Consider the following 57,747-nt stretch of genomic DNA (forward strand, 5'->3'; position numbering starts at 1 on the left):
GGTGTGTACAGATATGTAACCCCTAAACAACCTATTTTTGTCAGTAAAATAAAATTGCATATTTTCTAAAAACCTGCTTTCACTTTGTCATTATGGGCTATTTTGTGACAAAAAATGAACTCTATTGTAGAATGTGTGTAACATAATAAAACATGGAGAAGGGGAAAGGGGTGTGCAGACTTTCTGGCTTGACTGTACGTAGATCTCATTCTGTGAGCTTAGTGTAAGAACTATTCAAGGAAGTTACATACTGCTTCGTCATTCAGCTGGTTTTGTCACCCGGATCCATCAACGTTGGTCATAGTGTATACATTAGGAATATATACTTTGTTTTCCTTTACAATTTCCTATTTTCCTACACAATAATACACTCCTATTTTGCATCATAAGGTGCATATTCATTAGGGCAAATAAACATGCAAAATGGAAAGAATGACAACACTTCATTGATCTTGTTAGTAGATCAGCGCAAGGAGCAAGCATTTTCAGAGTCTCCACATTGCAGCAAGATTCCCAGTTGGATCACTTTAGATCTGGAGTATTTCATAAGACAGTAAAGACTAATGCCACTTTTTAAATACTTACTAGAATAATGGGTTGTAATAATTCTGGTATGATAAATGCAAATGGTTGGATAGTAAACAGTAGTACAGAAATGTAAAAAAAGAAGGGGGGGGACTGAGTACAAATTGAGATTAGGGAGTTGCTTTATAGTGATCTGACAGGCAAATTAGTGCAATAAAAGACATTAAGAATCCATCCATCCATTATCTGTAACCTCTTATCCTGTACAGGGTCACAGGTAAGCTGGAGCCTATCCGAGCTGACTGTGGGTGAGAGGCGGCGTACATACTGGACAAGTCACCAGATCATCACAGGGCTGACACATAGAAACAAACAACCATTCACACTCACATTCACACCTACAGTGGTGCTTGAAAGTTTGTGAACCCTTTAGAATTTTCTATATTTCTGCATAAATATGACCTAAAACATCATCAGATTTTCACACAAGTCCTAAAAGTAGATAAAGAGAACCCTGTTAAACAAATGAGACAAAAATATTATACTTGGTCATTTATTTATTGAGGAAAATGATCCAATATTACATATCTGTGACTGGCAAAAGTATGTGAACCTTTGCTTTCAGTATCTGGTGTGAGCCCCTTGTGCAGCAATAACTGCAACTAAACGTTTCCAGTAACTGTTGATCAGTCCTGCACATCGGCTTGAAGGAATTTTAGCCCATTCCTCCGTACAGAACAGCTTCAACTCTGAGATCTCGATGGGTTTCCTCACATGAACTGCTCACTTCAGGTCCTTCCACAACATTTCGATTGGATTAAGGTCAGGACTTTGACTTGGCCATTCCAAAACATTAACTTTATTCTTCTTTAACCATTCTTTGGTAGAACGACTTGTGTGTTTAGGGTCGTTGTCTTGCTGCATGACCCGCCTTCTCGAGATTCAGTTCATGGACAGATGTCCTGACAATTTCCTTTAGAATTCACTGGTATAATTCAGAATTAATTGTTCCATCAATGATGGCAAGCCGTCCTGGCCCAGATGCAGCAAAACAGGCCCAAACCATGATACAACCACCACCATGTTTCACAGATGGGATAAGGTTCTTATGCTGGAATGCAGTGTTTTCCTTTCTCCAAACATAACGCTTCTCATTTAAACCAAAAAGTTCTATTTTGGTCTCATGCGTCCACAAAACATTTTTCCAATAGCCTTCTGGCTTGTCCATGTGATCTTTAGCAAACTGCAGACGAGCAGCAATGTTCTTTTTGGAGAGCAGTGGCTTTCTCCTTGCAACCCTGCCATGCACACCATTGTTGTTCAGTGTTCTCCTGATGGTGGACTCATGAACATTAACATTAGCCAATGTGAGAGAAGCCTTCAGTTGCTTAGAAGTTACCCTGGGGTCCTTTGTGACCTTGCTGACTATTATACGCCTTGCTCTTGGAGTGATCTTTGTTGGTCTGCCACTCCTGGGGAGGGTAATAGTGGTCTTGAATTTCCTCCATTTGTACACAATCTGTCTGACTGTGGATTGGTGGAGTCCAAACTCTTTAGAGATGGTTTTGTAACCTTTTCCAGCCTGATGAGCATCAACAACGCTTTTTCTGAGGTCCTCAGAAATCTCCTTTGTTCGTGCCATGATACACTTCCACAAACATGTGTTGTGAAGATCAGACTTTGATAGATCCCTGTTCTTTAAATAAAACAGGGTGCCCACTCACACCTGATTGTCATCCCATTGATTGAAAACACCTGACTCTAATTTCACCTTCAAATTAACTGCTAATCCTAGAGGTTCACATACTTTTGCCACTCACAGATATGTAATATTGGATCATTTTCCTCAATAAATAAATGACCAAGTATAAGATTTTTGTCTTATTTGTTTAACTGGATTCTCTTTATCTACTTTTAGGACTTGTGTAAAAATCTGATGTTGTTTTAGGTCATATTTATGCAGAAATATAGAAAATTCTAAAGGGCTCACAAACTTTCAAGCACCACTGTATGATCAATTTAGAGCTATCAATTAGCCTAACTTGCATGTCTTTGGACTGTGGGGGAAACCAGAGCACCCAGAGGAAACCCACGCAGACAACATGCAAACTCCACACAGAAAAGCCCCCGTCAGCCACTGGGCTCGAACCCAGAACCTTGTTGCTGTGAAGCGACAGTGCTGACTACTACACCACTGTGCCTCCCATAATGCTACCTGCTGCACCAATATTCTGCTTAGATTCTTTTACTAACATTTTAAATTTTGTTTGAAATTATATTATAACTATAATGTTTAAAAGGGAGCGCACACTAAGCAGTGATTAAATTGATTCATTTGACAGCTAACATTAGTATAAAACACTTGAATGACATCCCACACACACACAAACACACTACAGTACACATAGGTCAAATATCAGGATATTTAAATATTAACAAATATTAAATATACACAACGTGAGAGTCAGTCAAATCTTAGGATTAATATAATTCTATCAAAAGGGCATAAAAAACAAAAATGCGAAAACATTTGATTAAAATGCAAATTTAATACAAACTTTTATTTAATACAAAGTCATCCTGCCCCATATCCTGAACCTGTAAGGAACCTGTAACTATAAGTGTCTTGTTTGTTATGATCTTGGAAAAAGTTCACCTTTTTATACCCACAAATGTTTGCTTAAAGTTTGGTGAGGCATCTTTAATCTTTGGTTCATGAATAATAACAGACGTAGCCGTCACATGGCAGACTGTCAAGTTACGTTATTGCATAAAGATATACGGATTAGCTTTGGGCTGCGCTAGATTCATTAAGCAATTTGGCATCGTATTCCATTGCCCACCTGTCTGTTCATATTCACTTTCATGCCAGGGTGGGGAATCCACAGGCTCACGCTTGATGGAATGAAGCAGTCCTTGTCCTTTGAATTGATAGCCAAGTTTGTAATCCTGATGTATGAAGCCCTTGTGTTCCATACTCCCAGCGTTGTAGCTGTCCATACAGTTAGCACTCTGACTACTGCAGAGTGGGTGTAGGTGTCCCAGCCTTTGGGGGCGGAGATATTCTGGATCTTTATCAAGGCCACACTTTAGAGATTGTGCAGTTGCTGCACAGGCATTTGGGTACTGGTTGCTGTACAGGTGCCCGTTACTCCCTGTGCTTTTTTGGCAAGGCATGTACTGTTCATAGTAACTATCTTCTGCTTTCATTTGTAGGCCATCATAAGAGCTGAGATTATGGTCTCGGTCTGCCCAAGGCTGGTCATAAAAGTCACATTCGTTTTCAGTATCAGAGTCTTGCTCTACCTTGATTGGTAACTCAGCTATCAGATGTGCATCATAGACTTGTCTTTGGCCCTCATAACAGGCATTTTCACTTTTGTTGCTGGCAACATAATTACCTTCCCCCATGTCTTGAGGTGGAAGACTCCCATAGATCTTTGGAATATGAAGCTCTGTTGTGTTGTTGTAATACACTGGGGATATTTTGTAAGGCTTCCCATTGTGACCCGGTTTGCTTACTCTACCACCAAGTAACAAGTTGACTCCATGACCAGTGCAAAAGGGACCATAAGAGCCTCTGGGAGGCCATGCTGTGTCCAAGTCAGGGGCTTTTTGGCCACCTAAAGAGTCCTTACAGATGTTGAGAAGCTCGTCCTTACTACAGTAGTCCTCGTTCTTGAATTTGACATTTTCTTTGGAAAATGGTGCCCAGGGTGGATGGTGGAGTAAGGTGGTGACCGGTGTGGAAGAATTCAGAAGGAGTGCGTCTCTGCCTTTGTTCATCACCGAGTGCCTTCTTGAATGCTCTTCTCTGTCACTGCAAGTGAGAACATTTTAAAGCATTTTTAAATGGAGATCTGTTTACATTATAAGGCACACAGTTTGGTGAGAACACATCTGTCTGTAATAGCAATTTTACATTTTCCAAATCAAAATTAATTTTTAAAAATGAGATTTGGTGTAGTCTAAATTATGTAATAACTCAAGATATGACTGTGTGGCATACCTATGATCTATGATCATGTTAGTGCCTGTGGTTTTGTGCTTGCTCCTTATTATTGTGTTTTTCATCTTTGTCTCATTGATGGAGGACAAGAGCAGAGGCATGGCCACACAGAACAGAGCCAACTGTGGAGGTAAGGAAGTGCCAGATGCTGTTTTCTTCTTCTGTCCGTACAAGAACTTTAGATGACCCTGGAATTGAATAGTCTTAAAAGACAAAAACAAATATTGATATAGGTAGGTCAAATGTTTATTTTCAGATAACAAGAAGAACCTCAGAAACATGTTCATCCAGACCCATCTACAGTGCTCAGCGGTGTAGTGGTTAGCACGGTTGCCTCACAGCAAGAAGGTTCCGGGTTCGAACCCAGCGGCCGGCAAGGGCCTTTCTGTGTGGCGTTTGCATGTTCTCCCCGTGTCTGCATGGGTTTCCTCCAGGTGCTCCGGTTTCCCCCACAATCCAAAGACATGCAGGTTAGGTTGATGTGGGGTGGCCTTGGGCTGAGGTGCCCTTGAGCAAGGTACCTAATCCCTGACTGCTCCCCGGGCGCTCTGGTGTGGCTGCCCACTGCTCTGAGTGTGTGCATTTGTGTGTTCACTGCTTCAGATGGGTTAAATGCAGAGGATGAATTTCACTGTGCTTGAAGTGTGCATGTGACAAATAAAGGTTTCTTAAATGAGTACACCGCCTTTGAAAAGTAACATTTTAAACAATATCTCAATGAACCCAAACAATTTCCAAAATGTTGACAAGAAAAAGTTTAATATAAAATCTGTTTAACTTATAACGTGAAAGTAAGGTTAATAATATAACTTAGATTACACATTTTTTCAGATTTACTCAAATTAGGGTGGTGCAAAAATGAGTACACCCCACAACAAAAACTACTACATCTAGTACTTTGTATGGCCTCCATGATTTTTAATGACCGCACCAAGTCTTCTAGGCATAGAATGAACAAGTTGGCGACATTTTGCAACATCAATCTTTTTCCATTCTTCAGCAATGACCTCTTTTAGTGACTGGATGCTGGATGGAGAGTGATGCTCAACTTGTCTCTTCAGAATTCATCTCATCTCATTATCTCTGGCCGCTTTATCCTGTTCTACAGGGTCGCAGGCAAGCTGAAGCCTATCCCAGCTGACTACGGGCGAAAGGCGGGGTACACCCTGGACAAGTCGCCAGGTCATCACAGGGCTGACACATAGACACAGACAACCATTCACACTCGCATTCACACCTACGGTCAATTTAGAGTCACCAGTTAACCTAACCTGCATGTCTTTGGACTGTGGGGGAAACCGGAGGAAACCCACACGGACATGGGGAGAACATGCAAACTCCACACAGAAAGGCCCTCGCCGGCCACGGGGCTTGAACTCGGACCTTCTTGCTGTGAGGCGACAGCGCTAACCACTACACCACCGTGCCGCCCTCTTCAGAATTCCCCAAAGAAAATAATTTCTTTCCACCACAAAGGTGAAGGCTACAAGAAGATCAGCAAAGCTTTACTTATCAGTCAGAATACTGTAGCAAAAGTGGTACAAAAATTTAAGAAAGATGGAACTGCAACCATCTCACAGAGACGTCCAAGTCGTCCATGGAAGTTAACACCTCGACAGGAGCATCTTCTGATGAGAAGGGTTGAAGAAAATCAGCATGCAAGTTCACTGCAGTTATTTAAAGAAGTAGAAAGCCAAACTGGGATGACTATTTCCCGTGACACAATATGACGTACACTGCAGAGGAACGGCATGCATGGATGCTGTCCACGAAAGAAGCCTCTCCTAAAGCCCAGGCACAAAAAAGCCCGCCTAGAGTTTGCCAGGGCCCATGCTGACAAAGATGAAGACTACTGGGACTCTATACTCTGGAGTGATGAGACCAAGATAAATGTTTTTGGAACTGATGGCTTGAAAACTGTGTGGCGTCACAAAGGTGAGGAATACAAAGAAAAATGCCTGGTGCCTACAGTGAAACATGGTGGTGGCAGTGTCCTTATGTGGGGCTGCATGAGTGCTGCTGGTGTCGGGGAGCTGCATTTCATTGATGGCATCATGAATTCACAGATGTATTGCTCTATACTGAAAGAGAAGATGCTACCATCACTCCGTGCCCTTGGCCGTCGTGCACTTTTCTAACATGACTAAACACACATCTAAGGACACTGTTGGATTTCTGAAGAAGAACAGGGTGAAAGTGATTCAGTGGCCAAGTATGTCTCCTGATCTGAACCCAATCGAACACCTATGTTGAATTCTGAAGAGACAAGTTGAGCATCACTCTCCATTCAGCATCCAGTCACTAAAAGAGGTCATTGTTGAAGAATGGAAAAAGATTGATGTTGCAAAATGTCGCCAACTTGTTCATTCCATGCCTAGAAGACTTGGTGCTGTCATTAAAAATCATGGAGGCCATACAAAGTACTAGATGTAGTAGTTTTTGTTGTGGGGTGTACTCATTTTTGCACCACCCTAATTTGAGTAAAACTGAAAAATGTGTAATCTAAGTTATATTATTAACCTTACTTTCACGTTATAAGTTAAACAGATGTTATATTAGGGCGGCACGGTGGTGTAGTGGTTAGCGCTGTCGCCTCACAGCAAGAAGGTCCAGGTTCGAGCCCCGTGGCCGGCGAGGGCCTTTCTGTGCGGAGTTTGCATGTTCTCCCCGTGTCCGCGTGGGTTTCCTCCGGGTGCTCCGGTTTCCCCCACAGTCCAAAGACATGCAGGTTAGGTTAACTGGTGACTCTAAATTGACCGTAGGTGTGAATGCGAGTGTGAATGGTTGTCTGTGTCTATGTGTCAGCCCTGTGATGACCTGGCGACTTGTCCAGGGTGTACCCCGCCTTTCGCCCGTAGTCAGCTGGGATAGGCTCCAGCTTGCCTGCAACCCTGTAGAACAGGATAAAGCGGCTACAGATAATGAGATGAGATGAGATGTTATATTAAACTATGTCTTGTCAACATTTTGGAAATTGTTTGTGTTCATTGAGATATTGTTTAAAATGTTACTTTTCAAAGGGGGTGTACTCATTTACGCTGAGCACTGTATATTGTTTTCAGCAAATAAGTGGATTCATATTAACTGATTTATTTACACTATAAATGGTGCAGGATTAAGTTTTCCTATGTTTGTTTGTGATTGATCATGGATACTGAGGTATCATGTTTGAGAAATGTATTCTCTTTTCTCTGAGGACTCGAATTACACAAAGTATTCTCTGGTTTAGTTGTAGTGTGGAGAAAACATACAATAAAAGCATGTGTTAATGCTATGCTATGTTGTTTCTGAGAACATGCATTTATGTAAAACTGAAAGACTAAGTAACTTCCACCTTTAACAACATAATTACATCAAATAAAAGCTATTTAAGTTCAGGATGAAATCTTTATTTTACATGAGAAAATCTCTCAGGGCTAAGCTGGACCTTACTTACAAGAAATCCTGACGTGCTGTCCAGCAGACAGCGTACTCTTGAGATGAAACACCGGTTAAGGAAGGAAAAAAACTCTGGAGGAACACCAGCTGCATTCTGGGAGTGGAATAAGCTGCTCAGCACAAAATCCTCACCTATGAAACACACATTTGAGTAATAAAAGTTATTACTCAGAGTCAGCCACTGGTAATACTGTATAAATTATCGTGTACCATAGTGCATTTTGTGACATACAATCCCCTCTGAAAGTATTGGAACAGCAAGGACAATTCTTTTGTCTCTGCTATATAATGAAGACATTGATGGCGCCTGTGTACGGCATTGCCACTGCTTCAGCTGGTTGGTGTAGTTTCATACTACCAGCCATCGTCGTTTGTAATGTAATTTTTACTCTTTTCTGCAATAACTTTGTTTCTGCTACTTGTTTTTACGATCGGGGCACACTGCTAAACATAAAAGATACAATGGAGAGATACTGTGATAGCTGGGACAAGTACGCAAAAACTTTCCCTCCTCCGCTTGTGTGTTTCTCACCTGAGTGCTTGCCATTTTATACAACCTGTGGGGCTCTCAAACACAAGAAGCGAAAGCGGGGAACCAGGGCCGGCGTCCTTGTGAAGTTGAGATGGTACCGGAGGCTAGCTTCATGGTTGTGGGAAGATTCGAGGCACCTTCGGTTAGTTCCTCTCCTGTCATCTGATGGGGACACGCCCCTGCCTGTTACAACCTGGGCCCCTTGGTCTGACAGTGGAACGCTTGGCTTGTGTGTGCAACCCGTCCTCCTTCCCGACGGTGGCTATGTCCTGTCATCTATGGTAGTTTCAACTGGCTTGGGAGTCACCGCCCGGCGCGGCAGGTGCGGGGATGTGCCCAGGTGTGTGGTTCAAGTGCCGCTACAGTCAGCTGTGGAGTGCACTGAGAGACCTTCACCTATCCGGATCGCCCTGCCCAACGCTCACTCTATTGGGAACAAGTCGTTCGTTCTGAACGATCTTTTTACGAAGGAATCTTTGGACTTTGTGTTCCTGACTGAGACATGGCAGCAACAAATGGAGTTTATTCATCTGAAGGAAATCTGCCCATCTGGCTGCTCCGTCATCGGAGCTCCACATCTTTTTGGATGTGGTGGAGGACTGGCTGCTAAATTTCAAGACAGATTTACATGCAGGCTGATGAACTCGGACTCCTTTTCTTCATTTGAGTTACAAATGATAAAGGTTGGTCACCCAAAATCTTTTTATTGTATTTTAATTTATCAACCTCCTGGTGTTGCAGGAGTCTTCTTAACTGATTTTACAGATTTTTTAGTATCTATTATCAAAATGGAGAATGTTTTAATATTAGGAGATTTCAATCTTCATATTGACGATGTGTCCTTTGCCTCCCAAACCACTAAGACAAAGGCGAATCATAAACCAGGCTGCTGCTGAAAGGTTCTCACTCTTGTTTGATGCCAACGTGGCTCATAGTGATACTGATGTTTTTGTTTTATCTTTTAAGAACCAATGCACATCTATTTTAGATACAGTGGCACCTTTCAAACAAAACATTGTCCACCGCTCAACTTACTGTCCCTGGATGAATGAAAGTGTCTGTGATTTAAGGAGGTATTGTCGGAAGTTGGAACGCTTATGGAAAACTTCCAAACTAGAGGTTCATAGGCTTCATCTGAAAGAATCAATGTCTTCTTTAAATGACGTTGAAAAATGCCAGAACTGAATACTTTGCTAATCTTATAGCATCAAAAAAGAAAAATCCAAAAGTCTTGTTTGACACGATCAGGAATATCGTCTCTCCTGATATTCCTTATGCACCAGTGTGCACAAAGTCCGAGTGCAATGAGTTTTTACACTTTTTTGTAAGTAAAGTTGCTGTTCGCAGGTCAGGTATTCCTCCATCAACTCCTCAACATTATGTTTGCAATTTGCTTCCATTTGTTACTTGGTCCTCCTTTGCTTCTGTTACCTTACAGGACATCACAGCTTTACTTGGTCGTATGAAACCGACTTCAAGTCCTCTTGATGTCCTCCCTACTCCCTTTTTTAATAGTGTTTTTAAATCTGTTGGGCCCTGTATTGTAGAAATGATAAAGCTCTCTTTTCATGCTGGCTCAGTTCCCAGCTTCTTTAAAAAAGCTGTTGTTGAGCCACTACTAAAGAAACCTAATATGGATCCATCTCTTCCAAATAGCTACAGACCAATATCCAAATTATCTTTTATCTCAAAGATTTTGGAGAAAATAGTGGCCGAGCAACTCAACAACTTTTTGGAGAAAACCAATATGATGGATACTTTCCAGTCTGGTTTTCGCAAATTGCACTCCACAGAAACTGCTTTACTTAAAGTCTCTAGTGACATTTTGATGGCAGCAGATTCTGGAGTATACTGTTCTGGTTTTACTGGATCTCTCCTCTGCCTTTGATACTGTCAATCACAGTATCATGATAAATAGGCTTCAGGAATTGTTTGGGATTACTGGTGTTGTTCTAAAATGGTTCACATCCTACCTGTCTGAGAGATCTTTTACTGTTTATGTAAATGGGATAATGTCTGTTTCAGCTGACCTGCTCTGTGGGGTACCTCAGGGATTTGTTCTTGGTCCAATTCTCTTTTTGCTGTATATGTTTCCTCTTAGACGTTACAATAATATTTCTTATCATCTCTATGCCAATGACATTCAGATATATTGCTCTTTTAAAGCTTCTGAATTTTATAAATTGTCTTGTTTACAAAATTGCCTGACAAATATCAAGCTAAACGACAACTGTCTTCAGTTAAACAATGAGAAAACTGAAACTTTGATAATAGCTCCAGACAAGGTGGTCCCAGACATCAGAAGACACGTTAGCTTTTTAGGCTGTTCTGATAAATCAAATGCTAGAAATTTGGGTGTCTTATTTGATAGTTTAATGTCGTTTGAGCATCACTCTAAACAACTAGTTGGGAACTGTTTTTATCACCTAAGGAACATTTCAAAACTCAGATTGCTGGTGTCAAAAGCTGAACTTGAGATGATTATCCACGCTTTTATCTCTTCTTGTTTAGATTATTGTAACAGTCTTTTAACCTGTTTAAATAAATCAGCTTTGGACCGTCTTCAGACCGTGCAAAATGCTGCAGCAAGACTTTTAACTGGCACCAATAGAAGATCTCACATTACTCCAGTCTTGGCTTCTCTTCATTGGTTGCCAGTAAATTTTAGAATTCATTTTAAGATTTTAGTCTTTACTTTTAGGGCCTTACATGGTCAAGCTCCACAATATATTGCTGACCTGCTGAAACCCCATTCTTCTTCTTGTGCTCTGAGGTTGACAGGTCAGATGTTGTTGGTTGCCCCACGTACTTGGTTCAAAACTCGTGGGGATCAGGCATTTCAGGCAGTGGCACCAAGACTGTGGAACTCTCTCCCACATTCCTTACGCTGTACTGACTCTTTTAAAAAGCACCTGAAGACATTTTTATACAGAAACGCTTTTAATTAATTAAATTGGTGTTTCACAGTGTACTGTGTTTTATTTTATTGTGTTTTATCTGTGAATCACCGTTTTATTGTGTTTTATATGTGAAGCACTTTGTGATTTTTATCTGTGAAAAGTGCTATATAAATAAAATTTACTTACTTACATTTGGGTTTGAGATAAAAACTTGAATGTGAGATGATAGATCATAATTTCAGCTTTCATTTCCTGATATTTTCATCTATATGTGTCTTAAACTAGTGACCCACTGATAACATCACACTGTTGCATTCTTCTTTTGTGATCCAGGCTTATACTGCAGCTTACTTTAGCTGTTGTTTGTTTTGGGGGGTTTCTCTCTTCAGTCTACTCCTCAGAAGGTGACATGCATGCTCAACAGAGGCCTTGCACCGTCACATGGCCCCATAGCAATGGTAACTACATTGCCATGACAGGGGGCACACTTGTAGTGCTTCATTCAGTTGAGTTAGTTGTTATTGATCGGTATGGGAAGGGTTTGGATGTGCAAATCATTTTGAACGAACAAAAGACATCAGATTTTTTAATTTACCAAAAGCAATTCATCATTGGGGGGAAAACTAGAGAGATTTTAAACGTAGAAGGGAACATGGGGGGAAAAACATTCAGCGGGACTTGGTATCGAATGGAGAAGTCCAAAACCCTATGGTATTCTCACTTCATTTCCACGAAAGTAAGAATAAAAAAATAAAATAAAATAATAATAATAATAATTTCACAACTGGGGCAGCACGGTGGTGTAGTGGTTAGTGCTGTCGCCTCACAGCAAGAAGGTCCGGGTTCGAGCCCCGTGGCCAGCGAGGGCCTTTCTGTGCGGAGTTTGCATGTTCTCCCCGTGTCTGCGTGGGTTTCCTCCGGGTGCTCCGGTTTCCCCCACAGTCCAAAGACATGCAGGTTAGGTTAACTGGTGACTCTAAATTGACCGTAGGTGTGAATGTGAGTGTGAATGGTTGTCTGTGTCTATGTGTCAGCCCTGTGATGACCTGGCGACTTGTCCAGGGTGTACCCCGCCTTTCGCCCGTAGTCAGCTGGGATAGGCTCCAGCTTGCTTGCGACCTTGTAGAACAGGATAAAGCGGCTAGAGATAATGAGATGAGAGATTTCACAACTGCAGTGTGGTGCTCATTCTTATACAGTAAAGTGAACATGAGCAACACAGCGGCTCTGCACAGCCTCACCTTCACCAAGACTTAAAAAGTGCATTTACATTCGGGCATTCTTTGGAGCACATTGTTCACACACTTGGGACCCAGTCACCTGATGCTGATTTGAGCACAATCAACATGTGCATATAAGGACACAGAGGCTTCGTGAAATATTATCATTATCACTGTCACGTTTGTTTCGAGCCATGTTTATGACTCTGCTTTTGTTTTTGTTTTTTGTAATTATCACACTTGCTAATACACTCTTCCTGTACTTAGATCTGTCTACCGCCACATACCTGACAGAATACTTCACAAAGTCTCTGTGAAAACAACGTCCTTATATACATGTGCTGATTGTGTTCAAATCAGCATCAGGTGTTTCCCATAATGACTGGGTCCCAAGCGCACGCACAATGTGCTCCGAAGGATCCCCGAATGTAAATGCACTTTATAAGTCTCAGTGAAGGTTAAGCTGTGCCAAACCGCTGTGTTGCTCATGTTCACAGCGCTGTACAAGAATGAGCACCTTGCTGCAGCTGTGAAATAAAATTTTTTTTATTCTTACCTTCGTTGAAATGAAATGAGTATACCATCGGGTTTTTGACCTCTCCGTTCGAGACCGAGTCCCGCCGAATGCTATTTTTTCCCCATTTTCCCTTCTGTGTTTAGAAATCTCTCTAGTTATTCCCCCTGATGAATTACTTTTGGTAAATTTAAAAATCTGATGTCTTTGTCTCGTTCAAAATGATTTGCACGTCCAAAAATGCAGCAAAACCTTCCCATACCTAGTCATAACCCAGTCTAACCTTCACTTTTTATTCCCTGATGAAGTCCTTTGTTGTATTGGCAGTATGTTTTAGATTATTATCTTGCCTGATGAAGTTCCCAATTAGATTGAATGCATTTCTCTGTAAACTGGCAGACAGAATATTTCTGTAGACTTCTGATTTCATTCTGCTGTAACTTTCATGAGTTACAGCTTCAGTAAAGATTAGTGAGTCTGTTTCAGAAGTAGTCATGCATGCCCAAGCCATGACACGAACTTCACTGAGCTTGACCGATGAGGTTTTGGATCATGAGCAGATCCTTTTTTACTCTCCACACATTGGCCTTTCCATCATGATCTTAAAACCAAATGTCTGTGTATAGCAAAAAAAAAAAAAAAAGGCCTTGGTATTCCAATACTTTCAGAGGAGGCTGTAAATAGATAATAATGACACTATGCTTAAAATACAAAATAGTATAAAATATATTACAAAATTATTGCAGGTTACTTTTGAAAAATTAATTATTATAGCATACCATTTCCTGTGGCCAGATCCTGATCAGAGGTCACTGGGGGATTCATGGACCAGTGGAGCTGTTGCCTGAACCCCTGCCTATCATCTATGTGAATGTAGTCAAAGAAGTTCTGGTGTATTACATCAGTCTATAAATAGAAGAAGAAAGACAGAAAGAGCAAGAAGGTAGTAGGAATTAGACTGACAGTAACAGAGAGAGAAAAGACTCGAGAGAGAAGAAGATGACATCTGACCCCCAAATGCACTGGATAATCTCATCTGAATACCCAAAAGGAATTGGCACTTTCCAAGAATTGCTGCTGTCTTATATCTCAGGACTCCTATTCACATTATGCTCAGATCTGATTTCCTGTATCATTTTAGCACATGATCTATGTTTTCCGAGACTTTAATGAAAATGTGCCATAGAATGACATCACTCCCTGCAGCCTGCTGTCACATAAATTTTGCCTTGTCTGTAAGAAAAATTATGTGATTATTCCATTAATTTGGGACACTATAAAATGTAAATTAAAAAACAGAATATGACGATTTGCAAATCATGGAAACCCTATATTTCATTGAAAATAGTACAAAGACAACATATCGAAGGTTGAAACTGAGAAATTGTATTGGTTTTTTGAAAAATATATGCTCATTTTGAATTTGGTATCAGCAACATATTTCAGAAAAGTTGGGACGGGGCAACAAAAAACTGAAAAAGTTGTGTAATGCTAAAAAAAAAACACCCTAATTTGGCTAATTGGCAACAGGTCAGTAACATGACTGGGTATAAAAAGAGCATCCCAGAGAGGTCGAGTCTCTCAGAAGTAAAGATGGGGAGGGGTTCACTGCCCTGGAGACTGTGTGGGCAAACAGTGCAGCAATTTAAGAACAACATGGCACAAATAGAACACACAGAATATATAGACCACTAATCTACACTGATTAATATTGTTCTGCTTCTTCTGTCTCAGCAAATCCCCACAGTAAACAACATCAAGATAATAACAATACACAGGACATGATCTGGTAAGCTTATGAAAATAACAGCACAATTAAAAAAAAAAACAAGAAAACAAAGGATTCAGTCAGATGTGTGTGTAATAGGGAAAGGGAAAAGTGACCGCTATCCCAAACACTCACCAAAATAACATACTCTGCTACTGTAGTTATACAAGTTCTACTATCAGATTTTAAGTTTCTTATCAGATTATAAGTGAGATTCATGGGCAAAAGTGTATATAAGTATATAAAATATATATAAATATAAAATATATAAAGTATATAAAATATAAAACTTACTTGATGGAAGCCCAGACAGTCCACTATACTTGAGGAAGCATAGAAGACCATTCCATCACTGCTCACAACAAGAGCAAAGCCTGTTAGGGACTGAACAAGAGCAAAACATAAAAATATTTGATACCATTTTACCACTAGTATGTTTAAATTATGGTATTTAAAATATATTATAGGATAATAATTAAGCATGATGCTAGTTATATTTGTAACTGGGGGTCTGTGAACCCTGGATAGTTGCCAGGAGTGGTCAGAATCACCCGGATGCCTTCTTGTGTGTGTGTGTGTGTGTGTGTGTGTGTGTGTGTGTGTGTGTGTGTATGCATGCCAAAACCTTCAAAAAATTTACTCGATGAAACATCAGTGCTATGCTGATTTGTGTTATTATGTGCATGGATGTATTTAAAGGGATGATATCCAGTATATTGGGTCCACTTATCTACTTAGAGTGAAAAGTCGCTACAGTTGATCAAGTTTTTCACTTTTATCCTTATGAAACCTTTCTACCCTGAAGGGATTGGTCACTTTCTGGATTACTGGGTGACTTCCTGCATGACTGAGTCACTTCTCGGTGACAAGTGCTCACTGAATGGTTTGATGAATATGAAAATGATATAAGTCTCATGCAAAGGCTTTCAAAACCACCACAGCATAACTCAATTGAACACCTACAGTGTCCTCCATGATTATTGACACCTCTTATAAAGATTAGTAAAAAGGGTTGGGAAAAAAAATCCACCTTTTGGTGAAGTAGCTTCATCTCACACTGAAAAAATAAGAAAAATCCAACCTTTAATTGAAATAAATTTATTCAGAGAAAAACAAATCCCTCATTAAGAAATAATTATTTTCAACAAAAAACACGTGCCACCATTATTGGCACCCCTGCATTTAATACTTTGTATAACCTCCGATTGCCAATGAAACAGCACTGAGTCTTCTCCGATAACATTTTATAAGGTTGGAGATACAGAGCAGTTCATCTGAGACCATTCCTCTTTATACAATCTCTCTAGATCATCCAGGGTCCTAGGCCCTCTCTTGTGCTCGCTCCTCTTCAGCTCACCCCACAGGTTTTCAATGGGGTTCAGGTCAGGGGACTGAGATGACCATGGCAGAAGCTCCATTCTGTGGTCAGCTAACCATTTTTGCGTTGATTTGGACATATGCTTCAGATCATTGTCTTGCTGGAAGCTCCAGTTTTAGCTTCCTGGCTGAGGCAGCAAGATTTTGATTTAAAATGTCCTGCTATTTCATGGAATCCATGATGCCACGTACCGTAATAAGGTTTCCAGGGTCTTTGGAAGAAAAACAGCCCCAAAACATCACAGATCTTCCACCATATTTTACAGTTGGGATAGGGTTCTTTTCATTATAGCCATCCTTCTTTTTACGCCAAACCCACCTTGAGTGTTTACTGCCAAAAAGCTTTTTTTCTGGCATAACTTCCAAATAATCTGTTGGCATGTAGGTGGAATCTAATGGTGGTTTTGGAGACTTGGAAACCCTAAGGTTTTATTTTTTCTTGTAATTCACCAACAGTGATCTTTGGGGATTTTATTATTATCATTATTATTATTTTGCCTCTCTTACCATCTTCTTCACTGTACATGGGGGCAAAATAAACTTGGGTTCGCTTCCAGGCAAGTTTGTAACGGTTCCAGTTGGTGTCCACTTTTATTATTGTTCTAACAATAGAAATGGGCATTCAGGCAAGTAGCTATTTTTTAAATAACCATTTCCTGATTTATGAAGGTCAACACACTTCTCCCTCATTTGGTTTGTGTGTTCACTTATCTTTCCCATGTTTCCCATATATTTATTAAATTATATATTAAGTAAATTATAATTTACCTCACACAAAGGTGGATGTTTTTCTAGCCCTTTTTAACTTATTTTTACAAGGGGTGCCAATAATTGTGGAGGGCAACATAGACAATGGCTGGTTGGATGGAAATGAGACCCAATGTGATCACTGAAAAATAAGCTGGAGATATCCTGAGTAGAACAGGGGGACTACCATGAGGCTCTTGTCACAGCAAGAGCAGATTATTATTATTATATATTTATTTATTTTATTATTTATTTATTTATTTATGAAGTTGAAATGTCCTTCAAACAAGTACAGTAGATAGTGGAGGGGATGATGAAATTGGTCTCGGAGTAGTGTCACCTGTTGCCAGCATTTGTTTTATACGTGAGATGATTATCGCGTGAGTTGAAGTGTGCTGTGGTCCAAGCCCTGTCACCTCCACTTTAATACGAGACAGAGCAGGTCAGTAGTGCACTGAAGCCAGAAACCTTGAAGACAAAAGTCTAATAACTCTGTCTGATGTGATAATCTTATTGGGCTGTACGCATCACTTTATTAATGTGCACATTTAGAGAATTTAGCTCATTTAGTTTATGCGTTAGTAGCTGGCAAGTGTAAACACACAGAGGAACACATTTGACTCGGTGTTGTTCTACTGTTGAAAAGATACAACATCGGACTTAACTTTACTCAGTTTTTCATTTTAAAGGTTTTAGTTTGGTAATTTCTATGAGTGTGCCTTTTCTATTTGGAAAGGTACTAGAAAAATGAAGATTTGTTTGGCCTGAGGGGAATTTAAACCCTGAACTTTAAGGGTTTAATAGACCATCACTATCTTAGACTCCACTACAGGAGTTTCTAATTTAAACAAAGATGTTTTTTAACAGTACTTGGATTTGGGATTTAAAAATAACATTCATCTCTTGAGATTTCTTCTCTCTCAACCCTTGAGCTGACATCTTGCTTTCTTTTTCACATTAGTGGTGAGACTTCAACAAAGCATCGCTTGAATTTTGCAAGCGTTTCAGAGTCTTCCAAGGAAAAGGGTGGAGTGACTCACTGGAATAGTTTTCTGGAGGCTAAGCAGTCTTCACTCCCAGAAGGCCCACAACAAGGGGCAAAACTTTACTGGAGTCAAAAGAAAGTCTGTTCAGGACTAAATATCGCTCGGTCTATGAGCAGCAACATTTCTGTTATTGTAGGGTTTTGTTTGAAGGGGAAAAAAGCCTTAATTTACACTGAATGCAACACATGAGGGGTCTGCCAAACCTTACCATTCATCATCAAGAAGATGAACAGCAGAAGGCATGATGGTTTCTAGAGGTATATAGAAGGCAGCCCTGATTACTGAGCCCCTTTTATAACCACAGCAAGACTGCTTGGAATATTACTAAAACAATGCAAACTAGAAAAGCACTCGGAGAGCGCAGACCTCCGCCAAGAATCCTTTAAAAAATTCCGGGATCCAGAAGGTGATCCGGATCACCACCAAAATTTAATGGATTGTTACTTGTGCCCAGTCACACCTCTGGAAAAAATTTCAGAGCAATCCGTTCATAACTTTTTCCGTAATGTTGCTAACAGACAAACCAACAAACAAACCAACGCTACCGAAAACATAACCTCCTTGGCGGAGGTGATGATACGTGATAATGGAAGACCTCGATCACAATAACTAATAATAAATGACGCATGTTAAATGCAATTCAGTCTTTCAAAAGCACAACGATTACACTAGCTAAAAAACCAGACATACATCATGGAGCTCATTCCAAGGTATATCCAAAGACATCAGTTATGATGTTCACATCATTAACTGATTTGGTTCCTTAAGTACTGCGTAATGTCCATTTGTAATCCATCCACCAAAAGTAAAGAAACATGCCAACAAGGTTTTTGCTAACAAGGCCATGACATTTATCCCAAGTGTCCTGCATCTATAAAATTAGCCTCCTAATAATCTACTTACAATGGTGTAAAAAAAAAAAAAAAAAAGGATTTTGCCCCCCTGCTGCTTTCTTCCATTTTTGCTTATTTGCTACATTTAAATGTTTTAGGTCATCCAACTAAGTCTAATATACCGGTGTGATAAAGGTGATGTAAGTAAACAAAATGCAGCTTTTAATTGATCACTCCATTTATTAAAAGTAAAGGGTTAATCAAAACCTGTATCCTCCATGTGAAAAAGTAATTGCCCCTTAAACCTAATAACTGGTTTGGCTACTCTTGGCGGCAACAACTGCAATTAAACGTTTGCGATAACTTACAATGGGAATTTTTGCCCACTCTTCTTTGCAGAAGAGTTCTTTGTTTGCAGAGTTCTTTGTTTGCAGAGTTTGCAGAAGAGTTCTTTGTTTCAATTCAGCCACATTGGAGGGTTTTCAAATATGAACTGCCCGTTTAAGATCTTGCCACAGCATCTCAATTGAACTCAAGTCAGGACTTTGACTAGGCCACTCCAAAACCTTAATTTTATTTCTTTTGAGCCATTCAGAGGTGGACTTGCTTGTGTACTTTGGATCATTGTCCTGCTGCATAATCCAGTTGCGCTTGAGCTTTAGGTCACAAACCGATGGGCGGACATTCTCCTTCAGGATTTTCTGGTAGAAAGCAGAATTCATGGTTCCATCAATTATGGCAAGTCATCCAGGTCCTGAAACAGAAAAGCAGCCCCAGACCATCACACTACCACCCCCGTGTTTGACTGTTGGTATGATGTTCTTATTTTGGAATGCTGTGTTAGCCTTACGCCAGATGTACTGGGACCCATGTCTTCCAAAAAGTTCTATTTTTGACTCATCAGTCCACAGAATATTGTCCCAAAAGTCTTGGGGGTCATCAAGATGCTTTGTGGCAAATGTGAGATGAGCCTTTGTGTTCTTTTTGGTCAGCAGTGGTTTGCACCTTGCAACTCTCCCATGGATGCCATTTTTGCCCAGTGCCTTCCTTATTGTAGAATCATGACCACTGACCTTAACTGAGGCAAGTGAGGCCTGCAGTTCTTTCAATGTTTGTCGGGGTTCTTTTGTGACCTCCTGGATCAGTCGTTGAAGTGCTCTTGGTTGAATTTTGAAAGGCTGGCTACTCCTGGGAAGGTTCATCACTGTTCCAAGTTTTTTCATTTGTAGATAACATCTCTCACTGTGGTTCACTGGAGTCCCAGAGCCTTGGCAATAGCTTTGTAACCCTTTCCAGACTGATAGATTTCAATTATTTTGTTGCATGTCGGTTCTTGTAACTCTTTATTTCGCTGCATCTTTTTAAGCTCTATTAGCCAACTTCACATTGCCAGCTTGGTTCTAGTTATGTGATATTTAGATTGAATAGGTCTGGCAGTAATCATGCGTGGGTGTGGCGAGTGAAATTGAACCCAATTATCAATTAAATTTGGTTAATTGTTTAATTGGTTGAGGTTAATTGGTTGATTGGTTGAGGGGGTAGTTACTTTTTCACATAGGGCCAGGTAGGGTTGGGTAACTTTTTTTCCATCAGTAAATGAAATCATTATTTGAAAGTACCGCGAGTTGGCCTAGTGATTAGAATGTCCACCTCTCGACTGGGAGATTGCGAGTTCTACTCGCGCTCGGGTCATACCAAAGGCCATCATAAAAATGGTACCTACTGCTGTCTGGCAAGGCACACTGCAATACAGATGCGAGTAGGGAAGTCAAACTCTTGTGGTTACCAGAGGACTAGCCCCTCACTGTAACCCTAGCTGTATAGGCGAGAGGCTGAGGGCTATGGAAACGGAGATCAGCGCCGCACCCATGCGCCTCAAAAGAGCTAGTTAGTTACTGGGATAGGAGACTGCCTGGGAAGACCAGATCCTGGCATGGAAGGAACTTTAACTTTTAATCATTTGAAAACTGCATTTTGTGTTTACTTGGGCTATCTTTGTCTAATATTAAAATTAGTTTGATGACATGAAACATTTAAGTGTGACAAATATACAAAAATAGAACAAATCAGGAAGGGCCAAATACTTTTTCACAGCACTGTATTCTACATCTCTTTAGACATGTAACTATAAATGTATAATTTTTATATATGCTATGAAATGTAAAATAAAGTAATGAGTATGTGGAGGGGCGGCACGGTGGTGTAGTGGTTAGCGCTGTCGCCTCACAGCAAGAAGGTCCGGGTTCGAGCCCCGTGGCCGGCGAGGGCCTTTCTGTGCGGAGGTTGCATGTTCTCCCCGTGTCCGCGTGGGTTTCCTCCGGGTGCTCCGGTTTCCCCCACAGTCCAAAGACATGCAGGTTAGGTTACCTGGTGACTCTAAATTGACCGTAGGTGTGAATGGTTGTCTGTGTCTATGTGTCAGCCCTGTGATGACCTGGCGACTTGTCCAGGGTGTACCCCGCCTTTTACCCATAGTCAGCTGGGATAGGCTCCAGCTTGCCTGCGACCCTGTAGAACAGGATAAAGCGGCTAGAGGAGATGAGATGAGAATGTGGAGGTACTTTCAATTAAGTAAGTTTGTCAATAAACAAGTTCAAGGATCTAGGTTATAGGAAGATAGACACTGGAGACACAAACCTCCAGCAGCAGCTCACTCTCAGAGATACAAGGCACTGGTGACAAAGTTTCCCCCCTGATGTCATTAGTGGATGGAGGGCTGAGGTGCTTTATCAACTGCTTCTCTTGACTGGCTGTAGAGAAAACATAAACCAAAAGAATGATTCATACAGAATATCTTATACTGTAGCAATAAATCTCGTATGGCCTGTAAGATTCAGCTTATTCCTAACTGTAATTAGATGATGCTAAGGAACAATGTGATGTTGAGAAAATTTTGCTCGTTTTAAACATTTTCTTTCTTTTTTTTTACATGGCGCTTTGAAGAGGCACAGCTCCTGGTGAGCAGGTGGAAAAGAGGATGTGATGAGCAAAAATCTGAAGTTGCAATTAAGTTCTTTAGTTCCAAGCTCAGATCATTGCTGTCCATCTCAAATTATACCACCCCAAATCAGAAAAAAATTGGGACAGTACAACGAAATTGAAAGTAAAACTGAAAACAATGATTTGTAAATAATCTTTTACCTGTATTGTATTCAAAACAATACATCATATTCTTTGATGTTTTACCTCATAAATTTTGTTAGTGGGTCCCCCCCGAAATAAAGACGTTTCAATTTTGATTCTTGCAACACATTTGCAGAAAAGTTGAGACGGTAAAGCATTTACCACTTTATAAATGTTGCCATGCCTTCTCATGACACTTAGATGATGTTTAGCGACTGAAGACACCAATTGATGAAGCGTTTCAGGTGAAGTGATAAAGCCATGAAGCATTTCAGGTGTTATTTTGTCCCGTTCTTCCTGCAAACACGTCTTAAGACGTGCAACAGTACGGGGTTGTCGTAGACATATTTTTCATTTCAAAATTCGTCACACATTCTCTATTGGGGAGAGGGAACAAGCACCCTCTTCTTCTGCAGCAATGCCTTTGTAATGTGTGCAGAATGTGGTTTTGGTTTGTCTTGTTGAAATTTCTCTGGAAAACATGCCTTGTTCAAGGCAGCATATGCTGCTCCAAAATCTCAATGTACTTTTCTGTGTTAATGCTGCCATCACAGAAGTGTAAGTTACCTTTGCTAAGAGCGCTAACACAACTCCATACCATGACACACCCTGGCTTTTGGACTTGTTGCTGGTAACAGTCTGGATGGTCCATTTTGTCTTTGATCCGGAGCACATGGTGTCCAGTTCTTTTATATTAAAAAAAAAGACCTGGAATACTGATTCATCTGACCACAGTACATGTTTCCACTGTGTGATGGTCCATCCTAGATGCCTCTGAGCCCATAGAAGTCGACGGCACTTCTGGGCAGTTAACATAAGGCTTCCTTTTTGCACAGCAAAGTTGTAACTGGCATTTGTGGCTGTAACTCTGTGCTTGACAAAAGTTTTGCAAAGTAATCCCAAGCCCATGAGGTTATATCAGTTATGAATGAATGATGGTTCTTGATGCAGTGCCATCCGAGGGATCGGAGAGCACGGGTGTTAATCTTAGGCTTGCACCCTTGCCCTTTACACACTGAAATTCCTCCAGATTCCTTGAATCATTTAATAATATTATGTACCATAGAGGGTGAATTATCCAAATCCCTTTGTAGCTTTTTTGAGGAACATTGTTTTGAAACAGGGTGGCATGGTGGTGTAGTGGTTAGCATTGTCGACTCACAGCAAGAAGGTTCTGGGTTTGAGCCCAGTTGCCGACGGGGGCCTTTCTGTGCGGAGTTTGCATGTTCTCCCCGTGTCCGCGTGGGTTTCCTCCAGGTGCTCTGGTTTCCCCCAGTCCTAAGACATGCAGGTTAGGTTAATTGGTGGCTCTAAATTGACCGTAGATGTGTGTGTGAATGGTTGTTTGTCTCCGTATCAGCCCTGCGATGACCTGGCGACTTGTCCAGGGTGTACCCCGCCTCTTGCCCATAGTCAGCTGGGATAGGCTCTGGCTTGACTGCAACCCTGTAGAACAGGATAAGCAGCTACAGATGATGGATGGATGGATGGATGTACCATAGAGGGTGAATTATCCAAATCCCTTTGTATCTTTTGTTGAGGAACATTGCTTTGAAACAGGGTGGCATGGTGGTGTAGTGGTTAGCATTGTCGCCTCATAGTAAGAAGGTTCTGGGTTCGAGCCCAGTGGCCGATGGGGACCTTTCTGTGTGGAGTTTGCATGTTCTCCCCATGTCTGTGTGGGTTTACTCTGGGTGCTCCGGTTTCCCCCACAGTTCAAAGACATGCAGGCTAGGTTAATTGGTGGCTCTAAATTGACCGTAGATGTGAGTGTGAATGGTTGTCCGTGTCTGTGTGTCAGCCCTGTGATGATCTTGTGACTTGTCCAGGGTGTACCCCGCCTCTCGCCCATAGTCAGCGGGGATAGGCTCCAGCTTGTCCACAACTCTGCGCAGGATAAGTGGTTATGGATAATGGATGGATGTTTTGAAACATTTCAATAATTTTCTCATGCATTTGTTGACAACCTGGAGATCCTCGGCCCATCTTTGTTCCCCAACGACTCAGCCTTTCCTAGATACTGATTTTGTACCAAATCATGATTACAATCACCTGTTGACACCACCTGTTTCAAATCACATTGTTATTTAATTATTTTACCTCATGAATAGCCCTAAATTGGCCACATCCCAATTTTTTTGGAACGTGTTGAAGGCCTGAAACGCAGGAATGGATGTACAGTACCAGTCAAAAGTTTGTATCGACCTTCTAATTCAATGGTTTTTCTTTCATTTTATTAATTAAAAGGCACTTCATATCTTAAAGTAATGATGGATGTTGTTTCTCTTTACTTAGCTGAGCGGTTCTTGACATAATATGGATTACTACAGGTATTTACTGTATTTTTATTATTTACTATTTGATCTCAAATGCATTAAGAAGGCAAGAAATTGCACTAATTAACTTTTGACGAGGCACCTGTTAATTGAAAAGCATTCCAGGTGACTACCTTATGAAGCTGGTTAAGATAATGCCAATAGTGTGCAAAGCGTCATCAAGGTAAATGGTGGCTACTTTGAAGAATCTAAAATATGAAACATATTTTGGTTTTTTTAAAACACTTTTTGTTTATCACCTAATTCAATATATGTTCCAGATGCTATTTCATAGTTTTGATGTCTTCAGTATTGTTCTACAATGTAGAAAATAGTCAAAATACAGAAAAACCTATGAATGAGTAGAGTAGGGGTGTCCGAACTTATGACTGGTACTGTATATTACCAAATGAAATTAAGTTGACCAGACAAAACATGAAGTATCTTGGGTTCATACTGTCTACAGGGAAATGCAAATCAAAGTAAATTTATCACTGCTCTCTTTTTTTAATTTGCATTTTCCATACCGTCCCAACTTTTTCTGATTTGGGGTTGTAATATTCTTCTTTGTAAAAACATACTGCACAACAAAAGACTTGTTTTAATAATGTTAAAAGTAAAGGTAGTTTGTGTTTAATATTAATGTGATTGGGTATTTTTAAATCATTGTAAGTCATAATGTCACTTTGATTCCTAAAAGGTACTGCAGTCCAATCACAAGCATTCACCATGTTCCGCAGACTGAGCTGCTGTGCAATGTGCGCTGTGGTGCTTTGTGCATTCGAATGATCATAGAATCACAGAATCTTTTTTTAAACAAATCATTGGAGGAAGAAGGTAGCCATGCAAAATTCACTGTAATCATGATTTTACTTTTGCACTTTATGATTATATGCTTTCTACTTTATTATTATCTAGGTCTATATTTCTTTCATTCTGGGCCACCATGCCGGTTTTGTTCTGAACCAGTAGTTTGTTTCCTGAGTACCACTAGCAAAGTTGTCACCTCATGTCTAAGACCGTGACCCAGTGTGAGTTCCCTGAAACAGATTCTCCACATCACGTGTGCCTTGTTTCCGATTCCTTGCTTTGTGGCGGAGTGGAACTAGATTCAAGTTGTCAGGTTTCCCAACCGACTGTAATTTCAGGTCAGGATGATGAACTGTTTGTCCTGCCAGGCCCTGATGGCGCTGGATAATGAATATGATCAATGCTCAAACTGTTTAGGACTAGAACATGAGCAACCAGCACTTAGAAAGTTTTGCCCAAACTCCAGCTTATTACTGATAGCAACTCATGATGCGAGTCTTGCAGGCTCTGGAAATACTGCTGGATATTCATTACATTCCTCTGATGCAGCAAGGACCAGGCTTGTCGTACTCAAGTCCGACTCGTGCCCTAATTTTAAGGACTCGTGACTTGACTTGAACTTGAGCACTGATGACTCCGACTTGGACTCGGACTCATGCATTAACTGCATTCAGACTTGTAAATTGGAGACAAGGACTCTGATTTTTTTCTTTATTTTTTGTAACTAATTTCATGCAAGAGAATGCACATTCACCTGTTCATATGTCATGTTCAGGAACAAACTAACGTTAATGGCGCTAAAATGCCTGGCGAGAAGCCCCTAGGATTGTCCACTTTGCTTATACAGACTTCTCGTGCAGTGGGAAAAAACTCACTGCTATGTGTTCTATATGTAGAAGAACTATCGAGGAGATGATGGGGACAACCTCGAATTTCAATCGTCATTTGGCAAGACTCCACCCAGAGAAGTAAGTGACACGTTATGCTCATTGCTCTGTTGATAGCGGGGCTTGCTGAGTGATGAACTAGCTTTTTATCTGGAGCCTATTAACTAAAATGGGTCAGTCAAGCAGTAACATTGGTCCAACACAGTAACAGAGACGGTTTCACATAAAGGCAGCAGCAGCCACCGTCAAATGGTGTGGTTGGAGTCTTGTTTTCGGACTCAACTTGAAATTTTCTTTAATGACTTGGATTTGACTCACTCTTCCAGCTAAACCAAACTTTTCACTCAGATGACACACAAGTAACATTTACGGCACACTGTCAGGATAAATACAGAACGCTACTCCAATAAGCTGTTACTGTAGTAATCAGATGTGTTTACTCAATTTCCCCTCAGGTACTCAATTTCGCCTCAGGATTCGTAAAGTATTTCTGATTCTGTTGAGATAATTATATGTCTGTATCTTCATAATGCTTTCTATTGTATTCTGTCATATTTCCTCCTTTTCTCTTATAATGTATTCTATTATATTGTCCTAACTGCCTATCCTATTCTAGATTATTTTGTCATGTTCTGTTCTGTGGCCATCCATTCTATTCTCTATGGTCTATCTTAATATATCCTATCCTATTCTTTTAGTCCTGGGTATGACTTTAAACTGCAACCGGTGGTGAGTCTCAGGTCCGGGAGGACTTGAGTATTGGGGGAAAGTGGAGTTACCCCTTAATCACCATTGCACCCAGGTCTGCTCTGACCTGGAGTGGTAGCACCTGCCTGGGCTCCAGCTATGGGTTAAATAGTACATCACCAATAAGGCACTGGCAGCAGGGTGCTTTTCGGTGCAATGTGGCAGATGAACCCAACAGGGTCAACGGCACACCACCAGATGGCATGCAGAAGAGCCACTCAAATGGCCAATGGATGGCATCACTTGGCAAGTCAGTTGTCACTGCGGGGCAACTTCTATACCCGTCAGGTCTGTAGCACTTTTGTGCACCACTTGGCATCAGGTCTGGGGGTCCAGAAAGACAACACGATGGGGGTACAACATCGTTTGTCTTACCTTTCTGTGCAAGGCGCTTCATTAGGAGAGGAGAATAGTATACGAGAGCTCATGAAACCAGACATTCCATCGCAGCTCAACCAGGCCATTCGTGCCACCGCTGTGGACGACTCTGTTGCTCTGTTGCGGGCCTCGTGGCCCATCTGCATTTCTGTGCACCCTAATGAAGCAGTCATCATTGCTAGCAATGGACAGCGGACGATGACAGCCTTCAAAATACAATGTGGAATTATACAGGTATTAGATGTTGCAAGTCAAAACTACAATCAATTGCCGAACAAGCATACCGACACAAATCAATGGAAAATCCATCAAAGAATAACATCAATAACTATCAGAGACAATAACTGTCTCTGGCCTGTGGGTCACATGACCTCACCTACATCACACAAGATGTTCGCCATTTAAAGTCAGTGGAGGAACTGAGCTATGACTCTGATCTGATCTTCTCATAGGTGAATGATGGTGTTTGCCATGTTCACAATTGACGATTACTGTTTATCTGACAAAAGACATCATCTTCCTCTATTATGATTTCTGCTCAACTGTGCAAAAAAATACAGAATGACAAGTAATGTCAGATTGTTTCAGGACTATGCTCAATTTTTTATGAACTAATACTACAAGTCATATAGAGCCATGAGATTATGGGATACAGTAAGTACATTGGCCCCTTTCACATATCCCACAATCCACTGCGTGGTTGGAAACTTCCGGTGGTCAGGCCCAAGCTGCTGATAACGGTACAAAAACCAATATTGGGCGATATAATCAGCTTCGATTTTCAAATATCAGATGTTCAAATATTATTACAGGTTTACATGGTCTCATCGATTTTGGAAGTTCTCTGGTCACCAGACATTCCCAACTGTGCAGTGGATTGTGGGATATGTGAAAGGGGCGAATTCACTTTATAGTAAAAATGTATAATCCTTCGTGTTTGCAGTATATTACATAGAATATAAACATTGAATATTACAGTTTAGTACATAAATGAGAACAGAGTGAAACACTACTGTGTTTCAGTTGTGTACAGTAGAGTACTGCAATATAATCTATGGTTCCTGTAAACAGCAGATTGCAGTAAAAGCACATGTTCTCCTGCTTGAAGGTATCGACTATGGAAGCAACTCTGAAGCTGCTCAGATTCATTTGGACTCTTTGCTCAGCTCTCGCTGTGAGTCCACGGACAAGGACGTGGTCAATCACAGTGGCCCAAAATTTCATTTCATAAAGTTGTTCTTCTCTTCCTGACTCTTCCTCATCACACTCCTTTTTGTCTTGTCATTGCTTTAGTCCATTATTAAACAGACATATGGCTCTTTTGATACATCTCGAATCTCTGCATTGTGTGTGAACCATTTTCTCATCTCATCTCATTATCTCTAGCCGCTTTATCCTGTTCTACAGGGTCGCAGGCAAGCTGGAGCCTATCCCAGCTGACTACGGGCGAAAGGCGGGGTACACCCTGGACAAGTCGCCAGGTCATCACAGGGTTGGCACGTAGACAACCATTCACACTCACATTCATACCTACGGTCAATTTAGAGTCACCAGTTAACCTAACCTGCATGTCTTTGGACTGTGGGGGAAACCGGAGCACCCGGAGGAAACCCATGCGGACACGGGGAGAACATGCAAACTCCACACAGAAAGGCCCTCGCCGGCCACGGGGCTCAAACCCGGACCTTCTTGCTGTGAGGCGACAGCGCTAACCACTACACCACCGTGCCGCCCTGTGAACCATTTTGCTCCTTAAATTGCTTGAGTTTTTTTTTCTTCAGACCGTTTTATTTGCTGTCCATTACTACGACAAGTCATAAATTCTATGTGTTATTGGTTAATAAAGAGGAGTATCAATACTTTAAGTGATTTTCAATAAAGTATTGTATTGGCATTATTTATGAGTGCTGTCTGTTCTTGTCTGACGTGATGCGCTACATGGTATAATCAACAAATGATGGACAAATCATGAATTAATTAACAAGTCCAATGACCAAATCAAAGCTCCAGTGTGGTTGCCAAGTCTCATATTATGCTTGTCTGGTAGTCCAAATAACTATGCTAAAAAGTGACCTGTAATTTAATTCAAACATAAGCTGATCTTATTATGTGCTCAGGACAGACTATGGAAAGTAAGTGAGTACTTCAACAGAGTGAATTTATGTAGTCATATTTTTTCATCCTCTTTGGATAATATCTCTGGGGAGGAAACATATGTTTGTGCCCTCAGAAAAAAAGTAGAAAGTCTCTGGCTAAAATTATGGCTATGAGCTGTGGTATTCTCTCTTTGTACATAATGATGTTGTTTAAGATCTCATGGATCTTTGTGGCTCAACAAAGTGTTTAAACATGAGGTTACTGGGTGTTGTGGTAGATTTCCAATTATTCTAAAAGTTTCTATAATTATAGCAGTTCTTAGAACAGTTTGTTTGTCTGGTTAGACACACCCTTTATCCTCATTACAAATAAACAAAATTTGTAGTTACACTACATTCGAATAACTAAAGAGTGCTAATTACTTTTTGCTTGTAAAGTATTGGAAGCCCTTTTGGTCAGCATTGTTTTATTCTGGTTATTTATCACTTTCATTATCAGTGTGTAGTGATATGTATAATGCATGTATCCCTCTTTCATGTCTCTTTTGTCTGTGTTTAGTTATACTAAATATTATTAGAGTATAAAAAAAAGTTGCTTATCCACATCTTTCCATGAATGAAGCTAGTTATTAAGGGGAAATCAATTGTTTTACTTTGGTTGAGTTTTTCTATGTTACCATACTCTCGAACAATTCATCTCATCTCATCATCTCTAGCCGCTTTATCCTGTTCTACAGGGTCGCAGGCAAGCTGGAGCCTATCCCAGCTGACTACGGGCGAAAGGCGGGGTACACCCTGGACAAGTCGCCAGGTCATCACAGGGCTGACACATAGACACAGACAACCATTCACACTCACATTCACACCTACGGTCAATTTAGAGTCACCAGTTAACCTAACCTGCATGTCTTTGGACTGTGGGGGAAACCGGAGCACCCGGAGGAAACCCACACGGACACGGGGAGAACATGCAAACTCCGCACAGAAAGGCCCTCGCCGGCCACGGGGCTCAAACCCGGACGTTCTTGCTGTGAGGCAACAGCGCTAACCACTACACCACCGTGCCGCCCTCGAACAATTCATATTAAATATTTCTATACTTACATTTATTTAAATACTTTGTGCTACAACTTGCTAAAATTAATATAAAACTGTGAACTATAACAATATAGGATGATCTAGATGACTTACAATTAGAAATATAAAAGGTCTATAAATAGCAGTATCAACAAGTCAAAACACCTTGCATGCCAGGACCTATCTTCCCACTAGTCTCCTGCCCCAGTACTAACCAGGCACTTAGCGCATTAGGCGGTGCCAATCTCCATTTCCATAGCCCTCAGCTTTTTGTCTATTACATAGCTAGGATTACAGTGGGGGGCCAGTCCTCTGGTAACTGCGAGAATTTGACTCCCTACTCGCATCTGTATTGCAGTGTGCCTTGCCAGATGGCAGTAGGTACCATTTTTATGATGGTCTTGGTATGACCCGACTGCGAGTAGAACTCGTGATCTCCCAGTCAAGAGGTGAGCACGCTCAGCACTAGGCCAACTCACAGTCAAAAATATACATGTAAACGTAGGTACTGTTCAGAAGGTCTTCAGCTATTGTTATTTTATTATTATTTCATGTTTTTAATCCAGTTAATCCATTTGAGAAGTCAGGCCGGTCTAACACTGTTTTATTTGAATTTTCTGAGCAACGCTATTAAAGAATTATTGAAATTTACATGCCATTTTGCATGCAGATTATTTTCCCTTTAATGTACAGACACTCTCGTGTTTGAGTAGGCCAAACAGAGAAGTCTTACATGCTGGAAGCCAACTTTTCTGATGAAACATCACTCGCTAAAAACCTCTCCTTTATTCAAAGAGGCTGGGAAGATCAGAGCAGAGAGAGAGAGAGAGAGAGAGAGAGACAGACAGACAGAGCTAGGCACTGTTTTTAGAGCCTGGAGTTGGCTGACCAAAGTGTTGTTGTCACGCGAACAAGCCTTCTGTCAATCTCCTGGTGTCCCTGACAGACTGTTGGCACCCAGCCAAACCCTTGCGTGCAAGCCTGTAAAGCCACATTAGTGGTTTAAAAAAAAAAGTTCATAACAACAACAGCTGTTAAGTATTGATGACTACTGGCAAAGCAAGAATGTTCTTTGCAACAGGTTAGGATTGCAATGTAATACAAACTAATTCTTTGACATTTACTAAGGAATTTGAGTGGGTGTTTATTTCTTTCTTTTTCAATTCAAACTCGAGACATTCTTAGCACAAGAGAACAATCTATCTTTTTCCATGTTATTTTAAATTGGTAGCTATAGCTCTTTCTCTCTTAACTATTACAGAAAACACATTTCTTACAATTTAACCCCCTTCCCTGCTCTTTAAAAGACAAAAATGTATTAGTGATATGTGGCACTACATTAATGTATATGCTCCTGAAATTATAACTCAGTTAGAGATGTCTACACATACACTGGCATGTACACTATTAAACGGTATTTGGACACTTAATTTCAAAATCTTGTGTTTTGTATTCTGGCATATAGAGAGAATAATTACATGACACATCTAACAGATGGACAGAAAAACCTAATGTCTTCAATAGGCATGGTAGACGAAGGCTTGCATTTCCCACTAATGAGTGGGAAAGGAGTGGTTGCTACTGTTGTGGTTGAACAAGGGTAGCTGCACACAGAAGCATACTATGACCTCTCTAGTGTTTTTTCGTAAAATTTGCTCCTGGTGAACAAGTTCAGTTTTCATGACAGTGGCTCTGTGTGAATTGTATAATCTGGCACTCTCATCTCTCGCACATGCTCTTAATTCACTGGCTCTAAACTCCCAACAGAGCTTTTGGATACGGTAGGTGCTACAGTGAAACGCTAGGCTTAGGGTCTGACTTCTGGCTGTGTCTATGCAGCTGTATCCTGAGACATTATGGAAAGCACAATAAAGCCTGACCTTGGTGTGTAAATGAAATGACCACCTGCATCTTCATAACAAAGCACTGGAAAACTGGCAAAGGCTCACATTCCCAGTGCTGATGGTGTGTGCCTGCTCGGATAGACAAACAGTGCTTCCACTTCAATTCTCTCTTTGCTTTTAATAGTTTGTTTATTTTTTGTTTGTTTGTTTGCTTTTTAACTGGTAGCCTCTCCACAGTTTATAATATTAACATGTTAGCTGAAATATTAAATGAAGAGTCCAAAAAGAAGCATAAGCAAGTGTACAAGTATACTTGTGAATCTGAAAGGTTTGCGAAAATTTCATTTAAACTCAAATACTAAAAACAAAATCAGCTGTGAGCTACTGTGAGCTTACGTATCCCTCCGCTCTCGCTTATATCAGAATGCAAGCAACCGAAGGAATAGGACATTTATTATGAATGTTGACTTCAACAAATATTTAACCCTGAAACAAGTAAGTAAAGAGCAGTGTTCTTCTTGGGTATTTCAAATAGCATCCTGGTAAACTGTCATTTTGAAATAGCATTTTGCTTCTTGAAATAGCGTCAAAATCCACCCTATATGTTTCGTAAATACATTAAGTCAGTAAACAAGAACTTGATGTGGGACAGACCTGAAAATGGTACCCACGGTATAGAACCCCAAGCTGAAGCTCAGCACCAAATATCAAGCAGTTACGAACTGTAGTTGCTGAGAAAAATGTTACAAAAATTTTGTAAATCCACCCTATACGTTTCGTAAATACATTCAGTTGGTAAACAGGAAGTCGATGTGCGACAGACCTGAAAATGGTATACACGGTATAGAACCCCAAGCTGAAGTTTGGTACCAAGTACCAAGTGGCTATGATTTGTGGTTGCTGAGAAAAAGGGTGTTTTGGGCAGATGGAAATATGGAGATAAGAATGGACGGACAGAGGTAAACCAGTATACCCCCTCTTCAGAGCGGGGGTATAAATAAAGGGTTAGTCTGGACAATTTTTAAAGAATGTAATAGATTTATCTTTGGTATCTAACCTTCAAAACTTGGCATCACTATCTCATTAATGTTGTTATATTAATTTCTCTATAAAGGAAAGCTCGCTGTAATTATAAGCAGAGGAATTTCCAAAATATCAGCAGTCCGTTAGAGTTAGGATCACATGTGGCAGTGGTTTATGGTACACTTTTCAGATGTCAGTAGCAATTATTGTTGTCAGGGTAATGGATTTCCTTTAGTGCTCAGATGCCATTCATAGGTTTGATTTAAATAGCGAAAAGGAAACAAAGGGAAAAGCTATTAGTTAAAAATAGCAGCATTTTAATGAGGCCTCTTCTGTCTTCCACTTTTTCAAAGAAATGCCAAACAACAGAGTCAGAAATGACCTTCATCCTTCGCAAAAGCCTGGTCTTGATGTTATTCTCGTGAGGAATTGCTAAGTACAAAATTTGACTTTTTTTTCCCCTTCAGTTTCCCAGTTGAGGAAGCAAGATAAATAGAATGAATTTTGGGACGACCTTAGACAGATGAAACAATAGACAACATAATGCAAATATGAGTTGCAAACTAGTTAATAAACAACTGTGAGCAAGTTCTGGAAACATTAAAAGACTTAGCAACACAACACAATTTTTGACACGCACTTTTATCACTTTTCTTAATCTGTTAGTTCAGCTTGACAGACGATTGGTTAAATGAGACAGGTGAAATAAGACAAATTAGCAAATTAATGCTGCATTTGATTAGAGTAGGGGTGTTAAACTTTAATTCTACCCCGGACCACATCAACATTTTCGACCCTGTAGGGCCATAATAGAAGTCTTTAATTTTTTCTTTTACATATTTAACACTGACTATCACCACTAATCTACGTTTGTTTGTTTTATCTGTAACCACTTATCCCATGCGGGGTCGCAGGAGGCAAGCTGGAGCCTATCCCAGCTGACCATGGGCAAGAGGCAGGGTACACCCTGGACAAGTCGCCAACTCATTGCAGGGCTGACACACACATAGACCATTCATACTTAGTCAATTTAGAGCCACCAATTAACCTAACCTGCATATCTTTGGACTGTGGGAGGAAACCCATGCAGACACAGGGAGAACATGCAAACTCCACACAGAAAGGCCCTCATCGGGTGCTGGGTTCAAACCCAGAACCTTCTTGCTGTGAGGCAACAGTGCTAACGACTACACCACCGTGCCACCACTAATCTATAAGCTCTGAAATCAGAACAGGCTGTTTCTACAGCAAAAAGAAGGACTAACATAATCTATTAAAGTGTATACCCTATTAGACAATAACATTTACAGTTTTATTAATGCATACAGTACCAGGCAAAGTTTGGACACACCTTCTAATTCAATGTTTTTTCTTTATTTTTATTAATTAAAAGGCACTTCATGTCTTAAAGTAATGATGGGTGTCTTTTCTCTTTACTTAGTCGAACGGTTCTGGACATAATATAGATTACTACAGTTGTGGAACAGGGATTTTTTTTATTATTTACTATTTACTGTTTGCTCTCAAACGCATTAAGAAGGCAAGAAATCCCACTAATTAACTTTTAATGAGACACACACCCATTAATTGAAAAGCATTCCAGGTGACCACCTCATGAAGCTGGTTAAGATAATGCCAATAGTGTGCAAAGCGTCATCAAGGTAAACGGTAGCTACTTTGAAGAATCTAAAATATGAAACGTATTGCTTTATTAAAACATTTTGTTTATCACATCATTCCATATATGATCCATTTGTTATTTCATAGTTTTGATGTCTTCAATACTGTTCTACAATGTAGAAAATAGTCAAAATACAGAAAAACCTATGAATGAGTAGGTGTTCAAACTTTTGATTGGTACTGTACATTCCTTAGCTTAATCACATTTTATTGGATACCAGGTTTTTAAGTTACTAACAAGATAGCTGCATTATAAGAATAGAGATATGGAGAGGAGAGCCAGTGCAATAGCCTGCTGAAGTTTACTGCAAAAGAAAAGTACACTACCATTCAAAAGTTTGGGGTCACCCAGACAATTTTGTGTTTTCCATGAAAAGTCACACTTTTATTTACCACCATAAGTTGTAAAATGAATAGAAAATATAGTCAAGACATTTTTCTGGCCATTTTGAGCATTTAATCGACCCCACAAATGTGATGCTCCAGAAACTCGATCTGCTCAAAGGAAGGTCAGTTTTATAGCTTCTCTAAAGAGCTCAACTGTTTTCAGCTGTGCTAACATGATTGTACAAGGGTTTTCTAATCATCCATTAGCCTTCTGAGGCAATGAGCAAACACATTGTACCATTAGAACACTGGAGTGAGAGTTGCTGGAAATGGGCCTCTATACACCTACGGAGATATTGCACCAAAAACCAGACATTTGCAGCTAGAATAGTCATTTACCACATTAGCAATGTATAGAGTGGATTTCTGATTAGTTTAAAGTGACCTTCATTGAAAAGAACAGTGCTTTTCTTTCAAAAGTAAGGAAATTTCAAAGTGACCTCAAACTTTTGAACGGTAGTGTAGATCAAGGTTTATGATAAGGTTTTTAGGTCATTTTGCCCTATTATCCATCCATCATCTATATTGCTTATCTTAAGCAGGTAAGGTGGCGCCAATCCCAAGCTCATCTGACATTGAGTGAGAGGCGGGATATACCCTGGACTGCCAGCCATTCACACTCATATTCACACTTATGGGAATCTTAGAATAGCCAGTCGACCTAATCTGCATGTCTTTAAACTGTGGTTGGAAATTGAAGCACCTGAGGGAAACTCACACAGGCATGAGGAGGACATGCAAACTTCACACAGAAAGGCCACGGCTGAACGGCAAGTTCAAACCAGAACCTGCTTGCTGTGAGGCAACAATACTCACCACTACACCACCGGGCCGCCTGGACCTATTATTAAAACGTTGCTTTAATCTTTTTCAGTGAACAGTCATAAAGATATTTTATGGCAACATTATTAACATAGAAAGGTCATTTGATGGTAGATTGTCTAACATGATTAAATGATTTAATGACAAATGGCAAATTTATGTCTTCGCATCCTCTTGAGACTCACAGGCACGTCACACTCTACAGATGACTGTACAGTTTTTTTTTTATTCATTTTAGATATGAGTGTGACATACTGTACATCATATGCAGCACACTGGCACTGATTTTAAGCCATGTTTCAGACCAGCCAGTGACGTCAAATCAACGTGGTTCTGCACAGTATTAGCAGTAAACAAAGTAGCACTTTATATACAAGTATTTGCTTTAAGTCAATCAACATGCAGACATATTAACTTGTTAAAACCATAGCACTAACTATACAGTTTGCTGTTTTGAGGAGGAAAATGTACAGCACTCATCACAATTAGCTGGCTAGCTTATTGCTACCAAAAAATGAACATGGAGTTGTCTGCGTTCTTTTCTGGCTTTATAGCTTGAACGCACAGAGATTCCAAGGTATGTAAAAAAAATATATACATGAAAAAAAGTCAAGAATGTGCCATAAAGGTCAAAAATCTACGTGCACAATAAATGATCCCAGTCCATCGTATCATTCCTCTGGATGCATTTCTTTGATTTTTTTTTTCCCCACTAGTAGTATTTTGTTTTATGACACCACAACACAAGGACACAGGAATTAGGGGAGCTGAGAGTGCTGCAACACCTCTGACTTTTTGGATACCTTTAACTGCAACTGCTATAATAATAATAATAATAATAATAATAATAATAATAATAATGGGGCGGCACGGTGGTGTAGTGGTTAGTGCTGTCGCCTCACAGCAAGAAGGTCCGGGTTCGAGCCCCGGGGCCGGCGAGGGCCTTTCTGTGTGGAGTTTGCATGTTCTCCCCGTGTCCGCGTGGGTTTCCTCCGGGTGCTCCGGTTTCCCCCACAGTCCAAAGACATGCAGGTTAGGTTAACTGGTGACTCTAAATTGACCGTAGGTGTGAATGTGAGTGTGAATGGTTGTCTGTGTCTATGCGTCAGCCCTGTGATGACCTGGCAACTTGCCCAGGGTGTACCCCGCCTTTCGCCCGTAGTCAGCTGGGATAGGCTCCAGCTTGCCTGCGACCCTGTAGAAGGATAAAGCGGCTAGAGATGAGATGAGATGAATAATAATAATAATAATATACCAGTCAAAAGTTTGGATGCCCCTACTCATTCATAGGTTTTTCTATATTTTGACTATTTTCTACATTGTAGAACAATACTGAAGACACCAAAACTATGAAATAACATCTGGAATACAGTATATATGGAATTATGTAGTAAACACAAAAGTATTAAAAAACAAAATGTGTTTCATATTTTAGATTCTTCAAATTCGCTACCATTTCCCTTGATGATGCTTTGTACGCTATTGGCATTATCTTAACCAGCTTCATGAGGTAGTCACCTGGATTGCGTTTCAAGTAACAGGTGCCTCGTCAGAAGTTAATTAGTGCAATTTCTTGCCTTCTTAATGTGTCTGAGATCTAACAGTAAATAGTAAATAATAAATATACAATACATAACCTTGTTCGACAACTGTAGTAATCTTATTATGTCAAGAAGCACTCAACTAAGTAAAGAGAAACGACATCCATCATTACTTTAAGACATGAAGTGATTTAATTAATAAAAATAAAGACAAAACATTGAATTGTTAGGTGTGTCCAAACTTTTGACTGGTACTGTACACACACACACACACACACACACACACACACACACACACACACATTATTCATCATGGACAGGTGAAGTGAATAACATTGATTATCTCATTACAGTGGCACCTGTCAAGGGGTGGGATATATTAGGCAGCAAGAGAACAGTCAGTTCTTGAAGTTGATGTGTTGGAATCAGGAAAAATGGGCAAGCGTAAGGATCTGAGCGACTTTGACAAGGGCCAAATTGCAATGGCTAGATGACTGGGTCAGTGCATATCTAAAACGGCAGATCTTGCCCATCTCATCCAATCCCACAGAAGAGCTACTGTAGCACAAATTGCTGAAAAGGTTCATGCTAGCTATGATAGAAAGGTGTCCGAACACACAGCGCATCACTGCTTGCTATGTATGTGGCTGTGTAGTCACAGACTGGTCAGAGTGCCAATGCTGACCCTGTCCACCCCTGAAAGCATGTTACCATCAGACCTGGACCATGGACCATGCAGCAATGCTCTGGAGAATATTCTACTGGGAAACTTTGGGTCTTGACATTCATGTGGATGTTACTTTGACACATAACATCTACTTAAACATTGTTACAGACCAAGAATACCCCTTAATGGCAACAGTATTCTCTAATGGCAGTAGCCTCTTTCAGCAGGATAACGTCCCCCTGCCACATTGCAAAAATTGTTCAGGAGTATTTCAGGAACATGACAAAGAATTCGGTGTCTTGACTCGGCCTACAAATTCTCCAGATCTCAATCTGATCAAGCATCTATGGGATGTGCTGGCCAAACAAGGCTGATCCATGGATGCCCCATCTCACAACTAACATGATTTAATGGATCTGCTGCTCACATCGTGGTGTCAGATTTATAGTTATGAATTTCATTACTTGGGTGCAAAAACACTGAAGGTCCTGTCACCCGTGGAGGAAAGTCTGACTCTCGGGATTATGAGTAAACTTGAGCCAGATGACCTTAACACATGGGTGAAGGTATAGGGAAGTAATAGTTCAGTCAAATAACCTGAGGCATAGACATGTAAGGCTTTGTAGATGAGGAGGAGGGTTTTGTATTGAATACGGTAGGAGATGAGTAACCAGTGTAACTTAAAGAGAGTGTGCAACATCTGAGCAGAACGTTTAGTGTAAGTTTGAGTAATCAGTGTTAATGTGAGTGTGAGTATCGTAAGTAATCCGGAGATTGTGTTGGTAGGAAGACCAGTAAAAAGTGCATTAAAGGTGGGAAGTTGTGAAGACATGGACTAGAGATTGAGCACTCTTAAAGGTGAGTGTGGGTCAGAGTTGAACTATGTTATGAAGGTGAACAAATGAAGTTTTAGTGATGGAACTGATGTGGGAAGTGAAGGTGAGCAATTGGTTCGAAGATGACGCCAAGATTACGGCAATGGAATTTACTAATTGATACCTCGCTGCTCACTAAAATTTCACTTCATCAATTATTGAGGGCCTTTTGCCCAGATATATGGACAGTTACTGGATATAAAGAATCTGCTTGCACAACATGGTGTGATTAAAAATTGAATGATCATCAGTTATTGCCTTTGTACTGTAGATCACAGGCTTAAATATTGATCTCTCTTACTATTGACTTACTTTTTTATTGTTATTACAGTATTAACTTCCTAATTGTTGTCCTTATTATCCTTATCCTTGTCTTGAGAAGCCTCCATAGCTGCTTGATTCTTCCGAGGGCATCTTACAAATTGAAAAATCCTTAAAGATGGTGGCTTTTGGTATACTTCTGGGTTATGAAAAATAGTCAAGAAGGGACTGAGTAGGATCAAGGCAAAAATGGAACTGTGTCATTTTAAATCGTTTATGAAAGTTATGTACAATATTAGGAGTCACTGAGCATTATCAAGAAACGAACCTTGTCTTGGCTCCCTTTATGTGTGAAAATTTCTCACAATCAGTTGCAGGTTGAATTGTTTTCATGTAACTTGACAGTTACCAAAAGCAATTTAAAAAAAAAAATTGTGTGCAGCACATACACTAATGGCAGGCTAACATAGTAGCACACATACTACTCATCTCATCTCATTATCTCTAGCCGCTTTATCCTGTTCTACAGGGTCGCAGGCAAGCTGGAGCCTATCCCAGCTGACTACGGGCGAAAGGCGGGGTACACCCTGGACAAGTCACCAGGTCATCACAGGGCTGACACATAGACACAGACAACCATTCACACTCACATTCACACCTACGGTCAATTTAGAGTCACCAGTTAGCCTAACCTGCATGTCTTTGGACTGTGGGGGAAACCGGAGCACCCGGAGGAAACCCACGCAGACACGGAGAGAACATGCAAACTCCGCACAGAAAGGCCCTCGCCGGCCACGGGGCTCGAACCCGAACCTTCTTGCTGTGAGGCGACAGCGCTAACCACTACACCACCGTGCCGCCCACATACTACTCATAAGCAGCTATTCACAGAGGTGTCATGTTAATTTTACCTGCTATATAGGTAGTTAAACTAACCAGTTACAAGCAAACACCAAAAAATAAAATTAAGAATTTTTGTGAGATGAGAATAATCATCTAAAAGAAGAAGAAATTTTGTAAAACTGAATTATGCCAAATATGAGGTTTAAGTATATTATTTAAAGGTAGACTGCCTTTCAGATTTTTCAAGTTTAGGTCAAAAAAGAATTTTCCCTGACACCCAATTATTTTTGTTTATTGGACCGAAAGCTACTGAATTCAAGTCACAGACTTCCAATTTTATTGGGTTTTTTAAAATAGAACAATTAATGAATATAAGGCCACGTGGCCCTAAATTCTCCACTATTTTTTCCTGCTTCACCATGACCCAATTCAAGATACTACGTCATGCATCACGTGGTGGGTTTTCCCTGTTCGTGCAAGGCATTGTGGGATACAGATTTGAAACAGGAGAGAAAAATGGAGGATGTGAGCATGCGAATTAAATGTGAAAAGACTGACTATAATAATGAAAGCAAGAAGAAAAGACATTATGTTGCAAAGGAAAGGAAACGCAGGACCAAACTAATAAATATCAGCGGTCAGCGAGCACCTCGGTGTGATCAGCTGTTCGTTTAACAACAGAATGATGTAACTGTCAGTGCACGGTCAAGGTAAACCTGTAGATGGCAGTAATGCAACACTGTGGATGCCAGCTGCTGTAAAACCCAAAAGAAGAAGAAGAAGTTAAACCTGCGCATGAGCACACGGACTTCCTCTGTCTGCTTGACTGCACAAAGCGAGCAATTTCATGCACATTATTTGCTCAGGAATCCCATCAAACTAAATAACTTCCCAGCCACAGAATGGCCTGATATTTTCTGAGATATTACGGAAATAAACATATATCACAATGGGAAAATTTCAGAGGGAACTAAATTTCACCAATTTTATGAAATCAAAAAGCCGTCTAGCTTTAAGTATGCTATTTCGCCAAATGTGTGACTGGTGTTCCTTTATCTCTTGCGAATATGCATTGTTGTCTACTACTATTGTCTATTATCTCTTGTCATTTCTCTGAAAGGATGCGATGCCGAAATTTAAGATCATTCCGTTTTCTGGTCATAAATGTCTACAAAAAGTACATGAATTACAGTAAAAATATACAAAATCATCACTACTGACACTAAAGACACTAACCATTTCTGTATTTACATGATTATTCTCACCTTTTAAACATTCTGTTCCACTTCTTTCTCTCTAAGCTGGGCTCTGATGGGAAGCATTCCGGTCTCTCTTCCTAGTTCACATGCCTGCAACTAACCAGATGTCAGAACACAAGTCCTTTATTTGTGAAACAGTACTTTCAGGCCTGATGTCTGAGTACAAGTCAAAACTCACAAATATACCAAGTTCAAGCATGACGAAACATATCGTAAGTGTATATACGTAGGGGGATTCTCTGTTTTTATATGATCTCTTCCACTTGAAGTCAATCTGTAGGTGCACCATTGAGAGCATTTAACCAGTTACTCATGTCTCTCCAGTGTGTGATCAAACTAGCACAGCCAATCATTGGCAGAGCTCTGTCATGGCTACTGGACATTTATCACACCTACAGTGGTGCTTGAAAGTTTGTGAACCCTTTAGAATTTTCTATATTTCTGCATAAATATGACCTAAAACATCATCAGATTTTCACACAAGTCCTAAAAGTAGATAAAGAGAACCCAGTTAAACAAATGAGACCAAAAACCTTATACTTGGTCATTTATTTATTGAGGAAAATGATCCAATATTACATATCTGTGACTGGCAAAAGTATGTGAACCTTTGCTTTCAGTATCTGGTGTGACCCCCTTGTGCAGCAATAACTGCAGCTAAACGTTTCCGGTAACTGTTGATCAGTCCTGCGCACCAGCTTGGAGGAATTTTAGCCCATTCCTCCGTACAGAACAGCTTCAACTCTGGGATGTTGGTGGGTTTCCTCACATGAACTGCGTGCTTCAGGTCCTTCCCCAACATTTCGATTGGATTAAGGTCAGGACTTTGACTTGGCCATTCCAGAACATTAACTTTATTCTTCTTTAACCATTCTTTGGTAGAACGACTTGTGCTTAGGGTCGTTGTCTTGCTGCATGACCCGCCTTCTCTTGAGATTCAATTCATGGACAGATATCTTGACATTTTTCTTTAGAATTCACTGGTATAATTCAGAATTCATTGTTTCATCAATGATGGCAAGCCGTCCTGGCCCAGATGCAGCAAAACAGGCCCAAACTATGATACTACCACCACCATGTTTCACAGATGGGATAAGGTTCTTATGCTGGAATGCACCGTTTTCCTTTCTCCAAACATAACGCTTCTCATTTAAACCAAAAAGTTCTATTTTGGTCGCATCCGTCCACAAAACATTTTTCCAATAGCCTTCTGGCTTGCCCACGTGATCTTTAGCAAACTGCAGACGAGCAGCAATGTTCTTTTTGGAGAGTAGTGGCTTTCTCCTTGCAACCCTGCCATGCACACCATTTGTTGTTCAGTGTTCTCCTGATGGTGGACTCATGAACATTAATATTAACCAATGTGAGAGAGGTCTTCAGTTGCTTAGAAGTTACCCTGGGGTCCTTTGTGACCTCGCCGACTATTACACGCCTTGCTCTTGGAGTGATCTTTGTTGGTCGACCACTCCTGGGGAGGGTAACAATGGTCTTGAATTTCCTCCATTTGTACACAATCTGTCTGACTGTGGATCGGTGGAGTCCAAACTCTTTAGAGATGGTTTTGTAACCTTTTCCAGCCTAATGAGCACCAACAACGCTTTTTCTGAGGTCCTCAGAAATCTCCTTTGTTCGTTCCATGATACACTTCCACAAACATGTGTTGTGAAGATCAGACTTTGATAGATCCCTGTTCTTTAAATAAAACAGGGTGCCCACTCACACCTGATTGTCATCCCATTGATTGAAAACACCTGACTCTAATTTCACCTTCAAATTAACTGCTAATCCTAGAGGTTCACATACTTTTGCCACTCACAATATCGGATCCTCAATAAGTAAATGACCAAGTAGCCTATAATATTTTTGTCTCATTTGTTTAACTGGGTTCTCTTTATCTACTTTTAGGGCTTGTGTGAAAATCTGATGACGTTTGAGGTCATATTTATGCAGAAATATAGAAAATTCTAAAGGGCTCACAAACTTTCAAGCACCACTGTATTCCTAATGAAGGGCCTATCATATCTTTCAACCTTACTAAACTATACGTGGCATGGTATGCAAAAATCTGCCGGATGTTATTGCGGCTGAATTCTGGAAAAGAGACTAAAAAAAGAAAGATTTGGTTTTTAAATCTTGACCATAAAAAAATGCAGTCAGGATTTAAAAAAAAAAGAAGAAGAAAGAAAGAAAGTGCGGTCAGTCTGCCTGAAGTTAAAGGAAACTAGCTAAGTGGGCATGGAAAGTGAGGAAATCAGTGCTACCCCTCGCTGCATATAGTACATGAACTATAGATCATTTACAGGCCTACAGAAATAAATTTCTGATTTTCACTAACAGGAGTTTGTGACTATGTGGAAAGAGTAGAACGTAATAGAATAGAAGCGAGAGGGTGCATGTTCGAAAACATTTATCTTAAGTTACCTTTAATTACTGCTGCCATGTGAATGGAGACTCTCAGAAACAATCTTCTAAGATCGTCTTAATGTATTATATGCAGTTTAATCTCTTGTTTATTCTTTTTGTGTATACAGTATTTGGAAAGAATCACAGTCCACAAGTAATGCTTTTTTCTTCTAAACCTCAGTATATACTGTATCCGTGTGTGTGTGTGTGTGTGTGTAGAGGAAGTTCCCTCTCATTTCTGCAGAGCTGGTCTCCTACACATGATTCGTCAGATCGTTTTCATAACCACTTGTCTGAGGTCAGCTTCTAGTCAGCTGCAGTCACGCAATCCCCCTCCCCCTCGTCCTCCACTAATACTACTCTCTCTCTCTTTCTTTCTCTTTTTGGATCTTGCTCTTTTAAAGGGAAAAAAAAGCACAGTGCAGCCCATTAATTCTGTTCCCACTGATGTCTCTCTCACTCAAAAGGAGATCCGGGGCCACACAACCAAAATCCTTCTTCGATGCATTATCTAGTTTACATAGCATGTTCTAAATACCTTACATTTATCTAGCACAGCATGATGGATTACAGGAAATTAGATTACCAGCTAGTTATTTATGGTCGTATTCATGGTAAAAGTCGAATACAAGGTGGAAGAAGTAATCTGAGAGAGTTGCGTGTGAGCACGGAGGCTAATGTCACATCTGGCCAAGCTAAGTCTCTTAATTTAATCCAAACTCTCCAACCACAACAGATTCAAAAGCCTCACAACGCATACAGCACCATGGTGGCTACAGATGGTTGAAGTATTTTTGTACAAATTCTGTTGATTTCCCCTAACAACAACATGCCTTGGTTACAATAATATCCAGTCTGTAAAATCCCCTATTCAAATGATATGTATGTGTAAGGAGCAAAAAATGTGGTGATACTTTCAATGAATTTGTTATTGAGTTGAATTAATGCATTTGTTTATTCTGTTTAACTATTTTTTCTAAGAAATTAGTTTATGTTAGGCGGCACGGTGGTGTAGTGGTTAGCACTGTCGCCTCATAGCAAGAAGGTCCTGGGTTCGAGCCCAGTGGCCGACGGGGGCCATTCTCTGTAGAGTTTGTATGTTCTCCCCGTGTCCGGTTTCCCCCACAGTCCAAAGACATGCAGGTTAGGCTAATTGGTGGCTCTAAATTGACCATGAGTGTGAATGGTTGTTTGTCTCTATGTCTCAGTCCTGTGATGATCTGGCGACTTTTCCAGGGTGTACCCTGCCTCTCACCCATAGTCAGCTGGGATAGGCTCTAGCTTGCCTGCGAACCTGCACAGGATAAGTGGTTACAGATAATGGATGGATGGTTTATGTTATTAATATAAAAGGGACGGAAATATATTGTATCCTCACTGGTTACAGAAACAGGTGTACCTGCAATTATACCATTAGCCAATCATGTTCAACAGTGCAGTGCATAAAATCATACAGACACAGGTCGAGTTTCTGTTAATGCTCACAGAATACGTCAGAATGGGGAAATACGTGACGTCAGTGACTTTGATCATGGCACAGTTGTTAGTGCCAGGCAGGTTGGTTGAATATTTCAGAAACTGCTGATCTCAGTGAATTTTTATGGACAACAGTTTCTAGAGTTGACACAGAATTGTGCGAAAAGCAAAAGACATCCAGTGAGCAGCAGGTCTGCCTTTGGTGAGAGAGGAGAATGGCCAGACTGGTTCATGCTGACAGGAAAGTAACTCACATAACCACTCTTTACATCCATTGTGAGCAGAAAAATCACCTCAGACTACGTCAAACCTTATTCCATGATGGCACGGTAGTCATTATCTTCAATGATTGCACTATGAGGTTAAATTTAACAGCAAGGAATCTGAATTATATTTACAAAACATAAATTTGTTCTCTGGGTCATTATTTTGTTCTTAAGAGTCCAAGATGATAATGTGTACATACGGTATGCACTCCTGAATTTGAAGAGCTATTTTAACTAAACGGGCAGCATGGTGGTGTAGTGGTTAGCACTGTCGCCTCACAGCAAGAAGGTTCTGGGTTCAAGCCCAGTGGCTGATGGGGGCCTTTCTGTGTGGAGTTTGCATGTTCTCCTGGTATCTGCGTGGGTTTCCTCCGGGTGCTCCGGTTTCCCCCACAGTCCAAAGACATGCAGGTTAGGTTAACTGGTGACTCTAAATTGACCGTAGGTGTGAATGTGAGTGTGAATGGTTGTTTGTCTCTATGTGTCAGCTCTGTGCTGAACTAGCGACTTGTCCAGGGTGCACCCCGCCTCTCGCCCATAGTCAGCTGGGATAGGCTCCAGCTTGCCCGCGACCCTGCACAGGATAAGCGGTTATGGATAATGAATGGATGTTTTAACTAGTCAAAGTATATACTTGTTCTTCATATTGATCACATGCACCTCTGAGCCTACTGGGTTTTTTCAGTGTGGTGGTTCATTTTCTCCTTGTGCTTGTGTAGGTTTCCTCTGGATGCTCTGGTTTCCTCCCACAATCCAAAAACATGCAGATTAGGTCAACTAGCTCCTCTAAATTGTTCATAGGTGTGAGCTATGTGAGCTACCTCACAACAAGAAGGCTCTGGGTTCAAGCTCAGTGGCCGACAGGGGCCTTTCTATGTGGAGTTTGCATGTTCTCCTCGTGTCTGTGTGGATTTGCTCTGGGTGCTCCGTTTTCCCCCACAGTTCAAAGACATGCGGTTAGGTTAACATGGGGCAGCTTTGGGCTGAAGTGTGCTTGAGCAAGGCACCTAATCCCCAACTGCTCCTCAGGCGCTGTAGTATAGCTGCCCACTGCTCTGGGTATATATGTGTGTGTGTGTGTGTGCGCTCATTGCTCACTTGTGTGTGTGCATGCATGTGTTCATTGCTTGAGATGGGTTAAATGCAGAGGACAAATTTCACTGTGCTTGAGTGTGCATATGACAAATAAAGGCTTCTTCAAGTTTAATTTCAGTTTCAATTTAAAAATTACCGACCTGTCCAGGATCTACCCCGCCTCTCGCCCCAAGTCAGTTGAGATTGGCTCCAACTTCCTGCACAACTCTGACAGATAGGTGTTATAGATAATGGATGGAAGGTTGAATTGATATCTCATCTCATTATCTCTAGCCGCTTTATCCTGTTCTACAGGGTCGCAGGTAAGCTGGAGCCTATCCCAGCTGACTACGGGCGAAAGGCGGGGTACACCCTGGACAAGTCGCCAGGTCATCACAGGGCCGACAGATAGACACAGACAACCATTCACACTCACATTCACACCTACGGTCAATTTAGAGTCACCAGTTAACCTAACCTGCATGTCTTTGGACTGTGGGGGAAACCGGAGCACCCGGAGGAAACCCACGTGGACACGGGGAGAACATGCAAACTCCGCACAGAAAGGCCCTTGCCGGCCACAGGGCTCGAACCCGGACCTTCTTGCTGTGAGGCGACAGCGCTAACCACTACACCACTGTGCACCGTGGATTGATATTAATATGATAATAATAAATTGTATGTAACTCTATGTTGACTGCAAATAAACAATCCTTTAAACATATTAACTGGTTTACACAAGCAGAAACATTTCTGTGTGGTAGAATGTAATGTTTAAAATGTTTATGATAACTACATAGCATGTTTACTATATTCAAATTTATCTGACCGCTTCCTCACACCAGTGTGAAGGGAGGTATTTCTCATATTTACAGATATTATGAGGCGAGCGAGGGAACTGAGTGTAACAGGAGATGGAGCTGCCTGACAGTAATCTCCTGAGCAAACATAATAAAGTTCACTAACAGTTCCACCTGGTGAAAGAAAATGCATAATTCACAAGTAAAGGATGAATACGCATTTCAAATAACGGCCTATAATTTCCAATGTGTTGTAATACTACTTGAAATCAGATCAAATACAGAAATAAAACAATGCACATATTATACTGCTGTGGTTCACCAGTGTGGCTCCACTGTCTTATTTGACAAGAAAAAAAGGCCATTATATATTTATACCACACTGAAGTCTGGGACCCAAAGTCAAAACATTGCGTGCAAAGGACTGGCTAACGTGTAGATCTGGTGACCAGCTAGAAGGGAAGATGCATCTTCATGAATGTGTCCTTTGAGTGGCGCCAACCATGGACTGGCTGCATTTATATTCTAATGGAGGGTAATGAAACTTCAAACAGGCCCCTTCACTGTGAGTTGTGTTATTATGGTCTAACATAATAGGCTAGCTTAGTCATATCCATGTTCTCTGCTATTTGTGTCCCTAAATTAGTGTTACAGTGAATGAGTGCAAAGGTTACTGTGGAGACAGAACAGACAGAAGAAAGAAAGAAAGAAAGAAAGAAAGAAAGAAAGAAAGAAAGAAAGAAAGAAAGAAAGAAAGAAAGAAAGAAAGAATTCCACACAAATCTCATGCTTACTCTGCCCATCTGGGAAGCATCCCATCTTGATTGGGAAAAAACATGTAGTGCGTGGGACTGCATTTGTAATACGTATTTAATATGGGGCTTTAGGTGAAACATACATTTTCCTCATTTTGTTATGTTCCACCCTTAGTTTGAAATGGAATTAATTCCTTATGTCTCAAAAAAAAATACACTATACACCAAAAAGTATAGGTTTTCATAAAGTTTTATAAATGTTTTTCTCCATTCTGTCTCCCAGTCCCTGTTGTAGACAAACATCTCCACAGTGTCATGCTACCACCACCATGCTTTACTGTAGGGATGCAACTGGCCAGGTGCCTTGTTTCTTCCTGCTGTACATTTTACACGTAACATTCAAGCCATTCAGACCATTGTTTCGTTGGGACCTTCTAAGCTGCAGAAAGTACCCAGATCTGTGCCTCAACAGAGTCCTGCCTCTGAGGTCTACAGACAAGGATCATTCTCGCTCTGACTGTTAACCAAGCTTTAGAAAAAGACCCAAGGCTGATCAGTGGAAATCACATGTGCCTAAGCTGTATTTTAATCATCAAAGGAAATCTTTATTTCAATGTGATATTACAAATCCTCACGAAAACCTGTTTATGTGTTTAATCCATTTCCGAGTATAACTGTAATATAATAAAACGAAGTCTGTGCCTTCAGACTCTTAACAAAGAGAGTTTCTTGTCTGCAGGCAAACATTATTATGGTAAGCCAGACACTGACAGCTACAGAACAGGCACAATGATCCTCCAACATCACATCAGCGTTTAAACAGATCACTCAAGGACATAACACAAAGAGGCATCAGATTCCGCTACGTCTGTACATCGCAAGGCAGAGATTCTACGAATCAGGCAGAAAAGTCACCATTCATTCAATCCACCATTTATGATTTAGGATGTTAACAAATGGGTAAAGAAATTACTCAGCTTATTCATTCATGAGATATTGGCTACACTTCTGTTTAAATAAAAGAGTCACACATTTATTTACGGTATATAAACTTACTGCAGTTTTAAGCATTTATTTCCAATTTACACCTTATTTGACATTGACACGGACAATGACACATTGACACTCGTTTATATATTTGAAAACTGTTTCAGCTAAAGGTTCTGAAGTTAGAAGTCATTTGTACATATTTACTACCAATTCTGGATTTTTTTTTCCCTTCAAAGTAATGAACTGATCTTTTGAATATGACTAATAAGTCACTGTGGGAGCAGGGGTGTGGTCAAGCATCAGTTTGTGAATGGAGGGTGGGGCCAGGGAAGGTGAGTGGCAAAATAATTACACCTGTCGTCAATTAATGCGCGTGTGTTTGTTGTAGTGATGACAGAGGATAGAAAAGGAGCGAGAGAGCAAAGAGAGAGGATCTCTCCCGACCAGAGCACATGCGTGTGTAAGCGAGTGAATAAGAATAGTGAAGCTGAAAAGCAAATAAAAATAAAGTCTGTGTCAACATCAGTTCCTGCCTAACTGCACTTCAGTATTCCACTCATGTCAGGGACATACTACAGCCACCTTCAAACACGTGACATAACAATTAAGTCACTTTTTAGTGTATACATAAATGTTGATGTGGGTGGCACGGTGGTGTCGCCTCACAGCAAGAAGGTTCTGGGTTTGAGCCCAGCGGCCGATGAGGGCCTTTCTGTGTGGAGTTGCATGTTTTCCCCGTGTCTGCATGGGTTTCCTCCGGTTGCTCTGGTTTCCCCCACAGTCCAAAGACATGCAGGTTAGGCTAATTGGTGGCTCTAAATTGACCATGAGTGTGAATGTGAGCATGAGTGTGAATGGTTGTTTGTGTCTATGTGTCAGCTCTGCAATGACCTGGCGACTTGTCCAGGGTGTACCCTGCCTCTCACCCATAGTCAGCTGGGATAGGCTCCAGCTTGCCCGCGACCCTGCACAGGATAATGGATGGATAAAAACTGATATTACATTTGCTTTTAAAACTTCTGAATTAATTAGTCTATATTATTCATTGCACTGTTGAAAAAAATTAAGTGAATTTTATACATTTTTATCACATCATTTTCTTGCGAATGTCACAGTTCTTTGAACATCTGTTACGTAAGGCATTTACAAGCTATTTGTCTATTTACAACTTATGTTTAGCTTTGTATATCAGTTGCATGTCTACTTTTACATTTAGTACCATCTACATACAACAACACTTCATGTACTCTGGAGTTTAAATTACTGGGAACAGGTAAATCACTCACACACAAATCTCCGGCTTCTTACAAAAACCAGACATCTTGAACACATCATATGAGATAATTTATAGGCTACCAGTTTAGGGCGGGAAAAGGTGAATAATTTTGCATTGGATATATATAAATGTAAATGTTTCAGCTCCTAGGTAGGTAATCCTCTTTGTCTTCGACAGCTCTGATATACTATATACAGGTCTCCTGATGTGTGTCATGCCAGCACCAGAAACTCCACTTCCCAGAACCTATCACAGCCTACAAATATGGTCGCCACAGGCTACAATCCCTAGTACAACACTCCAACAGAACATTCACGATCACCCAACTTCTCATCACACACACCCGTTCTCAGTCCCACTCACAGCCTGTATAAACAGACTCACACAGTTGTGAAGTAATGCTCAGAGTGCCGACTTACCAAGCCTTTAAATATTGTATTGTGCCATTCTGCATTTTTTTTTTAATCTTGCCTTGGGGCGGCACGGTGGTGTAGTGGTTAGCGCTGTCGCTTCACAGCAAGAAGGTCTGGGTTCGAGCCCCGTGGCTGGCGAGGGCCTTTCTGTGTGGAGTTTGCATGTTCTCCCCATGTCCGCATGGGTTTCCTCCGGGTGCTCCGGTTTCCCCCACAGTCCAAAGACATGCAGGTTAGGTTAACTGGTGACTCTAAATTGACCGTAGGTGTGAATGTGAGTGTGAATGGTTGTCTGTGTCTATGTGTCAACCCTGTGATGACCTGGCGACTTGTCCAGGGTGTACCCCGCCTTTCGCCCGTAGTCAGCTGGGATAGGCTCCAGCTTGCCTGCGACCCTGTAGAACAGGATAAAGCGGCTAGAGATAATGAGATGAGATGAGAATCTTGCCTTGTTGCTTCGTTTTTTTTAATTTTGTTTTTGCCCATGTTGTGCCGATTGCTGGACTTTCTACCTGTTCTAGTTTATGGTCTTTGCTTTATGTTTTGGAATGGTTTGTCCGTGTCTTTTTAATAAAATGCTAGCCTGTACTTGCATCCTTAAATGACTCGGTTGCATGACAGTGTGAAGGAAAACTCACATGAACCAGTTAGTTAAATACTTAGCCACGCTGCAAATATAAACACATAAAGTAATAATACATAAACATTAAATATGGTGCCCTCCATGGCATCCAGACTGGCATCCATTCCAGGGTTAACTGGAATAGGCCCAGTGCTCCTGGAATAGGCTTCAGGTTAAATAGTTTACTCAAGATGATAATAGCTGAAAAGTAAATATTAACACTCAATGAACTCACTTTATCACTGAATATTTGTTATTGGTTATTATACCATGTAGTTCCTGTTGAAGAAAATCCATACATCTTTACCAATGCATTAAAAAGTGTCCATTGGTATATTACCACCATATACACTCATTGGCCACTTTAATATGAACATCTGTACCCCTGGTCATTCAAGAAATTATCCAATCAGCCAATCATGTGGCAGCAGTGCAACGCATAAAATCACACAGATACAGGCCAAGAGCTTCCATTAAAGTTCATATCAAACATCAGAATGTGTGTGTGTGTGTGTGTGTGTGTGTGTGTGTGTGTGTGTGTGTGTGTGTGTGTGTGTGTGTGTGTGTGAGATTTCAGTGACTGTGGCATGGTTGTTGGTGCCAGATGGTCTGATTTGGGATTTTCAGAAACTGCTGATCTCCATGCACAACAGTGTCTTGTATTTAGACCTTGTTGAGAGAGAGATCAACAACAAGGTCAAAGAAGAATGGCCAGACTGACAGGAAGGCAGAAAAGCCATAGAGAATGCACAACATGCCAAACCCTGAGGTGGATGGATTATAACATCAAAAGACCTAGGTCTCCACTCCTGTCAACCAAGAACAGGAATCTAAGGCACAGGCTCACTGAAACTGGACAGTTGACCAGCATACCTGGTCTCTTTTTCAAAACTCAACTTTCCAATTTGAATAAATCTGTTCCCTCCCCCACCCCCTTTACCATGGCCAGTTACCACCGACATCACATGACAGCTACCAACCACAGAGGGCAAAGGCTTTCTTAGCTTCCTCTAAGACATGACGCCAGCCGATCACATCTTTTTGAACTGCAATGTCAGAGGCACTCAGAGAAAAGTGCGTGAGCTCATAGACACACTAGCTAGAGAGAGTAGGCCACACATCCCTCCCTGAAAGAACTGGCTATGGATGGCTATGGCAGCATCAGGATTTGATCTTGTGATCCCTGTATGATAACAGGGCAAACACTTTTCGGTTGTGCCACTTTGGAGCCCATAAGCCTGTTTCTCTATCTCAGCTGCATGTCAGTGAATGCAAATATTTTCCTTCAGTTCTTTACATTTTCCCACAAATCCAGTTTGGTGAGTACTGGAATGCAGAGACAAGTGTGTCAAGAAATTATTGCTTGTATTTCTATGCATAAATACCAGGACAGTTTTATTATAGGATATATGATTAATCTTATAATATTGTCTTCTATGGCTGTATAATGTAGCCCTCATCAATGTCAAGAACAGCAAAAACACACTGGGTAGTAAACCCCTTTATGTATGGCTCTTTGAAATCACCTTCCTGTCAAAGTTTGGGTCTGCCAGTTCCTGCTCCCTCTCACTGTTTCCTTTATCTATTTATATCTTTATTTATTCTTTGTACAAAGAGTTTAGTGATAGCTAGAATATCAATAGTACTAATAATTAACTTGCATTCATCCAAAGCTTTTTATACTGCAAGGATTTGACCTCACAACATTTCAGTCACAACCTTACAAAGACCAGTTTCTTACTCACTTATTAACTGTGAGAGGTGTAGATGATGACACTAAAAAGGTACAAAACGTTTTGGCTGATGTAAAACCAAATCTACAAACAAACAAACAAATAAATAAATCACTGTAATAATGTAAAATTAGATAATAATCACCAAATGGACCTGAGTAGAAAAACAGAGATCCAGTTATGAACATATTCAATGGCCATTTTCAATCACTCAAACATTAAAGGTAGACTGCCTTTCAGATTTTTCAAATGTAGGTCATAAAAAAAAAATTTCCCTGACACCCAATTATTTTTTTAATGGACTAAAAGCTACTGAATTCAAATCACAGACTTCCAATTTGATTATTATTATTTTTTTTTAAATAGAACAATTAATTAATTTAGGGCCACGTGGCTCTAAATTCTCCACTATTTTTTCCTGCTTCACCATGACGCAATACAAGATACTATGTCATGCATCACGTTCACGCAAGGCATTGTAGGATATAAATTTGAAACAGGAGAGAAAACCGGAGGACACGAATGAAATGTGAAAGACAGACTACAGTAACAGAAAGCGAGAAGAAAAGACGTTCTGTTGCAAAGGAAAGGAAACGCAGGACCAAACTAATAAATATCGGCGGCCAGCGAGCACCTCGGTGTGATCAGCTGTTCGTTTAGTGACAGAATGATGGAACTGTCAGTGCACTGTCAAGGTAAACCTGTAGATGGCAGTAATGCAACACTGGATGCCAGATGTTGTAAAACCCTAAAGATGAAGAAGATGATGACGATGACTAAGGTAAGCATGCACATGCACACACCAGACTTCCTCTGTCTGCTTGACTGCACGAAGCGAGCGATTTCATGTACATTATTTGCTCGGGAATCCCCGCAAATGAAATAACTTCCCAGCCACAGAATGGCCTGGGGTTTTTTTTAGATATTACAAAATAAACATACAGTATATCACAATGACCAAATTTCAGAGGGAACTAAATTTCACCAATTTTATGAAATCGAAAGGCCGTCTACTTTTAAGCTTTACCTAACCTAACCTACGTATGGTTTGTTTACTACTGTTTTTATTACTATGCAGAAATAAACAGGACACATTATCAGCTGTGAACTGGATGTTGGCCTTTTTCCAACTGTCAACAAATGTCCAAGACCTTTCCTGTTTATTCATACACTGAAAACATACATTCGGTGATAGAGATGGTAGAATCACTTAAAACTTGGGACTACTCTGAAACATCTTTTAAATGCCCGTAATTATGTCTAACAAAATGTGACAAGGCAGGCTCAAGCTGTGCAAGAAAGTTATAGTATGGCATATAATAAAACTGATTGGGATTTGAACTGAAATGCTCTGTGTGGAAAAGAAATTTATAACAAACAAGAAAAGACCACAGTGAAAGTTCTACAAACATATGTTAGTCAATTTAAAATTTGATATATGTTCCTTACAAAGCAAAACATTTAACACGACAGATAGCTTGTGTTACTGTGTAATGCTTAAAAAAACCTGTGCACTTACAGCTAAGCATGAACTGCACACCCTTGTAACCTTAGAAGCTTTGCGCCGTTTATAAGGAAAGATTACAAGTAGAAATTGCTGTGTTGTGAATGTCAATACTGTAGAGTACTTGGACAGAGTAGTACTTCAGAATACTAGAGAACTATTAACACGTAGAGAACATCGAAATGAATAATTATCCCAATCAATCCTATTTTATAGAAGTCATTCAAACAATATATAAATGATCAATTCAGTTTAAATAATGATAGAGCATAAAATACATACTGCAATGTTAAGTTTCTGTGGAATAAAACTGAAATTTCGAATGAACGATAAAATAAATTTGTCAGGAAACTAATAACGAAGTGGTTTTGCTTATTAGATTAGAGTAGTAATCCAGCAAAACACTGGTCCCATACAAAGCAGGCTTGAACATCAACTGCTGTAAGGATGGAACAACAAAATTAAATATTTACCCGAGTGTCAAACTTAGAGTGCATAAATAAACAGGACCCCATATTAACAGCTGATATATTAACACTGCAATATAAACTTAAACCTCTCAAACTTTGAACTGCTGAGAAACATCTCACAATCAGTCCTCTTGTATGCATAATTTGGAAACGCTTTACCTCAAACATTTAAAGAAAATGTGGGTTTCCCAAAGGACAATAAACAAAAGCCACTTTCATATGAGTCACAGCAATTTTCTACATTAGCTATTTGCTCAAATCCATCAAAACCAGATTTTTCAGTCTTTGCATTACAATTAGATTTAATAGGAGGTCTCTTACCATGGAAGAAGCTCTTGACACGAAGGTAACCGACACTAAGACGCAGCACGGAAAGCTTATCCAGTTTGGAGATGATCTCAGGTGGGAAAGGGAGTAGACTGGCCAGACGATCTAGCTCTGCATTCAGCCGGTCTCGATGCCGTTTTGATGGGTTGGACTTCTCGCTTACAGCTGTAGGCTTTCTGCTAGACAGAACAAAATACAATACAGTCAGTTGACGTAAGCTGTGTAGCTACCTGTATTAGGCTGGATATTGATGTCGATTTTACAAAAATTGGAAAAGTTGACATGTCAAAAACAATTCCATGATTTCCAGGAAATTGTGTAGTGGCTCGACAACAGGTGTTTCACAGGTTCTCAAAACCCATGTGCAACAGATGAACTTGATGACAAACACGTTTATCACTCTGTATTACTTTGATCAGAAATTAAGTAGACGGAAATGACGAACAGAGTAGTTCTCACACTCATTACCACCAGATACAGACTTTCCGCACAAGCCAACTGACACTAACACATGTATAGGCTGAACCAGACCCATGCACAAGCTCATAAATGGAAAATATAATACAATGAAATGCTTAACTGTTTCTGCATGGGCTTCCTCCGTTTCCGACCTGCATACAAGCAGTCTCCTGGTGGGATCATCTCGTGCTCAAGCCAGGGAGAAGGTGTGCTAGGAGAATGACATCCAAAAGTTTACATCTACGTAAAGTTTTTTTTTTTGTTAAACAATCAGAAGCCCACTATTCACAATAATTTCAAATCAATATGAACTTAAATATGTGCAATATTCAGTCAATATTATTTCTTCAGGGTGCACATGTTAAGTATTGCCTAATAAGTGTATGTAAAAATTGATATTTCAATTTGCTCCAAATGAAATATCACCATGCAGTCACGATGCATAGGCTATGTTTACACACACAAGCCAACATGGACAAAATGCTCTGATAAGTATTAATAGCTTTATATATAAAACACTCATTTCATCTTATATATGGTTAAAATACTTACAAAGATAGCCAGGTCCCAAATATGAGAAGTAGCCAATCATTCAAAGAACTATTCTATCAATTTTATATTGCATGGACTTGCATTAATGTAAAATTATTCTATGAGAAGAACTTTCATCAGTTTGCAAAGCTCCAGCAGATGACGGTTTTATACCCGACTTTACTTCCTCGCGTTTCAGGTGGCGGATTCCACTGAATGACAAGCTGCTCTCTTCGCACGCAATGCTGAGCCTCAGTGCGCGCGCACACTCATACTCTCTCTCTCACACACACACACACATACACACACACACGTGCACGCGCGCTCAGTTACTCTCACTCCCACTTTCTCTCATCCTACACTGGCGTTCAAGACCATTTGCAATTTAAAGGGAAATAAAAAAAATGGGCCGCTGTAGAACAGGATAAAGCGGCTAGAGATAATGAGATGAATGAGATGAGCTAAAAAAAAATGATTGTTTGAATCATTCAAAACGGTGTATTGATAATTTAAGCTCTCTAATACACGCTGAGCTAACAGCTTTCCACTAAGTCATGAAGCATCTTAAACCAAAGGACTTCCTGCTTTGGTTGTGCTAGGTCTATTTAAATCCAGTTAATGTCCAGTTGCAGTTTATTCCAATACAAAACAATATTGCTTTAACTTTTTCTTTTTTTGCCCATAGGCCTGCGTTATCATCAGTGCAATCTGATTGCAATGATCTTCCAGAAACAGCAAGAGGAAAAGGAAACCACAGTCATTCAATTAAAACCACACTAAAGTGTACTAAAATGTTATAAGCCACATATTTGTTATTTACATAAATGTTGGGCCTCACTATTAATTTGACCTGATAACACTGCTTTTTCAGTGAGTGAAGGAGGGAAGGAAGGAGGTGGATTTATTTAGCACTAGTAAACCCTGGAATTTGGAGTAGAGTAGCAAGATTTTGCACGCAACCTGGCTAATTTTTAGTGTGTGATCCATGACACTGGCATATTGACAAACGACTTCCAGCTGTTGGATTCAATGAATGAATAATTTCATGGGTACTGAAGAAATAACTCACTTTCAATAACCACTTTTATCCTGGTCAGGGTCACG

At 40.4% G+C, this 57,747-nt stretch overlaps 1 protein-coding gene across 2 annotated transcripts; it reads right to left on the reverse strand.

Moving 5' to 3' along the window:
- Positions 1 to 3,054: 3,054 nt before the first annotated feature.
- Positions 3,055 to 56,870, reverse strand: LOC132867305 (uncharacterized). Of its 2 annotated transcripts, none has more exons than XM_060900128.1 (9): positions 56,665 to 56,870; positions 56,234 to 56,323; positions 55,648 to 55,829; positions 21,547 to 21,659; positions 15,201 to 15,290; positions 13,918 to 14,044; positions 7,971 to 8,104; positions 4,535 to 4,737; positions 3,055 to 4,345 (listed from the first exon to the last, which is right to left on the reverse strand). In XM_060900128.1, exons 2-9 carry the CDS (start codon positions 56,293 to 56,295, stop codon positions 3,289 to 3,291), a joined length of 1,968 nt encoding a protein of 655 aa, XP_060756111.1. In that variant the 5' UTR covers positions 56,296 to 56,323; positions 56,665 to 56,870; the 3' UTR covers positions 3,055 to 3,288. The 2 variants fall into 2 exon arrangements, with proteins under 2 accessions (XP_060756111.1, XP_060756110.1); XM_060900127.1 differs by having other exon boundaries at positions 55,648 to 55,832.
- Between the last annotated feature and the right edge of the window lie 877 nt (positions 56,871 to 57,747).

This window comes from Neoarius graeffei, chromosome 19 (assembly GCF_027579695.1).
Source record: "Neoarius graeffei isolate fNeoGra1 chromosome 19, fNeoGra1.pri, whole genome shotgun sequence".
Taxonomy (NCBI): Eukaryota; Metazoa; Chordata; class Actinopteri; order Siluriformes; family Ariidae; genus Neoarius; species Neoarius graeffei.

Bases quoted from the DNA above. Each gene is read 5' to 3' on its own strand.
- LOC132867305 (XM_060900127.1), bottom strand. From the start codon at position 56,295: ATGATCCCACCAGGAGACTGCTTGTATGCAGGTCGGAAACGGAGGAAG. The intron at 55,833-56,233 runs GTTAAGCATTTC...TGTTCTGTCTAG, and splicing joins AGGAAGCCCATGCAGAAACA to CAGAAAGCCTACAGCTGTAA. The intron at 4,346-4,534 runs GTATGCCACACA...TCTCACTTGCAG, and splicing joins AACATGATCATAGATCATAG to TGACAGAGAAGAGCATTCAA.